The sequence below is a fragment of the Lolium perenne genome, chromosome 6 (assembly GCF_019359855.2).
Source record: "Lolium perenne isolate Kyuss_39 chromosome 6, Kyuss_2.0, whole genome shotgun sequence".
Lineage (NCBI taxonomy): Eukaryota > Viridiplantae > Streptophyta > Magnoliopsida > Poales > Poaceae > Lolium > Lolium perenne.
In genome coordinates this window covers 75,862,070-75,933,620 of record NC_067249.2, presented here as the reverse complement: position 1 = coordinate 75,933,620, position 71,551 = coordinate 75,862,070, and the positions used below count along the sequence as shown (strand labels likewise).

Genomic DNA, 71,551 nt, shown 5'->3' with positions numbered 1-71,551 from the left:
GAAAATTGCTCTCGCATAACAAGATTCAGTAAAGCGGGTTTAATTTCAAAGAATTCTGCTGTAGTAGCAGGTGGAGCAATAGGTGTGCATAAGAAATCATTATTATTTGTGTTTGTGAAGTCACACAACTTAGTATTTTCAGGGTTGGCCATTTTAGCAACAGTAAATAAAGCAAACTAGGTAAAGTAAATGCAAGTAAACTAATTTTTTTGTGTTTTTGATATAGCAAACAAGATAGCAAATAAAGTAAAACTAGCAACTAATTTTTTTGTATTTTGATTTAGTGCAGCAAACAAAGTAGTAAATAAAACTAAGCAAGACAAAAACAAAGTAAAGAGATTGAGAAGTGGAGACTCCCCTTGCAGTGTGTCTTGATCTCCCCGGCAACGGCGCCAGAAAAAGAGCTTGATGGCGTGTAACTCACACGTTCGTTGGGAACCCCAAGAGGAAGGTATGATGCGCACAGCAGCAAGTTTTCCCTCAGAAAGAAACCAAGGTTTATCGAACCAGGAGGAGCCAAGAAGCACGTTGAAGGTTGATGGCGGCGGGATGTAGTGCGGCGCAACACCAGGGATTCCGGCGCCAACGTGGAACCTGCACAACACAACCAAAGTACTTTGCCCCAACGAAACAGTGAGGTTGTCAATCTCACCGGCTTGCTGTAACAAAGGATTAACCGTATTGTGTGGAAGATGATTGTTTGCAGAAAACAGTAGAACAAGTATTGCAGTAGATTGTATTTCAGTAAAGAGAATTGGACCGGGGTCCACAGTTCACTAGAGGTGTCTCTCCCATAAGATAAACAGCATGTTGGGTGAACAAATTACAGTTGGGCAATTGACAAATAAAGAGGACATGACCATGCACATACATATCATGATGAGTATAGTGAGATTTAATTGGGCATTACAACAAAGTACATAGACCGCCATCCAACTGCATCTATGCCTAAAAAGTCCACCTTCAGGTTATCATCCGAACCCCCTCCAGTATTAAGTTGCAAAGCAACAGACAATTGCATTAAGTATGGTGCGTAATGTAATCAACAACTACATCCTTAGACATAGCATCAATGTTTTATCCCTAGTGGCAACAGCACAACACAACCTTAGAACTTTCTGTCACTGTCCCAGGTGTCAATGCAGGCATGAACCCACTATCGAGCATAAATACTCCCTCTTGGAGTTACAAGCATCTACTTGGCCAGAGCATCTACTAGTAACGGAGAGCATGCAAGATCATAAACAACACATAGATATAACTTTGATAATCAACATAACAAGTATTCTCTATTCATCGGATCCCAACAAACGCAACATATAGAATTACAGATAGATGATCTTGATCATGTTAGGCAGCTCACAAGATCCGACAATGATAGCACAATGGGGAGAAGACAACCATCTAGCTACTGCTATGGACCCATAGTCCAGGGGTAGACTACTCACACATCACTCCGGAGGCGACCATGGCGGCGTAGAGTCCTCCGGGAGATGATTCCCCTCTCCGGCAGGGTGCCGGAGGCGATCTCCTGGATCCCCCGAGATGGGATCGGCGTTGGCGGCGTCTCTGGAAGGTTTTCCGTATCGTGGCTCTCGGTACTGGGGGTTTCGTCACAGAGGCTTTAAGTAGGTGGAAGGGCAAGTCAGGAGGGGGCACGGGGGCCCCACACCACAGGCCGGCGCGGCCAAGGGGGGGCCGCGCCGCCCTAGGGTTTGGGCACCCCGTGGCCCCACTTCGTTTCGTCTTCGGACTTCTGGAAGCTTCGTGGCAAAATAGGCCCCTGGGCGTTGATTTCGTCCAATTCCGAGAATATTTCCTTACTAGGATTTCTGAAACCAAAAACAGCAACTGGCACTTCGGCATCTTGTTAATAGGTTAGTTCCAGAAAATGCATGAATATGACATAAAGTGTGCATAAAACATGTAGATAACATCAATAATGTGGCATGGAACATAAGAAATTATCGATACGTCGGAGACGTATCAATCACCCAAGGTTTATCGAACTCAGGGAGGAAGAGGTCAAAGATATCCCTCTCATGCAACCCTGCAACCACAAAGCAAGAAGTCTCTTGTGTCCCCAACACACCTAATACACTTGTCAGATGTATAGGTGCACTAGTTCGGCGAAGAGATAGTGAAATACAGGTGGTGTGAATATATATGAGCAGTAGTAATGGCACCAGAAAATAGCTTGCTGCTACAACTGGCGTGTGGTTGATGGTGGTAATATTGCAGGCAGTAGAGATGCAGTAAAATAGTAAACAAGCAATGATTGCAGTATTTGGGAACAAGGCCTAGGGATTATACTTTCACTAGTGGACACTCTCAACATTGATCACATAAAAGAATAAATAGATATATGCTATACTCTACACTCTCTTGTTGGATGATGAACACCACTAATTGTGTAGGGCTACAAGAACCCTCAATGCCGGAGTTAACAAGCTCCACAATATTCGATATTCATATTTAAATAACCTTAGAGTGCATGATAGATCAACACAACTATACCAAGTACTAACATAGCATGCACATTGTCACCTTCATACTATGAAAGGAGGAATAGATCACATTAATACCATCATAGTAATAGTTAACTTCATAATCTACAAGAGATCATAATCATAAACTACGTCAAGTACTATATGATGCACACACTGTCACCATTACATCATGGAGGAGGAATAGAGTACTTTAATAACATCACTAGAGTAGCACATAGAATAGTGATACAAAGCACATTGCAATCATAAAGGGATATAAATAAGCACTTCACTATGATATTCTGAATTACTCTCTGGCAAGATAACATCCAACTCAAATCATAACTCAGTGAATAAGTATTCTGTGAAATATAGCCTAAGAGACCCACACGGTGCACACACTGTCACCTTTACACACGTGGGACAAGGAGTCTCCGGAGATCACATAAGTAAAATCCACTTGAATAGCATAACGACATCTAGATTACAAAGCTCATCATATGGATCTCAATCATGTAAGGCAGCTCATGAGATCATTGTATTGAAGTACATGGAGAGAGATTAACCACATAGGTACCGGTACAGCCCTTAGCCTCGAGGGAGAACTACTCCCTCCTCATGGGAGACAGCAGCGGTGATGAATATGGTGGTGGTGTCGATGGAGATGCCTTCCGGGGGCACTTCCCCGTCCCGGCGGCGTGCCGGAACAGAGACTTCTGTCCCCCAGATCTTGGCTTCGCGATGGCGGCGGCTCTGGAAGGTTTCTCGTACCGTGGCTTTTCCGTATTGAAGATTTAGGTCAGGGACCTTTAAATAGGCGAAGAGGCGGAGTCGGAAGGCTGACGAGGCGGTGACACCATAGGGGGGCGCGCCCCCCTGGGCCGCGCCGCCCTGGTGTCTGGTGGCCCTGTGGCCCCCCTCTGGTTCCTCTCGGGTGTTCTGGAAGCTTCGTGGAATTTTAAGACTCTGGGCGTTGATTTCGTCCAATTCCGAGAATATTTCCTTACTAGGATTTCTGAAACCAAAAACAGCAGAAAACAGGAACTGACACTTCGGCATCTCGTCAATAGGTTAGTTTCGGAAAACGCATAAAATCATCATAAAGTGTGAACAAAACATGTAGGTATTGTCATAAAACAAGCATGGAACATAAGAAATTATCGATACGTCGGAGATGTATCAGCATCCCCAAGCTTAGTTCCTACTCGCCCCGAGTAGGTAAACGATAACAAAGATAATTTCTGAAGTGACATGCTACCAACATGATCTTGATCATACTGTTGTAAAGCATATGAGATGAATGCAGCGATTCAAAGCAATGGTAAAGACAATGATTAAACAACTGAATCATATAGCAAAGACTTTTCATGAATAGCACTTTCAAGACAAGCATCAATAAGTCTTGCATAAGAGTTAACTCATAAAGCAATAGATTCTAAATAAAGGCATTGAAGCAACACAAAGGAAGATTAAGTTTCAGCGGTTGCTTCCAACTTGTAACATGTATATCTCATGGATAGTTGTCAATGCAAAGTAATATAATAAGTGCAATATGCAAGTATGTAGGAATCAATGCACAGTTAACACAAGTGTTTGCTTCTAGGACAGAAGGAAATAGGTAAACTGACTCAACATGAAAGTAGAAGAATGGCCGTTCGAAGAGGAAAGCATTGATTACTATATTTATGCTAGAGCTTTTGTTTTGAAAACATAAAGAGAGCATAAAAGTAAAGTTTTGAGAGGTGTATGTTGTTGTCAACGAATGGTAGCGGGCACTCTAACCCCCTTGCCAGACAAACCTTCAAAGAGCGGCTCCCATGAAACATTTTTATTTTTGGGTGGCACTCCTTCCAACCTTTACTTTCACAAACCATGGCTAACCGAATCCTCGGGTGCCTACCAACAATCTCATACCATGAAGGAGTGCCTTTTAATTTTAGTTTTATTTAGATGACACTCCTCCCCACCTTTGCTTTCTCAAGCCATGGCTAACCGAATCCTCGGGTGCCGTCCAACAATCGCATACCATGGAGGAGTGTCTATTTTTTTGTAAAATTATGAAAGTTAATTAATTGGGGCTGGGAACCCCATTGCCAGCTCTTTTTGCAAAATTATTGGATAAGCGGATGAAGCCACTAGTCCATTGGTGAAAGTTGCCCAACAAGATTGAAAGATAAACATCACATACTTCCTCATGAGCTATAAAACATTGACACAAATAAGAGGTAATAAATTTTGAAGTGTTTAAAGATAGCACTCAAGCAATTTACTTTGGAATGGCAGAGAAATACCATGTAGTAGGTAGGTATGGTGGACACGAATGGCATAGTTTTTGGCTCAAGGATTTGGATGCATGAGAAGTAATCCCTCTCAATACAAGGCTTAGGCTAGCAAGGTTATTTGAAGCAAACACAAGTATGAACTAGTACAGCAAAACTTACATAAGAACATATTGCAATCATTATAAGACTCTACACTGTCTTCCTTGTTGTTCAAACACCTTACCAGAAAATATCTAGACTTTAGAGAGACCAATCATGCAAACCAAATTTTAACCAGCTCTATGTATTTCTTCACTAATAGGTGCAAAGTATATGATGCAAGAGCTTAATCATGAGCACAACAATTGCCAAGTATCAAGTTATTCAAGACATCATACCAATTACTACATGTAGCATTTCCCGTTTCCAACCTTATAACAATTAACGAAGCAGTTTCAACCTTCGCCATGAACATTAGAAGCTAAGAACACATGTGTTCATATGAACCAGCGGAGCGTGTCTCTCTCCCACACAAGCATTTATTCAAACAAAACAAAAACAAAAACATGCAGACGCTCCAAGTAAAGTACATAAGATGTGACCGAATAAAAATATAGTTTCAAGGGAAGTGACCTGATAATTTTGTCGATGAAGAAGGGGATGCCTTGGGCATCCCCAAGCTTATATGCTTGATTCTTCTTGAAATATGCAGGGATGAACCACGGGGGCATCCCCAAGCTTAGAGCTTTCACTCTTCTTGATCATTTTGTATCATCCTCCTCTCTTGACCCTTGAAAACTTCCTCCACACGAAACTCAAAACAAACTCATTAGAGGGTTAGTGCATAATCAAAATTCACATGTTCAGAGGTGACATAATCATTCTTAACACTTCTGGACATTGCACAAAGCTACTGAAAGTCAATGGAACAAAGAAATCCATCCCACATAGCAAAAGAGGCAATGCGAAATAAAAGGCAGAATCTGTCAAAACAGAACAATTCGTAAAGACGAATTTCTAAGAGGCACCAGACTTGCTCAAATGAAAATGCTCAAATTGAATGAAAGTTGCGTACATATCTGAGGATCACTCACATAAATTTGCAGAATTTTCTGAGTTATCTACAGAGAACCCTGCCCAAATTCGTGACAGACAGAAATCTGTTTCTGCGCAGTAATCCAAATCTAGTATCAACCTTTCTAACAAAGACTTTACTTGGCACAACAATGCAATAAAATAAAGATAAGGAGAGGTTGCTACAGTAGTAACAACTTCCAAGACTCAAATATAAAACAAAGTACTATAGTAAAATAAAAAACATGGGTTATCTCCCAAGAAGTGCTTTCTTTATAGCCATTAAGATGGGCTCAGCAAATTTAATGATGCACTCGCAAGAAATAGTAGTTGAAGCAAAAGAGAGCATCAAGAGGCAAATTCAAAACACATTTAAGCCTAACATGCTTCCTATGCATAGGAATCTTGTAAATAAACAAATTCATGAAGAACAAAGTGCATAGCATAGGAAGGCAAAACAAGTGTAACTTCAAGATTCTCAACATAAAGAGGGGAAACTTAATAATATTAAGATGCATATAACCATGTTTCCCTCTCTCATAATAACTTTCAGTAGTATCATGAGCAAACTCAACAATATAACTATCACATAAAGCATTCTTATCATGAGTCTCATGCATAAAATTATTACTCTCCACATAAGCATAATCAATTTTATTAGTTGTAGTGGGAGCAAATTCAACAAAGTAGCTATCATCAAATGTAGGAGGCATATTGTAATCATAATCAAAATTTTCCTCCATAACAGGCGGCACCAAAAGACCACTATCATTATAATCATCATAAATAGGAGGTAAAGTATCATCAAAGTAAATTTTATCCTCAATGCTTGGGGGACTAAAAATATCATGCTCATCAAAACCAGCTTCCCCAAGCTTAGAATTTTCTATATCATTAGCAACAATGGTGTTCAAAGTGTTCATACTAATATGTTCCATGAGTTTTTTAATTTTCGCATCAAACCATCCATGTCTTAACTCAGGAAAAAGATTAAAAAGATCCATGTTGCTTTCCATTATGCCAAACTAGTGATAAACAAGAAACAAAAAGATGCAATTGCAGGATCTAAAGGAAATAGCTTCGAGTACTTACAACGGCGCTGGAAAATAGCTTAGTAGCCGAGATCCGGAGTGTGAGTACCTTTTACCTTTCCTCCCCGGCAACGGCGCCAGAAAATAGCTTGATGTCTACGCACACTCCTTTTCCTGTAGACATTGTTGGGCCTCCAAGAGCAGAGGTTTGTAGAACAGCAGCAAGTTTTCCCTTAAGTGGATCACCCAAGGTTTATCGAACTCAGGGAGGAAGAGGTCAAAGATATCCCTCTCATGCAACCCTGCAACCACAAAGCAAGAAGTCTCTTGTGTCCCCAACACACCTAATACACTTGTCAGATGTATAGGTGCACTAGTTCGGCGAAGAGATAGTGAAATACAGGTGGTATGAATATATATGAGCAGTAGTAACGGCACCAGAAAATAGCTTGCTGCTACAACTGGCGTGTGGTTGATGGTGGTAATATTGCAGGCAGTAGAGATGCAGTAAAACAGTAAACAAGCGATGATTGCAGTATTTGGGAACAAGGCCTAGGGATTATACTTTCACTAGTGGACACTCTCAACATTGATCACATAACAGAATAAATATATATATGCTATACTCTATACTCTCTTGTTGGATGATGAACACCACTAATTGTGTAGGGCTACAAGAACCCTCAATGCCGGAGTTAACAAGCTCCACAATATTCGATATTCATATTTAAATAACCTTAGAGTGCATGATAGATCAACACAACTATACCAAGTACTAACATAGCATGCACACTGTCACCTTCATACTATGAAAGGAGGAATAGATCACATTAATACCATCATAGTAATAGTTAACTTCATAATCTACAAGAGATCATAATCATAAACTACGCCAAGTACTACATGATGCACACACTATCACCATTACATCATGGAGGAGGAATAGAGTACTTTAATAACATCACTAGAGTAGCACATAGAATAGTGATACAAAGCACATTGCAATCATAAAGGGATATAAATAAGCACTTCACTATGATATTCTGAATTACTCTCTGGCAAGATAACATCCAACTCAAATCATAACTCAGTGAATAAGTATTCTGTGAAATATAGCCTAAGAGACCCACACGGTGCACACACTGTCACCTTTACACACGTGGGACAAGGAGTCTCCGGAGATCACATAAGTAAAATCCACTTGAATAGCATAACGACATCTAGATTACAAAGCTCATCATATGGATCTCAATCATGTAAGGCAGCTCATGAGATCATTGTATTGAAGTACATGGAGAGAGATTAACCACATATGTACCGGTACAGCCCTTAGCCTCGAGGGAGAACTACTCCCTCCTCATGGGAGACAGCAGCGGTGATGAATATGGTGGTGGTGTCGATGGAGATGCCTTCCGGGGGCACTTCCCCGTCCCGGCGGCGTGCCGGAACAGAGACTTCTGTCCCCCAGATCTTGGCTTCGCGATGGCGGCGGCTCTGGAAGGTTTCTCGTACCGTGGCTTTTCCGTATTGAAGATTTAGGTCAGGGACCTTTAAATAGGCGAAGAGGCGGAGTCGGAAGGCTGACGAGGCGGTGACACCATAGGGGGGCGCGCCCCCCCTGGGCCGCGCTGCCCTGGTGTCTGGTGGCCCTGTGGCCCCCCTCTGGTTCCTCTCGGGTGTTCTGGAAGCTTTGTGGAGTTTTAAGACTCTGGGCGTTGATTTCATCCAATTCCGAAAATATTTCCTTACTAGGATTTCTGAAACCAAAAACAGCAGAAAACAGGAACTGGCACTTCGGCATCTCGTCAATAGGTTAGTTCCGGAAAACGCATAAAATCATCATAAAGTGTGAACAAAACATGTAGGTATTGTCATAAAACAAGCATGGAACATAAGAAATTATCGATACGTCGGAGACGTATCAAGGTTCATTGTAGAGCTCGGTGTGGTTCCTAGTGCATTGGACCCACTAGTCATCTACTGTGATAACATGGGTGCCATCGCCAATGCACAAGAACCAAGGTCACACAAGAGGCTGAAGCATATCAAGCTGCGTTATCACTCGATTCGCGAGTACATCGAAGATGGAGAAGTAAAGATTTGCAAAGTACATACTGATCTGAATGTAGCAGATCCGTTGACTAAAGCTCTCCCTAGGGCAAAGCATGACCAACACCAGAATGCCATGGGTGTTAGGTACCTTACAATGTAATCTAGATTATTGACTCTAATGCAAGTGGGAGACTGTTGGAGATATGCCCAAGAGGCAATAATAAAAGTGGTTATTATATATCTTTATGTTTATGATAAATGTTTATATACCATGTGATACGTCTCCAACGTATTCATAATTTCTGACGTTCCATGCTTGTTTTATGACAATACTTACATGTTTTGCTCGCACTTTATAATGTTTTTATGCGTTTTCCGGAACTAACCTATTAACAAGATGCCACAGTGCCAGTTCCTGTTTTCTGCTGTTTTTGATTCCAGAAAGGCTGTTCGGGCAATATTCTCGGAATTGGACGAAATCAACGCCAAACATCTTATTTTCCCCGGAAGACCCCAGAACACCGAAGGAGAGTCGGAGGGGAGCCAGGGGCCCCACCCCACAGGGCGGCGCGGCCAAGGGGGGGGGCGCCCCCTACTGTGTGGGCCCCCCAGAAACCCTTTTGCGCCGCCTCTTCGCCTATTTAACCCCTCGCGACCTAAATCCTCGATACGAATGGACGAAACTCCAGAAAGACTCCGGGGGCGCCACCGCCATCGCGAAACTCCAATTCGGGGGACAGAAGTCTCTGTTCCGGCACCCTGCTGGGACGGGGAAGTGCCCCCGGAAGCCATCTCCATCGACGCCACCGCCTCCATCATGCTCCGTGAGTAGTTCCCCCATGGACTACGGGTTCTAGCAGTAGCTAGTCGGTATTCTCTCCTCCATGTACTTCAATACAATGATCTCATGAGCTGCCTTACATGATTGAGATCCATCTGATGTAATCTTGTTATGCTTAATGCTTGTCACTAGGGCCCAATGGATGATACATTATGATTAGTCTATCTATAAAGTTTGTGAAGTTATTGTTGTTGCAATCTTGTTATGCTTAATGCTTGTCACTAGGGCCCGAGTGGCATGATCTTAGATTTAAGCTCTATAATTATTGCTTAGATTGTATCTACAAGTTGTATGCACATGTCTATGTCCGGAACCAAAGGCCCCAAAGTAACAGAAATTGGGACAACTGGAGGGGAAGGCTTAGATATGAGGATCACATGTTTTCACGGAGTGTTAATGCTTTGCTCCGGTACTCTATTAAAAGGAGTACCTTAATATCCAGTAGATTCCCTTGAGGCCCGGCTGCCACCGGCTGGTAGGACAAAAGATGTTGTACAAGTTTCTCATTGCGAGCACGTATGACTATATATGGAAAACATGCATACATGATTAATAATCTTGATGTTCTATCTTAAGGCTATTTCAATCCTATCAATGGCCCAACTGTATTTTGTTCACCCAACACTTGTCACTTGTTATTGGAGAGTTACCACTAGTGTAGATCGCTGGGAACCCCGGTCCATCTCTCATCATCATATACTCGTTCTATATGGCATTGGAAGTAGTATCAACTATTTTTTGGTGCCATTGCTCCTGTGTTACTATTACCGCTGCTGTGTTACTATTACTATTGCTCTCATATTACTGCTGCTTTCACATCACCCCTGTTACTAGTGCTTTTCCAGGTGCAGCTGAATTGACAACTCAGTTGTTAAGGCTTATAAGTATTCTTTACCTCCCCTTGTGTCAAATCAATAAATTTGGGTTTTACTTCCCGCGAAGACTATTGTGATCCCCTATACTTGTGGGTTATCAAGACAGTTTTCTGGCGCCGTTGCCGGGGAGGCATAGCTCTACTCATAAGTTCACCTGGGGAGTACACTCTACCTCTCTCTCTGTTTTTATTTTATTTTATTTTGTTTTGCTTAGTTTACTTTTGTCTAGTTTATTTGTGCTTAGTTTATTTCTGTCTAGTATTACTTTGCTTAGTTTCTTTTTGTCTTGTTTTACTTTTCTCATATACCCAAAATTCCATAAAAATTTGAAAAACCTAAAAATTAAAAACTGCTGTTATGGGAGAACCCACAACCTACTTGGAGCTTATAGAATATTATAATAATTATAGAGAATCAAGAACTGGTAAAGTAATGAGTGCTATGATAGAAAAATTGAATACAATTGCTAAAATCTTGCTTAAACACCATGATATAAATTGTTGCTCTAAAGAGGATACTAAACATCTAAAATTTCAATGTGGCTTTAGTGAAGAAGTTTTAATTAAGAACTATAATTGGAATAACTATATTCATCTTGGGTTCGAAGAGGTAGAACAATTTATCATATTTATGGGAGCTTCTGAGATCGAATCCTTCATGGTTAAGAATTATGAAACTTGTGTTGTTTGTAAGGACCTTAAAGATTATGTCTCTTCTATCCTTAATTTTTGCAATGAAAGTTACAGTGATAATCCTTATATCATTGATTATAAAGAGAGACTCATTAATGCACAAGAATGCACTCACAATTTGCAGGAACCCGTGGAAGAAGAAATTGATGAACCTGAAAGCTCATTGGATGAAAAAGAGAAGGAAATTGATGAACCTGGAAGCTCATTGGATGAAAAAGAAGAGGAGAGTGATGGACAAAAGGAGGAAGAATGGATTAGCTACCCATGCCAACCTTCTAATGAGAGTAACTCTTTATCTCTTACACTATTTGATTGTCCTCCATGCTTACCGAAGAAGGATGAATGTTATGTTTCTGTGGATTCTCTTGAAATATTTCCTATGAGTAAAACTTGTGAGAATAATTATGCTACTGTTATCTATGATAATCCATGCTACTTTGATAAATCTTATGATAATGCTTTGTTTGTGCCTGATGTCGAAATGCATGGTACTAAAGAGTTTTGTGTAGCAAATGTTTATGATAAAGCTCTAGATGATGGTCCTATGTTACTTGATAATATTAATTGTACTACTAATGAAAATGGGATTGGAGAGTTCTTGACTTTATCTATGAGTCCCATATCTCTTGAGATTGATCAATCATCTTGTTATATTATTGATAAAAGTGGGTTCGAAAGTTTTAATCCCACTATTTTTGAGGTTGATAAAAATTATGTGTTTATGGATCATGAAAAACATTCATTATGTGATAGTTATATTGTTGAGTTTGTTCATGAAGCTACTGAAAATTATTATGAGAGAGGAAAATATGGTTGTAGAAATTTGCATAGTACTAAAACGCCTCTCTATATGCTGAAAATTTTGAAGTTACTCTTGTTTTATCTTCTTATGCTTGTCACTTTGTTCTTCATGAATTTATTTGTGTATAAGATTCCTATGCATAGGAAGTGGGTTAGACTTAAATGTGTTTTGAATTTGCTTTTTGATGCTCTCTTTTGCTTCAACTCTTATTTCTTGCGAGTGCATCATTAAAACTGCTGAGCCCATCTTAATGGCTATAAAGAAAGCACTTCTTGGAAGATAACCCATGTTTTTATTTTGCTACTATTTTGTTGTGTTTTGGAAGTTGTTACTACTGTAGCAACCTCTCCTTATCTTTATTTTATTGCATTGTTGTTCCAAGTGAAGTCTCTAATAGAAGGTTGATACTAGATTTGGATTTCTGCGCAGAAACAGATTTCTATCTGTCACGAATTTGGGTAAGATTCTCTGTAGGTAACTCAGAAAAATCTGCCAATTTACGTGCGTGTTCCACAGATATGTATGCAACTTTCATTAGTTTTGAGTTTTCTGATTTGAGCAACGGAAGTACCTCTTTAAAATTCGTCTTTACTGGCTGTTCTGTTTTGGCAGATTCTGTCTCTGTTTTTTGCATTGTCTCTTGTGGACTTTAAGCAAGGCTTTCTAGACGTGGAGAGCAGTAGCTAATATTTTATTGAGTTCTTGCAATGTGTCACTACAGGACTAAAAGTGGATTCAAGTTTTTTTTGAGTACTAACCCCTCTAATGAAGTTTATGAGAAGTTTGGTGTGAAGGAAGTTTTCAAGGGTCAAGAGAGGAGGATAATATATGATCAAGAAGAGTGAAAAGTCTAAGCTTGGGGATGCCCCCGTGGTTCATCCCTGCATATTTCAAGAAGACTCAAACGTCTAAGCTTGGGGATGCCCAAGGCATCCCCTTCTTCATCAACTTATCAGGTTTCTTCTATTGAAACTATATTTTTATTCAGTCACATCTTATGTGCTTTACTTGGAGCGTCTGTGTGTTTATTTTCGTTTTGTTTGTGTTTGAATAAATTCGGATCCTAGCAATCCTTGTTTGGGAGAGAGATATGCTCCGCTTTTTCATATGAACACTTGTTCTTCGTTTTACTTTTAATGTTCAATGATAAAAGTTGGAAGCTACAACACTTATTGTTATTTGGTTGGAAACAGAAAATGTCTCATACTGTCTTGAATAATTTGACACTTGGCAATTGTTTTGAGCTCTCAAGTAGATCATGATTAAGGTCTTGCATCATGTAGTTTAAACCTATTAGTGGAGAACTACCGTAGAGGTTGTTGAAATTGGTTTGCATGATTGGTCTCTCTAAGGTCTAGATATTTTCTGGTAAGAGTGTTTGAGCAACAAGGAAGACATTGTAGAGTATTATAATGCTTGCAATATGTTCTTATGTAAGTTTTGTTGTACCGGTTCATACTTGTGTTTGCTTCAAATAACCTTGCTAGCCCAAAGCCTTGTACTGAGAGGGAATGCTTCTCGTGCATCCAAAACCTTGAGCCAAAACCTATGCCATGTGTGTCCACCATACCTACCTACTATGTGGTATTTCCTGCCATTCCAAGTAAATACTTCATGTGCTACCTTTAAACAATTCAAAATGCTTCTCAATTTGTGTCAATGTTTTATAGCTCATGAGGAAGTATGTGGTGTTTTATCTTTCAATCTTGTTGGGCAGCTTTCACCAATGGACTAGTGGCTTCATCCGCTTATTGAATAATTTTGCAAAAAGAGCCGGCAACGGGGTTCCCAGCCCCAATTAATCACAAATAGACACTCCTCCATGGTATGTGAATGATTGGTAGGCACCCGAGGATTCGGTTAGCAATGGCTTGAGAAAGCAAAGGTGGGGAGGAGTGTCATCACTAAATAAAACTAAAATAAAATAGACACTCCTTCATGGTATGTGATTGTTGGAAGGCACCCGAGGATTCGGTTAGCCATGGTTTGTGAAAGCAAAGGTTGGAAGGAGTGTCACCCAAAAATGAAAACAACATGAGAGCCGCTCTTTGAAAGTATGTTTGGCAAGGGGGTTAGAGTGCCCACTACCATTCGTTGACAACAACAAACACCTCTCAAAATTTTACTTTTATGCTCTCTATATGATTTCAAAACTTGAAAAGCTCTAGCACATGATTTAATCCCTGCTTCCCTCTGCGAAGGGCCATTCTTTTACTTTATGTTGAGTCAGTTTACCTACTTCCTTCCATCTTAGAAGCAAACACTTGTGTCAACTGTGCATTGATTCTTACATACTTGCTTATTTGCATTCATCATATTACTTTATGTTGACAATTATCCATGAGATATGCATGTTGAAAGTTGAAAGCAACTGCTGAAACTTTAATCTTCCTTTGTGTTGCTTCGATGCCTTTACTTTGAATTTATTGCTTTATGAGTTAACTCTTATGCAAGACTTTTGATGCTTGTCTTGAAAGTAATATTCATGAAAAGTTTTGCTATATGTTATCTATTTGTTAGCAACTATAGATTATTGCCTTGAGTCACTTCATTCATTTCATATGCTTTGTAATAGTATAATCAAGGTTATGTAAGTAGCATGTCACTACATAAATTATTCTTTTTATCGTTTACCTACTCGAGGACGAGTAGGAACTAAGCTTGGGGATGCTGATACGTCTCCAACGTATCCATAATTTCTGACGTTCCATGCTTGTTTTATGACAATACTTACATGTTTTGCTCGCACTTTATAATGTTTTTATGCATTTTCCTGAACTAACCTATTAACAAGATGCCACAGTGCCAGTTCCTGTTTTCTGCTGTTTTTGGTTCCAGAAAGTCTGTTCGGGCAATATTCTCGGAATTGGACGAAATCAACGCCAAACATCTTATTTTCCCCGGAAGACCCCAAAACACCGAAGGAGAGTCGGAGGGGAGCCAGGGGGGCCCCACCCCACAGGGCGGCGCGGCCAAGGGGGGGCGCGCCCCCCTACTGTGTGGGCCCCCCAGAAACCCTTTTGCGACGCCTCTTCGCCTATTTAACCCCTCGCGACCTAAATCCTCGATACGAATGGACGAAACTCCAGAAAGACTCCAGGGGCGCCGCCGCCATCGCGAAACTCCAATTCGGGGGATAGAAGTCTCTGTTCCGGCACCCTGCCGGGACGGGGAAGTGCCCCCGGAAGCCATCTCCATCGACGCCACTGCCTCCATCATGCTCCGTGAGTAGTTCCCCCATGGACTACGGGTTCTAGCAGTAGCTAGTTGGCATTGTCTCCTCCATGTACTTCAATACAATGATCTCATGAGCTGCCTTACATGATTGAGATCCATCTGATGTAATCGGTGTTGTGTTTGTTGGGATCCGATGGATGATACATTATGATTAGTCTATCTATAAAGTTTGTGAAGTTATTGTTGCTGCAATCTTGTTATGCTTAATGCTTGTCACTAGGGCCCGAGTGGCATGATCATAGATTTAAGCTCTATAATTATTGCTTAGATTGTATCTACAAGTTGTATGCACATGTCTATGTCTGGAACCAAAGGCCCCAAAGTGACAGAAATTGGGACAACTGGAGGGGAAGGCTTAGATACGAGGATCACATGTTTTCACGGAGTGTTAATGCTTTGCTCCGGTACTCTATTAAAAGGAGTACCTTAATATCCAGTAGATTCCCTTGAGGCCCGGCTGCCACCGGCTGGTAGGACAAAAGATGTTGTACAAGTTTCTCATTGCGAGCACGTATGACTATATATGGAAAACATGCCTACATGATTAATAATCTTGATGTTCTATCTTAATGCTATTTCAATCCTATCAATTGCCCAACTGTAATTTGTTCACCCAACACTTGTCACTTGTTATTGGAGAGTTACCACTAGTGTAGATCGCTGGGAACCCCGGTCCATCTCTCATCATCATATACTCGTTCTATATGTCACTGTCAGTAGTATCAACTATTTTCTGGTGCCATTGCTCCTGTGTTACTATTACTGCTGTTGTGTTACTATTACTATTGCTCTCATATTACTGCTGCTTTCACATCACCCCTGTTACTAGTGCTTTTCCAGGTGCAGCTGAATTGACAACTCAGTTGTTAAGGCTTATAAGTAATCTTTACCTCCCCTTGTCGAATCAATAAATTTGGGTTTTACTTCCCGCGAAGACTATTGCGATCCCCTATACTTGTGGGTTATCACCATGCTATAATTGTATTAACCGAAACATTGATACATGTGTGATATGTAAACAACAAAGAGTCCCTAGTATGCCTCTTAACTAGCTTGTTGATTAATGGATGATTAGTTTCATAATCATGAACATTATTTGTTATTAATAACAAGGTTATATCATTGTATGAATGATGTAATGGACACACCCAATTAAGCATAGAATAAGATCACGTCATTAAGTTATTTGCTATAAGCTTTCGATACATAGTTACCTAGTCCTTATGGCCATGAGATCTTATAAATCACTTATACCGGAAAGGTACTTTGATTACATCAAACGCCACTGCGTAAATGGGTGGTTATAAAGGTGGGATTAAGTATCCGGAAAGTATGAGTTGAGGCATATGGATCAACAGTGGGATTTGTCCATCCCGATGACGGATAGATATACTCTGGGCCCTCCCGGTGGAATATCGTCTAATGTCTTGCAAGCATATGAATAAGTTCATAAGAGACCACATACCACAGTACGAGTAAAGAGTACTTGTCAGGAGACGAGGTTGAACAAGGTATAGAGTGATACCGATGATCAAACCTCGGACAAGTAAAATATCGCGTGACAAAGGGAATTGGTATCGTATGTGAATGGTTCATTCGATCACTAAAGTCATCGTTGAATATGTGGGAGCCATTATGGATCTCCAGATCCCGCTATTGGTTATTGGACGGAGAGAGTTCTCACCCATGTCCACATAGTTCGCGAACCGTAGGGTGACACACTTAAGGTTTGATGTTGTAATAGTAGAACTTGAATATGGAATGGAGTTCGAAGTATTGTTTGAAGTCTCGGATGGGATCCCAGACATCACGAGGAGTTCCGGAATGGTCCGGAGAATAAGATTCATATATAGGAAGTCATTTTATGAGTTTGAAAATGATCCGGTGAAATTTTGGAAGGTTCTAGAAAAGTCCGGAAGAAGTCACTTTGGAAGGCGGAGTCCCGGTGGGACTCCACCACCCATGGCCGGCCAACCCTAGTGGGGGGAGTCCAAGGTGGACTCCACCAAGGGGGCCGGCCACCCCCCCACATGGAAGGGTGGGAATCCCACTTGAGGTGGGAGTCCCACCTTGGGTAGGTTTCGCTACACATGGAAGGTTTTGGGTTGGGGTCTTATTCGAAGACTTGTAGTCCAACACTTGGGGGTTCCACCTATATAATGAGGGGCATAGGGGAGGGGGCCGGCCACCACAAGCCCTCAAGGAGGCCGCACCCCATAGTGGCCGGCCACCCCCTCTCCCAAACCCTAGCCGCCCCCTCTCCTCCACTTCTCCCGCAACGCTTAGCGAAGCTCCGCCGGAGTTCTCCATCGCCACCGCCACCACGCCGTCGTGCTGCCGGATTCAAGGAGGAGCTACTACTTCCGCTGCCCGCTGGAACGGGGAGAAGGACGTCGTATTTATCAACACCGAACGTGTGACCGAGTACGGAGGTGCTGCCCGATCGTGGCACCGTGATCAAGATCTTCTACGCGCTTTTGCAAGCGGCAAGTGATCGTCTACCGCAGCAACAAGAGCCTACTCTTATAGGCTTTGGAAATCTTCAAGGGTGAGTCTCGATCATCCCCTCGTTGCTCCCGTATTCTAGATTGCATCTTGACTTGGATTGCGTTCTCGCGGTAGGAATTTTTTTGTTTTCTATGCAACGAATCCCTACATCTATTGCATGCACAACTCTGGGCGGCTACTCACTTTTCTCCATATACGGTAACACGAAACCATTACGAAGAATTTTTTTGAAGTCATCCCAAGTACAAGCAAATTCTCCTCTTTCAACTGCATCACACCACCAACGGTCTAACTCCTCGTCCACTCGCCGGTGAGCAAGTACATACGCATCATACCCACATAACTTTCCATTGTATCTGTGAAATCGATTGAAACCCAGTATCATGTTCCTTTCCCAATCTTGGTACTCCTCAACTGTCGCAAGACGGTGTAAGTACCAACTAAGCTTGGATGCATGACGTTCTACTCCATTCATGATGTCAATATAACCATTGAAAACAGAACTGGACTTTTTTCCACGAGAACATCGCATGCCCAAAACATCTGCTGCAAACAAAGCCATCTCTGGTACCGGTGATGTTGGACTGGGTGTCGGAACGGCCGGTCTGGATGCCGGTGCTGCCGGCCTGGGCACCGGGTAATCCGTCTTGGGGACCGGTGCCGCCGGTGTAGGTGCCGGGTCAGTCCGGTCTAGGGCCCAGTATGCCAGCCTGGAGATCGGACGAGCCTTCTCGGCTCCCTAGATATCGGTCCGGTGTGCACCGGTGATGGTCCCGATTTTCGCCGGCCTGCCCGGTCTGGCGGCCGGCCATGCCGGCCGTGGCGCCGGAGCATCCAGTTTGGGGGTCGGTGTGCCGGCCGTGGTGCCGACCCGGCCGATGGTAGAGCCGGTCTGCCGGGTCGTGGCGTCGGCCGCCTGACGGAATTGTTGCATCATCTTCACGACACCAAACACAGAAATTCTCGATTTTGCCAGCAGTAACAGCCCTAGACGGTAGAAAAACTGCGCCTCAACAACACAAAACCTTCCTCCAAGTCAACCTCCTTCAACCTTGAGCAGAAACTCCTCCGATGCAAACTGATCTAGCGAGATCGATCAACAAAACCTCACTATGAGCAACCCAGAAAATCCGATACCACATGATATGAGGATCCCAACCTAATGCTCTCGGGTGTTTGCCCGATCTTTCACAGCGAGACAACCTGGTAGTAGCTACTCCCATTCACGCGTGAAACGCAACCTGAAGTAGAGGATAAATCCAGCAAGCAACGTGATGGAGATCACCACGCCTCAAACCAATCTACGATAATCCTTGATGAACACAAGAACCTCCGCAACAACTTTATTAGATAAACGGCGGCGTCGTTCCCGGAGGGATGCTTCACCAAGCACACACACGCGATAGCGTTTAGACTAAACTTAAACTCGTTCTCCTTCCTAACCCTAGCCGCACCAGCCCTTATATGAGGGGGGTGGTGGCCGGCCAACCCTAGCGGGCCTTCCTAATTTGGTTTGGACAAGCCCAACCCAAAACTAACTCAATCTTATTAAAAATCCTAATTGACCCACGTATGACCAGAAAGATAAAATACATAAAATAAGATAACTAGCTAGGTGGAGTCCTGAAATTGGGCTTTAACTCGGCCTTCATATCCGTATCAATATGTCTTTGCATCCCTTCCTGTCTACTACATGTCTAATATCTTGTTCTCAAAAATAATCATTTCTAAACTTAATGCCATTATTAGAACTTTCCGGTGGAAAGGTGTGAGAAATTATAAACAAGCAAAGCTTTGTGCTTAAGGGCATGGAAGGATATTTGTACTCCAAAAAAATAAGGCGGTTTAGGCATCCGGAACTTCCAAGTTGTCAACCAAGGACTAATTCTCATGGTTGTTTGGCGCATAGCTCAAAATTCAGACGATTTTCTCCACAAAATTCTCAAAGCTAAATACTTTAATGACTCCTCCAGATGGCGACCAAATTCAAATATCCCCAAGTCTAATTTTTGGGCCTCTGTTATCAATGTTCTATATTCTGACTATTGTTTAAACCCACTCATACTATCAAATTACTCAAGGTAACATCTCTCTTTGGAGTACGCCATGGTGCCAAGAGTGGATGAAAATTTATGATTATCTCATTATCCAACAACCCGATTTCACTTCCGCCAAAGATAAATGATCTATGGCTGCCTAATCAGCAAGCCTGGAATTGATTCCCTCTTGCAGCAGCCTATGGCTCAATGCATCAAGTAAACTCAACAAAGTTGTCAGGATAGGATAATGTCGCTGTAGTAGCACCTCGCTAACCCGGTTGGAAGAAATATAAAAAAATGTATGTTATCCGATCATCTTGGTTGGCATCTTGAGTTCTTGATCGATAAGTCCACTACCTGTCTACCTCCATTTTTGGGTACCTGATTTGTTAGCAAAGTCCAAAGTATCATGCTACTCCTAGTAAGTCTGAATGCGACGAGAAGGAAATAGGAACCAGTATAGATTAGTACTCGTTTAATCTGGACGTTATCCTACATTATGTTATGGAAAAAAGTCCATTCTAAACCATGAACTCGGTCACGGTTTTGTAGTAGGCTAGTAGTAGCTTTAAACTGTGGAGCTCGGTCGGTCACGGTCAGAACTCGGAACAGAGAGCCGGAACAATGGAGCTCTACCCATCCTCTCCCCTGCTCATCGCCCTCTTGCTCGCTCTGGCTGCCTCAGTCCTGTTCTTGCTGCTGCACGGCCGTCACGGTGGCCAGAAGAACGCGCTCCCGCCCGGCCCGCCGGCGCTGCTCTTCGTGGCCCGGTTCCTGGCGCTCCGGCGATCCGTCTTCCACCTCGGCCCGCTCCTCCGCGACCTGCACGCGCGCTACGGGCCCGTCGTCTCCGTCCGCCTCGCCCGCACGCTCGTCTTCGTCTCCGACCGCCGCATAGCGCACCGCGTGCTCGTCCAGGGCGGCTCCACGTTCGCCGACCGCCCGCCGCTGGGCGAGCCCGGGCTGCTCTTCACCACCGGCGGCCGCGACATCAGCACCTCGCCCTACGGCGCCTACTGGCGCATGGTCCGCCGCAACCTCGCCTCCGAGGCCCTGCACCCGGCCCGCGTCGCGCTCTACGCACCGGCGAGGCGGCGCGTTCAAGACTCCCTCGTCCGTGACCTCCTCCGCGGGCGCGACGGCGGCGTCGCCGTGAGGCCGGCCTTCCAGCGCGCCATGTTCGAGCTGCTCGTGCACATGAGCCTCGGCGCGAGGCTCGCCCCGGAGACGCAGGACGAGGTCCAGGAGCTGCAGCTGCGGATCCTCCGCTCCATCACCAGCTTCCCCATCTTCTCCTTCTTCCCGGCGCTCACCAAGAGGCTCTTCCGGCGGCGGTGGGAGGGGTACGTGGCCGTGCGCCGGAGGCAGGACGAGATCTTCCTCCCGCTGATCCGCGCCAGGCGAGAGCGAGACAGTCGAGACGGCGCTGACCCTCCGTGCTACGCCGACTCCCTCTTGGCGCTGCGCGTGGCCGAGGAAGGCGGCCGCCCGCTCACGGACGGCGAGGCGGTCAGCCTCTGCTCCGAGTTCCTGAACGGCGGCACCGACACGGCGGTCACCTCGCTAGAGTGGATCTTGGCGGAGCTGGTGAACCGCCCCGACATACAGGCCAAGGTGTACGAGGAGGTGAAAGCAAGGCCGGAGCTGGAGGACCCGCAGGCGACGCCGTACCTGAAGGCCGTGGTGCTGGAGGGGCTCCGTCTGCACCCGCCGGCGCACTTCCTCCTCCCGCACAGCGTGCAGAGCGACGGCGCCGAGGTGGGCGGCCACGCGGTGCCCAAGGGCGCGGAGGTGAACTTCCTGGTGGCCGACTTCGGGCGCAACGAGGCGGCGTGGACGGCGGCGAGGGAGTTCCGGCCGGAGCGGTTCTTGGAAGGGGGCGAGGGGCACGGCGTGGACCTGACGGGGAGCAGGGAGATCAAGATGATGCCCTTCGGCGCCGGACGCAGGATGTGCCCCGGCTACACGCTCGGCCTGCTGCACGTGGAGTACTTCGTGGGCAGCCTCGTGAGGGAGCTGGAGTGGCTGCCGCCGGCGGACGAGGAGGAGGTGGACATGACCGAGGAGCTGGATTTCACCACCGTCATGAAACATCCGCTCCGTGCTCGCCTTGTCCCGAGGACTAGATGAAGTCCGAAGTGACTGTGATTCTTGCTCTTTTCAGATGCTCTACCACTTCCTCCGGCGCCTAAAATAGTTGTATATAAAGTTTTGGTTAAAGTTAAACTTTGTAAAATTCAATCATGTATACATCAATAAAATTATAGATATATCTAATAAAAACTAATATTTTTAAAATTACCATGAAATATATTTTCGTAAGATATGCGTATGGTATTAGTAGATCTTCGTAGTAGTATAATTGATATATGCGGTCAAAGTTTGCTATATTTGATTTGCAAATTATGAGGAAGTAGTAAGGACGAGCCATGCTGTCACCACTATGGGTCTGCTTGGTTTTTTTTTGCCTTGGATAGCCCCGCTAATGCAAGGGCAGCCAAAATATTGGCGCCGCCCATGACTTGCCATTTGCCAATGCGTTGGCGTAAATTAGTACTGCAAAGCTGAAGCTAGCATTGGCTCGCCAAATAATGGGTTCTAATCCAAACCAGCCAAATAATGGGTTCTAATCCAAACCATGACCAAGCACATGGTTAACGCCAATTATTTGGCATGGCAGCCTCGGGCTCCCATCCAAACACACCCTATGTGTTCTAAACAGTGAAATAAAATGTCACAATACACAACATAAATGTAGACGGCAGTAGTGGCAGAGCCACTGTGTAGTCATTTGACTACACAGTTCTTTGGCAATACAAGCTTGAAGTGTGATAAAATTAACTAAAAACTTATACAAATATATGTATTTGACTACACAATTTTGACATGACTACAGAGGATTAATGTTCTGACTCCGCCACATGGCACATTTATGGGCGCGATTAATTGTTTTTTAACCATGAACTGTGAGGCAAATCTCACAGCAAAATTTTATTTCATAAACCAACAGCTATACAGGAAACCAAAATATGTAGAAAAACTAGAAGAAAACATAACTAAACTAAAGCCTAAGGTAGACCATCAATCCAAATCAGCAAAGCCTCCTTGTACTTGTGGTTATCCGATACCGTAAGAAGATATGTGATACGTCTCAAACGTATCTATAATTTTTGATGCTTCATGCTTGTTTTACACCAATTCATATGTGTTTTGTTTACACTTCATTGCACTTTACATGATTTCCGGTACTAACCAATTAACAAGATGCCATAGTGCTAGTTCCATCTTTTCTGCTGTTTTTGTATTTCAGAAAAGTTGTACAGGAAATATTCTCGAAATTGGATGAAAGAAAAGCCGAAGTCAATATTTTACCGAAATGAAGACGAAATCCGAAGGAGGGTCGAAGAGGTGCAGCAGGTCGGCCAGACCTACCCTAGGTGCGGCCTGGACCTAGCCCGCGCCTAGGGGTGGTCTGGGCCCACCAGGCGCCCCACCAAGCTAAATCCTCCGCCTATTTATACATCTTCTCGGAAAAACCCTGGATACCCGAGCCTCCATCCACGAAAAGTTCCGTCGCGGCCGCCATCGCAAAACCCATCTCGGGGGGTTCAGAAGCTCTTCTCGGCACCCTGCCGGAGGGGGGAAATCATCGCCGGAGGCATCTACATTGCCATGTCCGCCTCCGAAGTGATGCGTGAGTAGTTCATCCCTGAACTATGGATCCATAGCAGTAGCTAGATGGTTGTCTTCTCCACTTTGTGCTTCATGTATCGATCTTGTGAGCTACCCTACATGATCAAGATCATCTTTATGTAATCATATATGTTTGGTTTGCTGGGATCCGATGAATATTGAATACTATGTTGAGATTGATTATATATTCATGTCATATGTTATTTGTGATCATGCATGCTCTCCGTTGCTAATAGAAACTCTGGCCAAGTGGATACTTGTGACTCCAAGAGGAAGTATTTATGCTCGATAGTAGGTTCACACCTCTAATTTTCTGGGAGAGTGACTTTATAACTTCTAAGATTGTAGTTGTTACTACTAGGGAGAAAACAACAATGTTTTATCCGAGGGTAATTCTATTGTTTACTTTACACACATTGCATAATGCGATAGTCTGTTGCTTGCAACTTTATACTGGAAGGGGTGCGGACGCTAACCTGAAGGTGGATTATTAGTCATAGACGCAGTTGGATTACGGTCTATGTATTATGTTCTAATGCCCAATACCAAATCTCAAAGTAATCATCTTGTTATGTATGGTCGATGCTCTGTCAATTGCCCATATGTAATTTATTAACCCAACATGCTATTTTCTTTATGGAGAGACACAGTGAACTGTGGACCCCGGTCCTATTTCCTTTACTGATAAATTCAACTGCAATCCTGTTCTGTTTACTTTCTGCAAACATCTATTTCCATTCGATATGTCTAATCCTTTTTTTTTCCAGCAAACCGGCGAGATTGACAATCTCACTGTAAGTTGGGGCAAAGTACTTTGGTTGTGTTGTATGCTCGTTCCACGTTGTTGCTGACGCCGGTAGTGCGCCCTGCCACTAGTCAGCCAACAACACCCTCAGAAGTCACGTCTTTCTCCTACTGCTCGATTAAACCTTGGTTTCGTACTAAGGCAAAACTTGATGTTGTGCTCATCACACCTTCCTCTCGGGGTTCCCCAACAGAGTGTCTGCGTACGACGAGCACACGCCATCAACATGTCAGGCACAAACTTAGCCTTCCACTTCCCAAAAGTGGTTCTCTCTTGGCAAAAAAATCCCATTTCTTAGTAGCCAAATATTTTAATAAGCTGTGATCAAAACCTCCATGAAAAAAGGTTTGCCAAAACTTCTTTTTGTTGCAGATAATTCCAAATGCGTGCATTGAAATTACATTAAAAAAATAGGTGAACCTTGTCTTCCGGGCGGGTAGGGAGGCATGACTGGTTGCCCTATTTTTTTCTTCTCCCGGGCAGGCAAGGACACATGACTGGGAAGAAACAGTCCAAAAGTGATGTTTATTTTGCTTGGTTGCCTACATAGGAGTTGGCTGCATGGTTGCCTGCAAATTTGATTTAGTGAGAGGCTAATGGAAAAGAAGGGTGTTTGGTTAACCAGTTAAGTGTGCTAATGGTGACCTCATTTAAACTTTGGCGATGTATCAAAAGAACACCAACTTTGCGATCACCACCAGGAGGATCACGAGGATAAAACCTCTAAACATAGTCTGCCTAGCCTAATGATGAGACATTGCTTGAACGTGCATAGCTTGAAGAGACATACCTTGAGTAGGGAGTGCTTGAACAACCATACCTTAAATAGTTAGTTGCCTTATCAGCCAAGAATTGGTTGAACTCCTCCTTCGATTCCTCTCGTGTTTCATACCCTCAGTAGATTTGTGGGAGACTCCATTGACCAGAGCATGGCAACACATGTGCAAAAAATCAATTTCAAATATTTTATACTCTAAGCTACACAAAAATAATAAATTGTAGATCTAAATAGTTATTTTCAAATCGTAAGAACATATCAGATTTTATCATTTTTATCAAGCACATAATAAAAATTAGTTGTGTTGGAATTTTGGATGATTGTGAGATGACAATCGCCAGAATTATTTTCAGATTTTTAAATAGCATGTAAATATATTTTTTAATTTTTTAAATAGCAGAGCACTGGAGCTCAGGAACCAAAGCACTTTTCGCTAGATATTCCAACAAACGTCCGTAAATCACAGCCAAACCATGGAGCAGAGACACAGAGTATCTATGCGTCCCATGCATACTTACAAAACACACATGAGTATTCTTTTAGTGGAGGGCAGATTTTTTTTTTTTTGAGAGAAAGAGGCCTGTTATATAATTGAGGTGGAGGGGTTTACAGGGGTTTCCTTGATTACAATATATTCTATAGGATCAGGTAAAAGACCCGTCCAGATGCAACTCCCAGCAGACCTTGCAAGGCTTGCTAGAGCATCTGCAACCCCATTGCATTCTCTTTTGACATTCTGGATATTGTATTCTTGCAGGTTCGTCAGTAGCCTCTTTGCTTCGTCGTAGATCGCCCATTGGCGAGATCTGTCAGTCCCAGCGCTGCGTAGGGCTTTGGACACGGCCAGACAGTCCAGTTCCAGGATAACCCTCTCATAGCCCATTCCTTGGATGAGTTTGACTCCCAAAAGAGCCGCTTTTGCTTCAGCGTCTTCCGCATCGGCACATCTAGGTAACGGAGTACATGCAGCCAACAAAACCCTTCCATTACTGTCTCTCACCACCGCACCAGCGCCTCCAGGTTTTGTGCGACCAATGAATGAGGCGTCCGTGTTTAGCTTAACCCAACCGGACGGGGGAGGGGACCAGCCATGGTTATCAGGCCTTACGGCGTGGAGAGCATCCGCGGCCGTGGATGTAGGATGAACGGTGGTAGCGTTTGTATCACTGTTCTCCGCCTCCCGCTGGCTTTGGGCACCAGAACGGTCGTAGGCCATCAGAAAGGCGACTGATCTTTCAATCGTTTCTTTGCCCTTATGGTGGATGATATCGTTCCTAAGATGCCAGGAGCGCCAGAGGATTAGAAGCACCCTAGCAGCAGTGATGTCGTCAAGCTGGCCGAGCAAAAGTTGTAGCCAGTCCTCGCCTGTGAACCTGAACAACTTTTCGCTTGGGATCTTCCACTTCTTTCTCATTTCATGCCTGAGAGCTACAGCTTTAGTGCAGAGGACAGTTGCATGGTGAGCATTCTCAGTACTGCTGCCGCAGATTGAACAGCGATCATTGATTTCCAAAGTCCTTCTGCATTTGTTATTTTTTGTTGGAAGAGTGTCTGTAGCCACTCGCCATCCGAAAACCCTGATTTTTGGTTGAACTTTGGCTGACCAGATGGCCTTCCAAATGGGTCTGTTGCCGACAGTGCTAGAGCTGCTGGTGGCATTGTCTCTATGCTGGTGCTTCAGGTTAAACGCCAGCCTATAGGCACTACGTACCGTGAACAGGCCGTTCTTTTCGAGGTGCCACGCGAATCTGTCAGGTTGCGGAGAGTTGGGGAGCTCGATGCTCGTGATCGTTTGTACATCATGATCATAGAACAGCTCTCGAAGAATATCAGTGTTCCATGTGTTAGTCTCTTCATGAATGAGCTGGTTCACCCATCTTTTCCTTGTGTTCTTTCTCAGTGCCGAGATTTTCATCCCACTTTCTCTGGGGAGCCATTGATCACGCACGAATTGGGTGGATCTGCCGTCTCCGATTCGTTTGATGATGCCTTGTTTGAGCAGTTCTATGCCAAACTCAATGCCTCTCCAGACTGGTGAAGGATCAGTGGCAAACACCGTATCAAGCAGGTTCCCATGGGGGAAGTATTTGGCCTTCAGCACCCTGGCACAGAGGCAGTCTGGTTTCTGTAACAGTCTCCAGGCAAATCTAGCCAGAATGGCTTGATTGAACAGGTGCATATCTCTAAAACCCATACCACCATTATGTTTGGGTTTTGTCAGGTTATCCCAGGTTGTCCAATGCACCCTTCTCTGGTTCTTGTCGTCGCCCCACCAAAACTCCCTAATCAATCTCTCATATTGCTCACAGAAACCAATGGAAAGCTTGAAGATGCTCATAATGTGGGAGGGAAGGGCTTGAGCTACGGATTTGATCAAAGTATCTTTCGCAGCATGGGACATAAGTCTCTCATCCCAGCTTGTGAGCCTCTTACCAAATCTCGCCATGATGGGTTGGAAACTTCCATCCTTCATTCTCCCTTCCGGGGTTGGGAAACCTAAGTACTTTTCCTCAAAAGTGGCGGTCGACACACAGAGAATTCCTTTTATCACAGCCTGAGTCGCTTCTAGACAAACATCAGTGAACAAGATGGAACACTTGTTAGGGCTCAGTCGTTGACCCGTGCCACGCTGAAATAATTTCAGGCAGCTGTCAACGGCCCTAGCCTCCTCAGCAGTAGCTTTGAAGAAGAGAAGGCTGTCGTCGGCGAATAACAGGTTGGATACCCCGGGTGCACCACGAGCAACCTTGATGGGGGTGATGCATCCGTCTCTGCAGTTCTTCTTGAGGATACTAGTTAGGGCCTCTCCCACGAAGAGGAAGAGGTAAGGGCTTAAGGGGTCTCCTTGGCGTAGGCCACAAGTGGGGGTGAACGGCTCGAGAGTGTGGCCATTAATTCTGACTGAAAAGCGTACCGAGCGAACACAGGCCATGATCCAATTTGTCCATTTTGTACAGAAACCGAGCTTCTGAAGCATTTTCTCAAGGAAATTCCAGTCTACTCGGTCATATGCCTTAGACAGGTCGAGCTTGTACGCGCAGTGCGTATTTCTGGGATTTTTGCTTTTCTGAATCTTGTGGAAACACTCAAAAGCAACAGCCGCATTATCCGAGATCATCCTCCCCGGGATGAAGGCACTTTGAGATTCAGAAATGAGCTCATCTAGCATAGGCCTCAGTCTGTTTACCATGCATTTGGAGATCACTTTGTAGATAACGTTACACAAGCTAATGGGTCTGAAGTCAGAGAGTGATTCTGGGTTTGGGCCCTTGGGAATCAACACGATGATAGTATCATTTATACCAATTGGCAAGGTGGCCGTATTGAAGAACTCTTTGACAGCCGCAATTACCTCTTCCTTCATAAGGGACCAATTTCTTTGAAAGAAACGCCCAGGCATGCCATCAGGTCCAGGGGCTTTAAGGGGCCCAATCTGGAAAAGAGCGTCACTTATCTCTCTATCAGTGAAATCGGAGCAGAGATAGCTATTCATGTCTTCAGTAATGGTTTCATGGACCTGCTGGAGCAGCTCGTCTGGCTCGACCTCCATATCCTTTGAGTACAGGTTTTTAAAGAAAGCAGTGGCCATGTTCTTGATTTCGTCTGGGTCATCAGCCCAGTTCCCATTGAGTCCTTTGATTCTCTTGATAGTGTTCTTTGATTGCCTCCAATTTGCTTTGCGGTGGAAGAAGTTGGTATTTCTATCTCCCTCTCTAAGCCAGGTTATCCGAGATCGTTGTTTCCACATGACTTCTTCCCTTTGTAAAAGCTCGTCAAGTTCAGTGGAAATCTTGTGCACTTCTCTGTCTCGCTCTTCTGATTTCATTTTATTCCAAAGTTTTTCCAGCTTCTTTCTTTTGTTTCTAATCTCTTTACTGACACTGCCAAAAATATTAAAACTCCACTCTTTGAGATGGTTTCCTGTGATAGAGATCTTGTTAGCAAGTGTCTGGAGAGGGGAGTGAGAAGAGCTAGGAGGGCAGCTCATCCAGGCATCAGAGATAGCCTTCGTCAAGGACGGGTCTCTCTCCCACATCTTCTCATACCGCATTGGTTTATTTATCCTGGTCGATTGCGCCGGCTTCTCACAGTCCAACACCAGAGGCAAATGGTCAGATCTGGTGGAGCAGATGTGGGATAGGATGGCATCTGGGTACAGAGACATCCATGAGTTGGAAGCAACGGCTCTATCAATCCGAGCTTTGACATTCTTTTCCTTCTTCCTTTTGTTATCAAACGTCCAGGGAGGGCAGATTGATACATACGGAGTACTATACACGCATACACATACATCGGTTCACAAAAACGAAACACATATCGCTGACGCCGATCATTTCAGGATCACGAACACACACCCCTCGCGGGGATCTTATTTTGCAACACACGCATGCTGCTGAGCTCTGACGTAGTCCAACACGAAGGCTTGGAGCAGATACAGCTCAGTGCGTCCCGCCGCCGGGGAGCTTCTCCTTGATCTTCTCCATGACGCCCTTCTTCTCTCCGGTGGCCTCCGCACCGTGCGTACCGGCGTACTCCCCGGCCACCGCCGTCTGCTGCTGCTGCTCGGCAGTGTCTTTGTGGCCGCCTCCGGGGAGCTTCTCCTTGATCTTCTCCTTCATCCCCTTCTTCCTCCTCCCGCCCACTCCATCGTCCTCGGACTACATATATATATCACAAGAGTCAAGATGATGATTCAACAGCACAAGCACAAGTTAAGATCGACGGTACGTATATGGAGAGACTCTGAGAGAGTGAAGCAGAATTAACGTACCGAGCTGGAGCTGGAGCTGCCGGAGCGGCGCAGGACGCCGTCGGTCTTGTGGTCGTCCTTCATCGGCTGGAGCTGCCCGCCAGCGGCACCGGCCGCAGCGCCGTGTGTTCCCGTGGGGCCTCCGGTGACGCCGCCGTGCCCGGCCACCGGCTTGCCGTACTCCTCCACCTTGTTGGTTTCGTGCCCGTGCTGCCCCTGGTACTCCATGCTACCAATACGCTCTTCAAATTTCAGTCTTGACTGCGCAGATGAAAAGTGGCTCTGTATATATCGAGTTGTTGCGACTTGCGATGCAGAGAAGATAAAGTTGGGTTGGTTATTTATAGTGGTTCCAGTTGGAGATGCAGGTGTACGTGTGCATGCACGTATTGGTCTCATTATGATGGAGTGGTTACCCCGCCAAAAAACAAAGCTGGAATGAAAGGTGTGCATGCCACGGCTTCGTCGATGCGCCACGTATGGCTTCGGGCTCTCTGGATGGAAGGACACGACTCCATGGACCATGGTTCTGCACTGTACATGTTTGGTTTGGTACAGCGTGCGTGCTACGTGGAAAATCTGCTTACCATAATTTATTTCCCTGCTAAATTTAAGAGGAACCACAGTTCAACTTTTCTTAGTTGCTCTTCGTGGTGGATCTACAAACTTTTCAAAATAGAGAATCACATATAATTGAATGGTTAAAAAACAGTGATACTTTCAGCCTACCAAAATTAAATACTATTAGATTTGACACTAGTATCTTGTAAAGGTGAAATATTTTTCAGTAAGAGGTGATATTTTCATCGAATTAAGTTTTCTTGAACTCAATCTCTAAAAAATGCTCACAAAGATAGGTTGTGTGTACGCCATGCGTTCATATGAGTAAGTGTATATACGTATTTATCAGCGTCTACGTCTATACTATATTTGTGATAGGGTTAGATGATTTGACAAGAAAATAAGCTTTGAAGGAATGAAGGGGGAAAAAGTTCTAGGTGGGACAATTAAATATGCTGCTCATGTCATGCCTCTTTTCATGGAAGGGACCACAACGATTGTTTTCATTCTATATCAGCTAAGAGCATCTCTAGTAGAGCTCCTAAACACGTGAACTGGAAAATGCGAGTTCAGTTCACCGAACTCGTGTTTACGGGCCGGAAAACCGTTGCCACAGATTAGAAACCGTAAAAATGGAACTCAAAAATGGAATTTGAAATGCCACGGGTAAATTAGGCGATAATTATAGTTCGAGATGAATTTGATGCTCCAATTGAGCATCAAAACTTACATAGTTCGAGAAATTAAAGCTATAATACTTGTACACCGGCAAGCGCTACTTAGATAAGCAAAATGCAGCCTAAATTAGTGGCTTATGCGCGCGGTGGTGCCGGTGGTGGCGCAGCGTGTCGGCGGCAGACGGCGTCGGCGCTGTCGTGGAGTAGCTTCACGCGTCGTCGGCGTCAAGCTCGACTATTTCGAGCTTCACGCGGCGGACGTGGGCCTCGCGGCGGGCCGCCTCGTATTCTCGCACCTGGCGGACGGCGTCCGCCTCCTCCCGGCGAAAGCGAGCGTGGGCCTCCGCCTCGCTGACGGCCTTGGTCTGCGCGAGGATGGCCTCCTCCTCGTCGTTGTCATGGACGTAGCCCTGGCGGAGATGGTGGGCGACCGCGCGGGGACGAGGTCCTCCTCGTCGCTGTTGTCCGCGACGGGGAGCCGCGGTGCGCGGCGACTGGCCGAACGAGGAGCCCTCGTCGGTGTTGTCGTATCTGGCGAGCTTCCCTGGGGGCGTGAGCCCCCAGTTCGTCCACCGGCGGGCGCTGCGCTTGCACGCGCCCTCCGACCGGTTCCATTTGTGCCGCTCCGCCTCGGTGTGGAACACGGGCGGACGCGGCGGCGAGTTGCCACCACCCAATCCGGCACCACGGCCTTGGGAGCCGCCACGGGACGCCATCGCGCCAACGCGGAGGGTGGATCGGTGCCTAGGCTCTGCTGGATTGCTCGCTGGAAAAGGGGCTTGGCGGCGGCGGAGGGAGTGGAACGGCGGAGGGGAGTAGGGTTTGGAAACCGAACTCCCCTCCGCGAACCCTTTTAATACGGGGCGACCGCTCGATTTCTCGGGGCCCAAACTCGTTATACGGGCCAGACCGCGAGTTCGGGCTCCGTTCTAGCCCAGTTTCGGCCCGAACCCCTATTCTCACCGGAATTTTACGGTTTCGGCCGCGAGTTCGGACTCTGCTAGAGATGCTCTTGTTGAAATATTGGGCCTACACTTAATGGCCCATACTAGATTTCAGATTTTCCTATAAATCTCAAAGCCCACATTGTGGAAGCCTTGTGAGTTTGAGCCCAAGTTGGTGGCAGCTCACTAGGGAGTGGCAAGAGGTAGGAAGTTTAGTCCCACATGGAAAGTTGGGAGGAAGTTAGACCACTTTATAAGGTGGGTTGTTCCACCACTAGTAAGTGAGTGAGAAAATGAGTGCTACACGCGCGCGCTCCTCCTCCTCGCTCGCTCGACTCGACTCGACTCGACTCGACACGTCACGACGCGCGCGCCGCGCTCGTGGTGAGTGGATTGAGCCGAGACTTTCCTTACTTTTTGCAGCTCAGGAAAACGAACAGAGTCCTAGACGGACGCGTCGCAGTTAGTCGGTTCGGGTCGCTCCCGGATCGTGGGCTATCTGTAACCGACTCAAAACGTTCGTGCGACGTGGGCGTGACCCACGTTGCCTAGGGTTTTCTGAGCCTATATAATCTCCTGCCCGGCTACCGCAGAATCACATCTAACACACGAGTTAGGGTTTCCACCTCTCTCTGCTTGCGCCGCCATCGTAGCCTACTCCATCCCGCGCGCCGACGTGCATCGGCGAACGGGAGAGCAGGTCTCCGGAACCGCTCGTCCTTGCGATCCTGTACGGGAGAGGGCGAATTAGGTTTTTGGGAAGCGCTCTGCGCGACTGCTCAAGCTCTTCATCACGGGTCGCCTTCCGTCCAAGTCGGGCGGTGCTTCCTACCGTCGTCTTCAACGTCGTCTACTTCGACCCGTCGTCCCCGCCGTCAACAACGTTGTCATCAACAACGTTACTGCCGCGACATCATCTGCTACACCTCCACCGCCACCTCCACCAGATCGGTACGTGCGACATATCTCGATCTGTTTAGCGATGGATGTTGTACTGTTTGCTCTGCTACTGTTCATGTTGATCACTGCATCTAGTATGTTTGAGTTTCACATGTTACTAGTTGCTGCCATCATGTTTTATATTCTGGAATTAATCATGGAAATTGTGCCTAATTATCCAACAATCCAAAAACCTAATTGTTGGCAATTTCCTGAGTTAACAATGGCTGGTTTTGCTGATGCACTAAGGCCGGATAAGTTTACCGGTGTGCACTTTAAGAGGTGGCAGGTTAAGGCCACGCTCTGGCTTACTCATCTGAAAGTGTTCGAAGTTAGTGATGGTTTACCTGAAGGAACTATATCTGACCAAGATCAGAACAAGTTCAAGAAAAACAATACTCTCTTCGTCGGATGCGTTCTGAGTATTCTTGCTGATCGTCTGTGTGATGTGTACATGCACATAACTGACGGTAAAGAGCTCTGGGATGCACTGAATGCTAAATTCGGTGCAACCGATGCAGGCAGTGAACTGTACATCATGGAGAGCTTCCATGACATCAGGATGATAAACAACCGTTCTGTAGTCGAACAAGCTCATGAGATACAGTGCATTGCGAAAGAGCTTGAACTTCTTAAGTGTGCCTTACCTGACAAGTTTGTGGCTGGATGCATCATCGCTAAGTTGCCCCCTTCATGGAGGAACTTTGCCACAACTCTCAAACACAAGAGACAGGAGATATCAGTTGAAAATCTGATAGCGTCTCTTGATGTTGAGGAGAAAGCTCGGGCTAAGGATAATACTGAGAAAGGAGAGGGTCAATCTAGCGCCAACATGGTGCAGAAGAAACCCTACATCAAGAACAAAGGGAATAACAAGCCCTCCTTCAATAAGCCTATGAAGACTACAACCTTCAAGAAGAAGAAGATGATAAACAAAGCAGATCTGAGCTGCTTTACATGTGGAGAGACTGACCACTTTTCTAAGGATTGTCCAGAGAGGACAGACCGCAAGAAAAAGGCGAGGCAAGTCAACACGGTGACCGCTAGCAATGCTGATGGGTACGGTAATCTCTTTACTGTTCTTTCGGTATTTCAATCTCCATGTTGGTGGATTGATACAGGTGCTAATGTTCATGTGTGTGCTGACATATCCATGTTCACTTCTTACCAGGTCGCCCGGGATTCTTCCGTCTTGATGGGGAATGGGTCACATGCTTCTGTTCGTGGTGTTGGCACGGTAGATCTGAAGTTCACTTCGGGGAAGATCGTGCAGCTGAGGAACGTGCAGCATGTCCCTACTATGAACAAGAATCTCGTTAGCGGCTCCGTTCTATGCAGAGATGGGTTTAAGGTTGTTTTAGAGTCGAATAAAGTAGTTGTTTCCAAGTTTGGACAATTTATTGGTAAAGGCTATGAGTGCGGAGGCTTGTTCCGCTTTTCGCTTTCTGATTTCAGTAATAAGTCAGTGAACCATATCTGTGGCAATGTTAGTGATGATACCAGTGTTTGGCATTCTCGTTTATGTCACATTAATTTTGGTTTAATGTCTCGGCTATCCAGTTTAAGTTTAATTCCGAATTTCACCATTGCCAAAGGTTCTAAGTGCCATAGTTGTGTGCAATCTAAGCAACCTCGGAAGCCTCACAAGGCGGCCAAGAAGAGAAACTTGGCACCTCTAGAACTCATACATTCTGATCTATGCGAGATGAATGGTGTGTTGACAAAAGGTGGAAAGAGATATTTCATGACATTGATTGATGATGCGACTAGATTTTGCTATGTTTATTTGTTGTGAACTAAAGATGAAGCTTTAGACTACTTTAAAATTTATAAGGCCGAAGTTGAAAATCGACTAGAGAGAAAGATCAAGCGTCTTAGGTCGGATCGTGGTGGTGAATATTTTCCTAAAATCTTTGATGAATTCTGTGAGGAACATGGCATTATTCATGAGAGGACGCCTCCCTATTCGCCCCAATCAAACGGGGTTGCCGAGAGGAAAAACCGCACGCTGACTGACTTGGTGAATTCCATGTTAGCCACTGCTAGTTTATCAAAGGCATGGTGGGGGGTGGCTTTGTTGACTTCATGTCATGTCCTGAATAGAGTTCCTAACAAGAATAAAGATAAAACCCCTTACGAGGAGTGGGCTGGGAGAAACCATCACTTTCGTATTTGCGCACATGGGGATGTTTGGCGAAAGTCAATATTCCAATCACTAAGAAGCGCAAACTTGGACCAAAGACAGTGGATTGTATCTTTCTAGGTTATGCTCCTCGGAGTGTAGGATATAGATTTTTAGTAGTTCAATCCGAGGTACCTGATATGCACGTTGATACTATTATGGAATCTCGTGATGCAACATTTTTTGAGAATATGTTTCCTATGAAAGATATGCATAGCATTGCTAGAATTTCTACTGAGATAATTCACGAGTCCAAGACATCTAATGAGTATTTTGAACAATCACATGAGAATGTTACTGAGAAGGATGACAATGAAGCTCCTAAACGGAGCAAGAGACGAAGGATTGAAAAATCCTTTGGTGATGATTTCATTGTGTACCTTGTGGATGATACTCCCACGTCCATTGCAGAGGCATATGCATCTCCAGATGCAGATGACTGGAAAGAAGCTGTCCATAACGAGATGGACTCGATTCTTTCTAATGGAACTTGGGAGCTATCAGAACGACCCCATGAATGCAAGCCTGTGGGCTGCAAATGGGTGTTCAAGAAGAAGCTAAGACCTGATGGTACTATTGAAAAGTACAAGGCGCGGCTTGTAGCGAAAGGCTACACACAGAGAGAAGGCGAAGATTACTTCGACACCTATTCACCTGTCGCTAGACTTACCACCATTCGAGTACTACTATCCATGGCTGCCTCCTATGGTCTTATCGTTCATCAAATGGACGTAAAGACAACTTTCCTTAATGGAGAGTTGGAAGAGGAAATCTATATGGATCAGCCTGATGGGTTTGTAGTAAAAGGTGAAGAAAGAAAGGTGTGCAAGTTGCTGAAATCTTTATATGGCCTGAAACAAGCACCTAAGCAATGGCATGAGAAGTTTGACAGAACTTTAACTTCTGTAGGCTTTGTTGTCAATGAGGCTGACAAGTGTGTTTACTATCGCCATGGTGGGAGCGAAGGTGTTATACTATGTTTGTATGTGGATGATATTCTGATATTTGGTACAAACATGAAAGTAATACACGAGGTCAAGTCCTTCTTGTCAAAGTGCTTTGATATGAAAGATCTGGGAGAAGCTGATGTGATTCTGAACATCAAGCTTATTAAGAACGAGAGTGGGATTGCTCTAACACAATCCCATTATGTTGAGAAGATCTTGAGCCGGTTCGGCTATATTGATAGCAAGTCTTCTCCAACACCTTATGATCCCAGTGTGACATTACGCAAGAACCGGAGGATTGCCGTAGATCAACTGAGATACTCTCAGATTGTTGGCTCACTCATGTACTTAGCGAGCGCGACTAGACCGGACATCTCTTTTGCTGTTAGCAAGTTGAGTAGGTTCATGTCAAACCCGGGTACTGATCATTGGCATGCACTTGATAGGGTCATGCGCTACCTATGTGGTACAATGAGTTATGGGATTCACTATTCAGGGCACCCAGCTGTGCTTGAAGGATATAGTGACTCGAATTGGATCTCAGATGTAGCTGATCTGTATGCCACAAGTGGGTATGTATTTACCTTTGGAGGTGGCGCAGTATCATGGAGATCTTGCAAGCAAACCATATTGACGAGGTCAACTATGGAAGCAGAACTTACTGCTTTAGATACAACCACTGTTGAATCAGAATGGTTGCGTGAGCTCTTGATGGACTTGCCTGTGGTTGAAAAACCTGTTTCGACAATCCTTTTGAATTGTGACAATCAAACTGTAATTGTCAAAGTGAACAATTCTAAGGATAACGCGAAGTCATCAAGACACGTCAAGAGACGTTTGAAGTCTGTCAGGAAATTGCGAAACTCCGGAGTAATAACTGTTACATATATTCAAACAGACAAAAACCTGGCAGATCCCTTTACAAAGGGACTATCACGTAATGTGATAGAAAGTGCATCGAGGGAGATGGGTTTGGGACCCGTTGATGTTACACCATAGTGGTAACCCAACCTTTGTGATCGGAGATCCCGTGAATTAGGACCTGGGAAGAACAAACTAGTGGTTTAATTGAGGAGAGTATTATGTAACCCTCTCTATGTGAAGATGCACGACTCTCAATTGCTGTAAGGCAGGTTGGCAACAAGCCTTAATGTGTTTATGTTGGCTATTATAGCAAAGATGCTGTCCTACAGAGCATTCTTGAAATAACACACCTATATGAGTCCGATTGTTAAACGTCGCAATCTATGAGATTTGGGTGATCTCTAGTAAACTCATGAAGAGACCACGAAGTATGACGCATATTCTTCACCCGCGGGGTAGGCTACTGGCAGCCATGTACTGGTCATGACTTTGAGTGAAACCCTGTTCACGCAAAACTTGCAATTCAAGGCTTAGTCCATTGTTCAAGTGTGAATGGATGTAGCTTAAGGTTCTAGGCGGAAGTTCAACTTAACAGTCTCCGCTGAAATACTGGTATATAAACAAGCAGTGAGTATTGGTAAATCTCTAAATGGGGATTTGAGATCTGGTGGGGGATTGTTGAAATATTGGGCCTACACTTAATGGCCCATACTAGATTTCAGATTTTCCTATAAATCTCAAAGCCCACATTGTGGAAGCCTTGTGAGTTTGAGCCCAAGTTGGTGGCAGCTCACTAGGGAGTGGCAAGAGGTGGGAAGTTTAGTCCCACATGAAAAGTTGGGAGGAAGTTAGACCACTTTATAAGGTGGGTTGTTCCACCACTAGTAAGTGAGTGAGAAAAGGAGTGCTACACGCGCGCTCCTCCTCCTCGCTCGCTCGTCTCGACTCGACTCGACTCGACACGTCACGACGCGCGCGCCGCGCTCGTGGTGAGTGGATTGAGCCTCGAGCCGAGACTTTCCTTACTTTTTGCAGCTCAGGAAAACGAACAGAGTCCTAGACGGACGCGTCGCAGTTAGTCGGTTCGGGTCGCTCCCGGATCGTGGGCTATCTGTAACCGACTCAAAACGTTCGTGCGACGTGGGCGTGGCCCACGTTGCCTAGGGTTTTCTGAGCCTATATAATCTCCTGCCCGGCTACCGCAGAATCACATCTAACACACGAGTTAGGGTTTCCACCTCTCTCTCTGCTTGCGCCGCCATCGTAGCCTACTCCATCCCGCGCGCCGACGTGCATCGGCGAACGGGAGAGCAGGTCTCCGGAACCGCTCGTCCTTGCGATCCTGTACGGGAGAGGGCGAATTAGGTTTTTGGGAAGCGCTCTGCGCGACTGCTCAAGTTCTTCATCACGGGTCGCCTTCCGTCCAAGTCGGTCGGTGCTACCTACCGTCGTCTTCAACGCCGTCTACTTCGACCCGTCGTCCCCGTCGTCAACAACGTTGTCATCAACAACGTTACTGCCGCGACATCATCTGCTACACCTCCACCGCCACCTCCACCAGATCGGTACGTGCGACATATCTCGATCTGTTTAGCGATGGATGTTGTACTGTTTGCTCTGCTACTGTTCATGTTGATCACTGCATCTAGTATGTTTGAGTTTCACATGTTACTAGTTGCTGCCATCATGTTTTATATTCTGGAATTAATCATGGAAATTGTGCCTAATTATCCAACAGCTCTAAGAGCATCTTCAACAGATGAGCTACCCTTATGCTTCCTTGATCACGACTTCACCAGGCAGCTCCATAGGAAGGACATTATCTTTCACAAATTCCATACTTCTGCCCGGTGCCCGGATCAAAAGCCTTCTCTCCATGAGTGACATTATTCCTGGAGTTCCAAATGGGGTGATTATCATCACTCTGTCTTGTCTTTGTCCACAAAACCGGAATCACAGATTTTATTTACAGCCGTACAGGGATCAACGGTCTTCAGCAAAGCTGAATAAGACCGGGCTGCAGCAATCCTCAAAGCCAAAGACGAGATGTGTTGACCAGGCATGCCTAGGACTCGATCTGGTGGGCAGCGGCAGTGTGCGTGCAGCTAGTCAACCGACCAACGCTCAGTTTTAGATGCCCTATACATGAATTTGTTCATGATCGAGCTCCAATGTAACACCTGCGACATTGTAGAAACTAATTTTGCTATTAAATAATTCTACTCGAAGTATTTACCAGACCAGTGAGTATTCCAAAAAAACAGAGCTGCACAAGTAACATTAAAATTCTATATTTACTGTTTGCAAAGGAGGATGCAAATCCAGATTAAGTCTCACTCTGCAATAACCAGACTGTCATGCACAACTTCCAGTCATTCTGGAACAATTGATTTGCCTACAGAGAAAAACTCAGAATAGGTTACAACAAATATACATGAAAACTCTATTCGTCAATGACCAAACTGGCTGGAGGAAAGTTAAGATATGGGCACTGAAAATTTGACACGTCATTATGCCAGTAACATAGTTTATACTCACATTTCATCAAGTTAATTACAGTATAGAAAAATATTTATAGAAGCCCTCCCTCCAACTTTTGCTCTGTGACTTGCATATGATTTTCCAAATTCACGGGGATGCTTCCATGCTGTATATATGCACGCCATTATCTACTTATTATTTTATGAAGTGCACTAAAATATCTACTTTACTTTTGTACTGACTATGAGTTTACACACACTAACGATTCGTGCAAGTATTATAGAACCCGAGATAGTACATCTGTCCCTACTTGACAAGATAATGTCAGAAATAAGGGAAAAACTAGATTAAAAAATGCATCATCTCTTTTCTCACGAGGGGAAAAGGACAAGCGGTATGAGAATTGCTTGAATCTGCATACTAGACTTTCCTGTTCAGAGGCAATGGCAACAATCGCATGCAGATCGGAGATGTTGGAAGGAAAAGTAGGCAATGAGAGACCAGTAACACATTATCTTTCAGAAAAATAATCAGAATTCAAGTGGTTGGGCATGAATGCGAGGCACAATCGGCTATGTCTCTCTCGGTAAACTCCTAGTTGCCGCAACTCTTTATTGTCTTCTAATATACCGCAACAAAGCTGGCTCGCAATTAAATTGAAGTAGGATTTTTGTTAGTAGATACCAGTTTCAATCAATCAGAAGTGTCTGAAGCATCTGCCTAGAGCAGGAGCGTCAAGCCACTGAAATTTTCCAATTTTTCTAGTGCACGAAATTTTGATGCCATAAGGCTCTGATTCTGCAATAATCTAGGTTCTTGCTGATTAGGCCAGGTCAATGTAGTCAATGATAAGATTTATTAATCTGGTTTGCAATCAACCAGAGGTTTCTGAAGCATCTCTTCTGGGAAGTAGAATATTTGCTTCTTGACTGGGCTTCCTAAAAAAGGTGCTATGACCCCTTGTAGTAAAACAAGTAGTCTTGGATAACCTTTATTATTGGTGGATAAGCATAGCCAGTTGGCTGATGGCTACGTAGACAGACAGTTGACTTGACTTTGTGACGATGTATGTTTGGACTAGTTGAAAGGAACCACTTCTCTCTTGTGTTCTGCTCATCTTCTTCTGTGACATGCGCTTGCACACCATCCTCACAAGCTCACAAGGCTCAACACCAATGGAACTGGCGAAGTCTGTCTTGCTCGCCTTGCTTGCCCTTCTTGCATGGCTCGCTGCTGGTTCCACAGCCGATGACCGCCTCACTCTCATGTCATTCATGTCAGGCATGGCAGCAAACTCCTCGTTAGCTCTTGCACAGTCATCATGGGGAAACAGCTCTGTTCCCACATGCCAGTGGCGTGGTGTGACATGTGGCCTGACTGGCCGCCGCCGCGGCCGTGTGGTGGCACTGGACCTCCCCGGGCTCGGCCTCGACGGCACCATCCCGCCGGAGCTGGGTAATCTCACCTACTTGAGGTGGCTCCATCTCCCTGCCAACCACCTCCATGGCATACTTCCCCCAGAGCTCGGCAACCTCCCTGAGCTCAGCCATCTCAACCTCAGTTACAACTCATTCCAAGGGAGGATTCCGGGGTCACTTTCAAACTGCACCCGTCTCCAGAACCTATTGCTGTATAGCAATAGTCTTCATGGCGAAATACCACCGGAGCTCTGCTTGCTGAGTGATCTCAAGGTACTCAATCTTGGCCAGAACACTCTAATAGGAAACATCCCACCGGGGATTGGAAACCTTGTAAACCTAACAACACTGAATCTACAATTTAACAACCTATCGGGGGGGATCCCACAGGAAATAGGTGGTCTCGTTAACCTTGTTGGACTAGGTCTAGGTTATAACCTTCTGAGAGGTTCCATCCCTGCTTCACTTGGAAACCTTTCAGCACTCCAATATATCAGTATCCCTTCAGCTAAATTAACAGGGAGCATACCACAGCTGCCAAAGCTTTCATTTCTTCTTGTCCTTGAACTAGGAGTAAACAACCTCGAAGGAAGAATCCCTGCATCATTGGGAAATCTCTCATCACTAGTGTTTCTTAGTCTTCAGCAAAATCGCCTCACAGGGCACATCCCAGAGTCATTAGGTAGTCTTCAGGTGCTTAATAACCTTGATCTTTCACAAAACAATCTTTCAGGCCCCATACCACATTCTCTTGGAAATCTAGGTACCCTCGTGACCCTCCGTCTAGACTATAATGAACTGGAAGGTTCTTTTCCTCCTTCGCTGCTCAACCTTTCCACTCTTGAAGATCTAGGTCTACAAAGCAATCGTCTTAGTGGGTCATTTCCACATGAGATAGGTAATAAGCTCCCAAATATACAAAGTTTTGTTGCGGATATCAATCAATTTCATGGAACAATTCCATCATCCATGTGCAATGCCTCTATGCTTCAAATTCTGCAAGTAGTATATAACTCTTTGTCTGGACGAATTCCTCCTTGTCTTGGAACTCGACAAAACAGATTGTCAGTCGTGGCACTTTCAAAAAATCAACTCGAAGCAACAAGCGATGCTGATTGGGGATTTCTGTCGAGCTTGACAAATTGCAGCAATTTGCGGAGCTTAGATTTGGGTTACAACAGTCTTCAAGGCGAGTTGCCTAGTTCAATTGGCAACCTTTCCTCAGGTTTGAGTTTTCTTATCATAGCAAACAACAACATAGTTGGAAAGATACCTGAAGGAATAGGGAGCTTGGTCAACTTGAAGTTACTTTACATGGACTACAACCATTTGGAGGGAACTATTCCAGCTTCTCTTGGTAAAATCAAGGTGTTGAATCGATTATCTCTACCACATAACAACCTGTCAGGATCCATCCCACCAACCCTAGGCAATCTTACAGCACTAAATGTATTATTGCTCCAAGGAAATGCACTTGATGGAAGAATTCCCTCCAGTCTTAGCAGTTGCCCCATAGAACAACTGGATCTTTCATATAACAGTCTTACTGGCACAATACCTAAAGAACTCTTTCTCATGTCTACCTTATCCAGCTTCATGCTTCTGGGGCATAATTTAATATCTGGTACTTTGCCATCTGAAATGGGTAACCTAATAAATGTTGGAGTGTTTGATTTCGCTTCAAACAACATTTCTGGAGAGATTCCTGCCTCCATTGGTGAGTGCCAGAGCTTGCAGTATCTTCACATATCTGGAAACTCACTCCAAGGGGAAATTCCATTATCAATGGAGCAACTAAAAGGTCTCTTGGTGCTTGACCTTTCCAGCAATAATTTGTCGGGTGGCATCCCTCAGTTTCTTGGGAACTTGAAAGGCCTTTCTGCTCTGAATCTTTCATTCAACAATTTTGAAGGTGAAGTCCCAAAACATGGAGTGTTCCTCAATCTAACAGCAATTTCGATTAATGGAAATGATGGTCTGTGTGGTGGTATCCCTCAATTGAATTTGCCACCCTGTACCAACCACACCACCAAGAAGCCATCCAGGAAACTTCTCATGATAATCTCCATATGCAGTGCAGCTTTATTTATCACATTAGCGTCTGCACTGTTCATATTCTACCATAAGAGCAGAAAAATGAAATCAAGCGCACAATTATCACTCATCAGTGAGAACTATATGCGGGTTTCTTACGCTGAATTATTCAAAGCAACAAATGGTTTTTCTTCTGAAAACCTCATTGGAGCAGGAAGCTTTGGCTCGGTCTACAAGGGAAGCATGCAAAGCAATGACCAACAAGTAGTCGTTGCTGTGAAGGTGTTCAACCTCAAGCAACGTGGTGCTTCTCAGAGCTTCGATGCGGAATGTGAGACACTAAGATGTGTTCGCCATCGGAACCTTGTAAAGATACTGACAGTATGCTCGAGTATTGATTTTGAGGGCCATGACTTCAAGGCCCTTGTATATGAATTCCTAACAAATGGAAACTTGGAAGAATGGCTACACCAGAAGCTCATGGGAGATGGTGAATGCAAGGCAAAAGATCATATTGCAAGGCTAAGCATTGCCATTGATGTGGCATTCTCACTTGAATATCTTCACCAACATAAGCCATTGCCAATTATTCACTGTGATCTTAAGCCAAGTAATGTTCTCCTCGACAATGACATGGTTGCTCATGTTGCTGATTTTGGGCTTGCAAGATTTGTACACCAAGACTTGGAGAAATCAAGTGGTTGGGCTTCAATGAGAGGAACAATTGGTTATGCTGCACCAGGTGCATTTTTAAATTTATACTTTTATATATACTCCATATATAACTGCTTTTGTTGATTTCAGAGTATGTAACTTGCAATATAGGTTTTTTTTATAATTTTTTTTTATTTCAGAGTATGGACTTGGAAACCAAGTCTCAATCCAAGGTGATGTCTACAGCTATGGCATATTGCTGCTAGAAATGTTCACTGGAAAAAGACCAACAGATAGTGATTTTGGAGAAGTTATTGGCCTTCGTGAGTATGTTCAGATGGCACTGCCAGACAAGATTGGTAATGTCATCGACGAATGGTTAATACCAGAGATGGGAAATGATGAACAAGACAAGTCCAACTCTAACGAGAGTAGAGATCTTCGAATTGCTTGCATCAGCTCGATTCTGCGTATTGGCATTTCTTGTTCAGAGAAGACGCCAACAGATCGCCCACAGATTGGAGATGCTCTAAAAGAGTTGCTAGCAATAAGAGACAAGTTCCACAAGAATCACTCCGGTGAAGGACCAACGTCAAGCCACTGAAACATGTGGAGATCAGCAAGGTGTTGCAAGCTGCCGTCTCCAATCTCCTATCCAGTGCAGCATTTACAGAAGGCTCGATACAAGATTGTAATAGTTGGTCTGAAGTCAAATTTTTGTAGCAAGCCTTTTCATAAAGCATTAAGACCCCTCCCCACCACCCAAGCTATCATGCTCCCATTTCCCAATGTACTATATGTACCAATTAACTGCAACAGTTTTCAGGCTTCCTTCCACAGTTGAGTGCTTTCTACGTCACTACTTAACGCAGAAGCGACTGGTGTTATCGAAGACACATGTTACTGAGAGATCTCAAAAGGCTTATATGTACCAACAGTATCCAGCCACCATTGTCACTGTGTTCCTTTCTTTTGTGCGTTGGGTGTTGGGGTTGGGGGTAGGGCACAAAAACAGTATAGCTGAAACTACTACTCTTATGAATTAGACCTACAAAAAATATTTGCGAGAAAAATGAGTATGGAAAAATTTAAGGACATAGGTACCACTGCTATTTCTATTGTTCGCAAAGGATGGTGCAGATCCAGGTAAGTCTTACTCTGCAATAACCAGGCTGTGAAGCACAACATCCACAGAGTGTTGGCAACTTGGTACTCATTAGGAATCAGTTGCCTGTAGAGAGTATAAATAAAGCATAAACTCACAATATTTTAAAAACATATTTAAACACATCCATCAATGACCAAAGTGGCTAGGGGAAGTCAAAAGATGGTAAGAACATGGGCATTCATTGTTTGACAAGTCAACAACTAAGTTATATAATTGCATTTACAGCAAAACTCTTATATCAATAAAGACCATGAAAAATCTTGCCAGCTTTTGTTCAGCATTGATTTCTTCTAGTTTTCGTGATTTACATGGGGACAATTTCATGTTGTATATATGCATGAAACTGTGCACTGAATTTTTCTACTTAATACCACTAGTATAAAAATAAGGGCACAACCAGCTTTTTTCATCTAAAGACACCACTTGGTATAGATTAACTAGGGAAAGTGGCTCGCGATTTTTTTCGAGAAACTAAGTGGCTTACAATTTATGCAGCTGCTGTACCACATAGAAAATACCTTTCTGACTACTCAACAACATATCTTTAAATGTTACTAGAAAACAACTGCATCCTAAATGTGCTGATTGGAGGGACATTTTTTCTCCATGCTGTGGCTCAAATGGTTGCCACTGACATGATTATGGTTACTATATCTGGTTCAGCCTACCTTCTTGACCTCTGTATAGAGCTCTACCATACCGGACAAGTCCTTTTCATGTGGTGTTTTGACATGTTTCCGTACTGAGGATGGACCTACAGACGGCTTCAATCTTCTGTTAATGTTCTTCGCACATAAAAAGGTGGCTATCCATTGAAGTTCAAAATACAAGCATACACAACTTATGTATAGACCATTCAATCAACAATGGTCAATATAGATCATGCCTGCAAAAGAAATTACATGTTTCAGGCAAGAAACTGGCATACTCCTAAATTTATCATCCATAGAATGTAGGCAGCATTAAGCTTTTTGTTATGGCTAGATGGCCGGCTTGGGAAGAAATGCCCATACCTTCTGAACACAAATCAGAATTTTCATTTTCTTCCCAACTAGGAAGGCAAGAAACAGATTTTCATACAAGTTCACTACATGCAGGAGCTTTGACGAGGTGCTTGTCTGACATCGATTTCCTCAACGTCTCTACATCATTCCATCGATATTGTTCAGCGTATATGTTGGATAGAATTACCCATGGAGTTGTGCATGAAGGGTCCAAATCATAGAGTTTTGTTGCTGCTATTTCACCGAGTTCTGCATTAGAGTATTTTCTACAAGCACCAAGAAAGGAATACCACATTGAAGCTGGTGGATCATTATGTTTCAGTAATAAACTATAAGCTTCAGATAGTTTCCCAGCACGGCAAAAAAGATCAACCATGACGCTCAAGTGTTCAACAGTAGGGTTGATACTGTAGGTATTCTCCATCACTTGGTAGATATGCAATGCTTTTTGGAATAATCCTGAATGGCTACAGGCTGAAAGAGCACAGAGAAAGGTGGCCGAGTTGGGCTGCACTTGCTGCTGAAGCATCTCACTGAAGGTCTTCAATGCTAAACTATTTTTTCCACACCTTCCATAACCAGAAATCATTGCATTCCACAAAGCTGGATCATTCAATTTTCTCCCTCTTTTCTCAAATACTCTACCAGCATACCTATCACATCCACAGCTCATAAACATGTCAATCACTGTTGTCTGGAAAACATCATCCTCAAAATCTTGCATTGTCCGAATAACTTGGCAATATATCTGCTTCCCATGCTGGATATCTGACATGGCCGAACAAGCACTCAACATGCTTGTCATGGTTTCCAGGTTCACGCCTGAGACTCCCTCCAGTCGCATCTTACTGAAAAATGAGAAGACCTCAGCAAACATCTGGTGATGCGCAAGCCCATTAATCACCAGATTCCATGTAATTCTGTCAGGTCGGAACCCTTTCAACCGCAGCTGTTCAAACAACCTTACGGCGTCTGCAAGCTTGTCGTGTATCAGAAAACCTGAGATCATTGCGTTCCAGGTCACCAAGCTGCGCTCATCCATGGTAGAGAAAACCTGGTAAGCACACTCAAGGGAACCACATTTTGAGTACATGTCAATGAGCGCAGTCCTGATCTTGACATTGCAATCCATTGCGCGCTTCAGGACGTAGCAATGAGCCTCTTTACCAAGCGACGGTGCCATCACGCTTGTGGAAACCGAGAGGACTACCAGCAAAGTAGTCTCATTAGGTTTTCCACTGGACCCACGTATCATTCCCCTAACAATGTCCAAAGCTGTAAAATGTTCACCATTCCTCAATAGCCCAGAAGCCATTGCATTGTAACTCTCGACGCCCTTACCAACCGTGAGCTCAAGAATCCTCCTCGCGGCACCCGAGTCCCCACAATCCAAGTACATTGTGATGAGCGCCGTGGCGACATAGTGATCCAAGCAATGCCCAGCCTTCACCGCGAGCCCATGCAGCTGCTTCCCTTGCTCCACCGCCCGACAAGCAGGTAGCACGCTCGCCACCGTGACAGAGTTCGGCAACATCCCCTCTTTCCCGAGGAGCCCAAACACATCCCTCGCTTCACCAGCCTTGCCGCACTGCGAGAGGCCCGCGATGAGGGCATTGAAGCACGGCACGGTCCGCTCCCGCATTCCATCGAACACCACGCGCGCGTCCCGGAGACGGAGGAGCCTGGCGTAGGCGCTCGTCAGGGCTGTGGCCGTGTAGGGGCAGGCGGAGAAGCCGGACTTAGCGAGGTGGCCGTGGACTTGGAGCGCGGCGGAGGTGTCCTGGAGCGCGGCGCAGGACTTGAGGAGGCAGGGGAAGGTGAAGGCGTTGGGACGCAGGTTGGAGGCGTGGGCTCCGGAGTAGAATAGGAGAGCTTCCTGGTGGCGTCCACTGGAGACGAGTTCGCCGAGTCGCTTCCATGGCGCCACGGTGGCCGCGGAGAGCATGACCGCATTGGTTCCGGCGGGGAGGGGGCACTCAGGTAGTCAGGTGGTGGATTGCATAAGTAGAAATGGGGGGTTGGAAATTGTAAAACTGACAACGAGGTCTACTTCTTTACGGGTCACCGCAGCGACGCAAACATGACCCAAATATGAACCTTGGATGCGTTTCTACGGACGCTGCACGAACACGCAAAGTGTCCGCTCGTGTCTGGCAATGGGTCTAAAAAGGCTGATATCAGCCCCTTGCACTTTAGGTGTTAGAGTTAAGATTCTAAAACTGAGCCTCGCCACATCTACTCTCCCAAGAGCATAGCCATTTAGAATGGCTAGGATGTACGGTCTCACAATAGACCAGAAATGTTTGGAACTCATCCGTCCCAGAGCCGTATGAACCTTCATATTAGCCAAGCCCGCAGAACCAAAGAAGCCCTGAGAATGCACCGTCTGCATCAGGATTAAATGTTGTAGTATTGTCAAGTAAAATTACAGGATACTGTTTACAACTAAACGATTAAGGAACCCACGACCCCCAAGTGACCTTCACGGAGATAGAGGCAAAATCAAGCATTATTTGACGTCTAGAACCGGCAAGCCCGGGTGGCCCACAGATGGTGATGGTGGCATATGGCCCATCGAGCGGTCCAGTTGCTGTTGATAGAAGATGGATAAAGTCCAGCCCAGGAACAGGAGCCGGATGTCAACCGACCTATGCGGAAGTCGGATCCGTGAAGGCCCATGAAGTATCCAGATCCACTACGGCAAGTAAGGAAAGGTGGATCCTTACGTGCATGGTAATGTAATATTCCGTAGTTAGGCATCTTGTATTCCGGCTAGGACTCTCCGTGTAAACCTTAGATCCGAGCGCCTTTATTAGCCGGATCCTGGGAGCCCTAGAGGCACAACCACAACTCATTGTAACAACGCGTAAGCGCCCAGATAATTTCAGACAAGCAGCAGTAGACCCTGTCATCGTGCAGGTGTTCCAAAGCTGGGTAATTCGCGTACCACCGTCCCAAGGACACTCCGCCCAATGGCCCCTACTTCTTCTCCCCCTCGTGAGGATCCCTCCTCTGAGGCACCGTCGAATAGGCAATGACAGTTGGCGCCCACCGTGGGGCCAGCGGCAGAACCGGGAGGGTTCCGCCATGGGAAGCTACGATGAAACCATCACTGTGGGGCGTGTCCTTTACGTCAGAAACTTCCTGATTGTCCCTCACAACGAGTGCTGGATTCCGGCTAAAACTGACCCCATCAAGCTCTCCATCACCCCGATCATCTTCATCGGCGAAACCGTTGATTCCGACGGAAACGCCCTGGTAAGTCACGCTGACGCGACCGCCACTGAGCAGGACGCAGTCGCGAAGATCCGATCTGAGGCGCGGGAACTTCCTAAGGAAGATTCCGTCTTAGATCTGGAAATTTTCAAAACCCACCAAATCCGCCCCTAAGCAGGAAATTACGGTGGAAGACCAATGCAGATCCGCCTGGGTCTCCCAAGTGTTAGAGAAGCAAAGGTGTCACTTCGTGCACTTCCTCGCACATACCGCAGGAACCGCCCTCCCTCAGGATGCAGCTGGACCCATGCAGGTTGAGGTTCCCGGAGACAACGCAGCCCCGGATCAGCAGGAGACTGTCAGAGATAGCGATGCTCTGGATCAGCAAGAGGAGGCTGGAGGCAAAGAAGAATCAATCTTGGGCAACCTGAGCCCAACATCCGACGACGCTTCCTCCATGGACACTGAAGAGTACAATCGTGCACTGAAGGAACTGGAAGGGGAAGGACAGTCCGAAGCAGAATCCGCCCAGCCAAAGGAGGTCCTTGCGACCATAACCGGGCTGGAGCAGACTCCCAGACGCGGACGACGAAACTACTCCATCCGATCCCAGACTCCCAGGTCCGTCCAACTCGGAGACTCCGCCTTCGCGGCCACGGCGTCGCGCGTTGCCGGATCCTGCAGAAGGACTTTTCCCCGAGCACGAGGAACACCTAACCCCGGAGAAGTTCGTCGAGCAAGCAGGCATAGACGCTATTGCGCATTCGGAAATCCTCAACAAGCCGATAACTCCGGAAGAGTCCGCAGATCCGGAAGCTCTAGAGGCAAAAAGAAAGGAGATGCTGGCCACCGCCAAGAAATTTGCGAACACAACAATGGCAATGTTGGAGGAAAGGCAAGAGGCTGAAGAAGTGATGGCAGGATTCCTCAAAAGACGGCGCGAAGCTGTAGACTCCTTGCAGAAAGCTAAGCAACTCCAGGAACATTTGGAGTCCATGATGGGCGATGCCACAAGGATCAGATAGGATCCGGCGGGAAGCTATCACCCCTCGCAAGATCAACTTTGCAACTCCCACTGATCAGCAGACGCTCACAACTCCAAACGATAACATGAAGAAGGTTGCGGAGCTCTTAGCCAAGAAAGATGAGGAAATCGACATCAACCACCTCCGCACGCTCGTTGCCTCAGCAATGAAGCAACAGAGCAAGGCAGACACTTCGCGCAGGTTGGAATCCAACCCGGAACATTGTGTGTCTACCGCGCAGAAGGACGCCTCCGGAAGACAACATCGTGATGATGAATCGCACATCGGATCCACGGAGCGCAGAAGAAGGACCAGAGAACATCCGAACCCAATCCTGGTGCCCTCGGAAACACCTCCGATGGACCCAAAGAAGGGAAAAGGCCCGATGTACACTGGCAGGGACAAATACCGGAACCCATCACCTCCACCCCGGATCCCGCGTCCTCCTCCGCCACCTCGCCGCCGTAGTCCAGTCGGAAACATCAGACCCCATGGGCCAGGTGGAATCAATATCCGCGACAACGCGCCGCCTCCGAAGAATCGGAACACGGAGCGCACGCTGGAGACTCGTCGGAGCCACAACGAAGAACGCGAGCCCGAGCCTCGCAGAAGCCGGAATGATGGAGGCGACCCTCACCAAGGAGAAGGTAGCGACCGAAGCCGGAGTCAGCCGCAGGAAGGGTGTAGGGAATCTAAAGGCGAAAGCAAGAGGTCCCACATGCCCCCTCGCAGATCTCCCTCCCCACCACCTAGTGGAGGAGGTGGAGGCGGAGGCGGAGGCCAGAGATCTTGCTCCTGTTCAAAATCCCCTCGCAATGGCCCACGTGATGCACGGGAATGTCTCAATGAATACAGATCCGAATACATTGGCCCAAAATGCTTCGGCAGGATGATCCGAGAGGAGCCAAAGCCAAAGAGCTTGAACCTCAAGCTAACCGGAAATCTAAAGCCTTACGATGGTAGTGAGAGACCTGATACCTGGATCGAGGATTACTACAATGCAGTGACCTTTGCCGGAGGGACCTCCAATATAGCCTGCCGCATGCTCCAGTTGTACCTTGTTGGTCCAGCCCGTACCTGGCTCAGTGACCTCGAGGAAAACTCCATCTTTTGCTGGTTTGACCTGAAGAACGCCTTCGAGAAACACTTCAGGGGAACTTACAAGAGACCTGCCACAACAATGATCTACATGCATCTATCCAGAAGAAGGGTGAAACTTCAAGGATCTTCCTCACCCGGTGGTTAGCAACCAAAAACAAGTGCGAGAACGTGGATAACCGCATAGCTATGCACACCATCATAGGTGGCTTGCAGAGAGGAGGGCTGCTCCAGCATAAGCTTACTTGCTTGATCAATGATAACAATCTAACACTAGATGACATGATCACCACAGCCAGCAATCACACCGCCGCTGATGACCACGCAGGTGGAGAGCTCGCAGCCACAGCCTTACCCCTACATCAGCAAAAGAAGAACCGTGATAACGGTGGAAGCAACAACAACAAGCGGAAGAACCCCTCCGACGACCAAAAAAGCGGCGGATCCGACATGGTCGCAATGACGTTCCAACGCGGAGGTCAAGGAGGCGAAAGAGGCCGTGGGCGTGGTGGCGGAGCCGGCCGGGGCCTGCAGCGTGCTGACGAAGTCACCGTTGCCGGAACCCGCGCTCCCCAGACGTACGAAGAGTACAAGGATATGCCATGTTTAGCTCATATAGATCCGGCTACTGGCAAATCCTCCCACACCAATCGCAACTGCAAGTGGGTCAACGATCTCAAAACTGACCCGCATGCATGATAGAAACGCGCCCAGAAGCACCGCCCACGCGGCAAAGGAGGCAAGGGCAAGAACAAGGACAAGGATGAGGAAAGTTTCGAGGCGATGGATGAGGATGACCCTTCGCCGGATCCCAAAGAGGGTTCCGCAGCAAACAAATCCAACCCCTTCATCAAAAAGAGTGTTGGGGCTTACCACACTTTCCTCGGACCCCCGACGGTCCGGGCGAAGAAATCGGCCCTCCGGATCCTGAACGCCACAGTTCCAGCTGTGTCGCAGTATGTCAAATGGTCAGAAAAGCCCCGCACCTTCGATAGGGCGGATCACCCAACCATTATCCCCAAAGAGTGCTACGCCCTGGTTGTAAGTCCCCGCATCGACGGTTATGACTTCTCCAAGTGCCTTATGGATGGCGGAGCCAGCTTGAACATCATGTACCTAGAGATTTGGAGAGGATGAACCTTACCAAGGAGCAGCTCAAGCACAGCACCACTGAATTTCATGGTGTAGTTCCGGGTAAAATGGCAAACTCCCTGGGCAGCATCAAACTTCCTGTGGCCTTCGGCGATGTTAATAATTTCCGTGAAGAGATGATCACGTTCGAAGTAGTGCCCTTCAAGAGCTCCTACCACGTCATCTTCGGCAGACCCACCTACCACAAGTTTCACGCAAGGGCATGCTACATCTACAACAAGCTCAAGATTCCGGGTCCCAACGGCATGATCACCGTATCCGGAGACTACAAGAAAGCTCGAGACTGCGAGGAGGGCGAAGCCGCCTTTGCAGAATCTGTCATATCTGGAGAAGAGCTGCAAGGCTACAGGGCCGCGGTGAATCCGAATGAGATGCATACCACCAAAAAGCAGATCTCCGAACATAAGACCTCGTTCAAGGTCGCGACAGACACCAAGAAGGTCGACCTCAAGGTAGGCGACAGCTCCAAGCAGGTGTCAGTCGGAGCCGACATGGAACCCAAACAGGAAAGCGCGCTCGTCGAGTTCCTCCGAGCTAACATGGATATCTTCGCATGGCAACCTTCTGACATCTTCGGAGTACCAAGAGAACTTGCCGAGCACTACATCAACATAAATCCGGGTGCAAAACCGGTGAAGCAAGCTATACGACACTTTAGAGATAAGAAGCGCCGCGCCATAGGGATGGAATTGACAAAGATACTAGAGGCAGGTTTTGTAGTAGAAGTTATCTGATACGTCTCAAACGTATCTATAATTTCTTATGTTCCATGCTACTTTTATGATGATACTCACATGTTTTATACACACTTTATATCATTATTATGCATTTTCCGGCACTAACCTATTGACAAGATGCCGAAGAGCCAGTTGCTGTTTTCTGCTGTTTTTGGTTTCAGAAATCCTACAAAGGAAATATTCTCGGAATTGGACGAAATCAACGCCCAGGGTCTTATTTTTCCACGGAGCTTCCAGAAGACCAAAGGGGATACGAAGTGGGGCGACGAGGCGCCTCCACCATAGGGTCGCACGGCTAGTGAGGGGCCCGCACCACCCTATGGTGTGGGCCCCTCGTCAGCCCCCCGACGCTGCCCTTCCGCCTACTTATAGCCTTCGTCGCGAAAACCCTTTTACCGAGAGCCACGATACGGAAAACCTTCCAGCGACGCCGCCGCCTATCCCATCTCGGGGGATTCAGGAGATCGCCTCCGGCACCCTGCCGGAGAGGGGAATCATCTCCCGGAGGACTCTTAATCACCATGATCGCCTCTGGGTTGATGTGTGAGTAGTTCACCCCTGCACTATGGGTCCATAGCAGTAGCTAGATGGTTGTCTTCTCCTCATTGTGCTATCATGTTAGATCTTGTGAGCTGCCTATCATGATCAAGATCATCTATTTGTAATGCTACATGTTGTGTTTGTTGGGATCCGATGAATATGGAATACTATGTCAAGTTGATTATCAATCTATCATATATGTGTTGTTTATGATCTTGCATTCTCTCCGTTGCTAGTAGAGGCTCTGGCCAAGTTGATACTTGTAACTCCAAGAGGGAGTATTTATGCTCGATAGTGGGTTCATGCCTCCATTAAATCTGAGACAGTGACAGAAAGTTCTAAGGTTGTGGATGTGCTGTTGCCACTAGGGATAAAACATTGATGCTTTGTCTAAGGATATTTGTGTTGATTACATTACACACCATACTTAATGCAATTGTCTATTGTTTGCAACTTAATACTGGAAGGGGTGCGGATGCTAACCCGAAGGTGGACTTTTTAGGCATAGATGCATGCTGGATAGCGGTCTATGTACTTTGTCGTAATGCCTGATTAAATCTCATAGTAGTCATCATGACATGTATGTGCATTGTTATGCCCTCTTTATTTGTCAATTGCCCAACTGTAATTTGTTCACCCAACATGCTATTTCTTATTGGAGAGACACCACTAGTGAACTGTGGACCCCGATCCATTCTTTTACATCTGAATGCAATCTACTGCAAACATTGTTCTTTACTGTTCTTTGCAAACAAACATCATTTTCCACACCATACATTTAATCCTTTGTTTACAGCAAGCCGGTGAGATTGACAACCTCACTGTTAAGTTGGGGCAAAGTATTTTGATTGTGTTGTGCAGGTTCCACGTTGGTGCCGGAATCCCTGGTGTTGCGCCGCACTACATTCCGTCACCAACAACCTTCACGTGCTCCTTGACTCCTACTGGTTCGATAAACCTTGGTTTCTTACTGAGGGAAACTTGCTGTTGTACGCATCACACCTTCCACTTGGGGTTCCCAACGGGCGTGTGCTTTACGCGTCAACATTATCCATACTGATTGGGTCGCAAACCCCGTCCTTGTACCCAAAAAGAATTCTGAAATACTAAGAATGTGCATCGATTACTCCGGCTTGCATTGTCCGAAGGATCCATTCCCCTTGCCGCGCATTGACCAAGTCATTGATTCGACGGCAGGGGTGGAACTTCTGTGTTTTCTTGACGCATATTCCGGGTATCACCAGATCCGGATGAAGAAGTCCGACCAAAAGGCGACCTCGTTCATCACTCCCTTTGGCACTTACTGCTATGTCACCATGCCCTTTGATTTGAAAAATGCAGGTGCCACATACCAACGTACGATGCAGCGGTGCCTGAAGGACCAAATTGGCCGGAATGTGCACACCTACGTTGATGACATCGCGGTCATGACCCGGAAAGGATCCGACTTGATCAGCGACCTCACGGAAACCTTCGAGAATCTCCACGGTACAAGATGACGTTGAATCCGTTGAAGTGCATCTTTGGCATACCAGCCGGAAAACTCCTTGACTTCATTATATCTCACAGAGGCATTGAAGTGAACCCGGAAAAAATCAAGGCTATCCTAAATATCAAAAGGCCAACCTGTCTCAAAGATGTGCAACGATTAACTGGCTGCATCGCTGCAATCAGTAGATTTGTTAGCCGTCTTGGCGAGAAGGCACTACCTTTATACAAGCTGCTGAAGAAAACGGACAAATTTGTCTGGGACGACGCAACAGATGCAGCACTCCAGGGGTTAAAAGATATACTCTCTTCCCCACCTATTTTGGCGGCCCCGGCTGAGTCAGGACCTATGTTCCTCTACCTGGCAGCCTCCAACAAAGTCATCAGTCTCGTTGTCGTGGTGGAGCGAAAGGAAGAAGGCTACGAATACGGAGTCCAGAGGCCAGTTTACTACATAAGCGAGGTCTTGACGGAATCCAAGCAAAGATACCCTCACTTTCAGAAGCTAGTCTACGGAGTATTCCTAGGCAGCTGGAAGTTGAGACACTACTTCCAGGAGCATGCTATGACAGTGGTGAGCAAAGCTCCGTTGTCAACCATCATCAACAATTTCGACGCAATAGGGCGTGTAGCAAAATGGGGCATTGAACTTTTTTCCTTCGATATCAACTACCAAGCCAGAACCGCGATCAAATCCCAAGCTTTGGCGGACTTTCTCGCCGATTGGACTGAAGCGCCGGAGGGCACACCTGTGCCGGAACATGAACCTTGGATCATGCAATTTGATGGATCCAAGCAACATCAAGGCTCAGGGGCTGGAGTCCCCTGAAGTCACCTACCGGAGAAGAACTGCAGTACGTCCTACAGATTCACTTCGAAGCTACAAACAATATGGCGGAATACGAGGCTTTACTACACGGTTTGTGCATCGCTAAGAAGATTGGGATCAAGCACATCATATGCTGCGGAGATTCCGACCTGGTGGCACAACAAGTAGCCGGAACCTGGAACGCCAGAAACTCCGTCATGGCGGCTTACAGAGACGAAGTTGACGAGATCGCCAAGTGCTTCCTCGGATATGAAGTCAAATACGTCAGGAGAGACGATAACACAACGGCAGATATGCTGTCCATGCTCGTATCCGACCGGACACCCATTCCGCTTGGAATTTTCCCGGAGCATCTACGGACACCCTCGGTGAAGGGCGCTAACCCGGAAAACCCAGATGTGGCAGTGTCTCCGGCTAAGGAGGTAATGGCTATCATTCCTGCCTAGACACAGCCTTTCCTGGATTACCTCATTGATCGGAAGTTGCCATAGGATGAAGTCCTCGCACGTCAGATCGTCAGGCGAGCAAGATCCTACACAATTGTTGATGGACAACTCTACAAACGAAGTGCAAATGGGGTATTTCTGAAGTGCATCTCACATCAAGATGGCATTGAAATCCTCGGAGAGATCCATGCAGGGGATTGCGGGCATCACGCCGCTCCTAGGTCCCTCGTTGCAAAAGCTTTCCGACAAGGTTTTTACTGGCTAACAGCTAAAGAAGATGCTGAGAAACTTGTGAAAACATGCCGGGGATATCAGTACTACGCTACTCAATCAAACGCTCATGCTCAGGAGCTGAAGACCACCCCTATCACTTGACCGTTCATGGTCTGGGGGCTCGATATGGTCGGAAAATTAAAGAAATCATCTCCTGGCGGTTTTGAGTACCTCTTGGCCGCTATTGACAAGTTCAGTAAATGGATCGAGGCAAAGCCAGTGAGAAAAGCCGACGGTGCTACGACACTGAAATTTGTTTGCAGCCTCGTGATGAGATTTAGCATCCCACACAGCATAATCAGAGACAATGGCACGAACTTTGCATAGGGAGAACTAAAGGACTATTGCAATGACGTAGGGATCCGGCTTGACCTTGCATCTGTGGCTCATCCACAATCTAATGGTCAGGTCAAACGAGCCAATGGACTTATACTAGCCGGAATCAAACCCCGCCTCGAAGAACCACTGCGACGTGCAGCCGGAGCTTGGGCGGAGGAGTTAGATTCTGTTCTGTGGAGTTTACGAACTACCCCTAACAGATCAACTGGATTTACTCCGTTTTTCCTGGTATACGGATCCGAAGTTGTGCTCCCCTCCGACATCATCCACGATTAACCGCGAGTTTCGGCCTACAATGAAGAAACTGCTGACGAGGCTCGATAGCTATCTATGGACCTAATCGAAGAAGCTCGAAACCTAGCCGATCAACGTTCACCATTTATCAGCAGAAGCTCCGACGCTACCATAGTCGTCGAGTTCGGAACCGCTCATTTATGGCAGGTGACTTGGTCCTCCGCCTTCGACAGGTGAAAGATCATAAGTTGCAATCGCCATGGGAAGGACCTTTTGTCATCAGCAAAGTGATTCACAACGGATCTTACTACCTCGTTGATTTCCGGGAGTTAAAGGATAGACCTGTCAATTGGTACCGGAAACGTAAACGGGAGGATCCGGATGACATATACGATGAAACAGATCGTCTCTGAAATATAGCACAGCTACGTCCTTTCCACACTGAGCAATTTCCGCATTACATATCTTGTAACATCTATGATACATGATCAATGAATTAAAACATATGGTTCACTCTTTGAGTTTTTTACCTCCTTTAGTTTTTCATTTTTGGATCGTGTATGTTTTCCGACTAAAACCGCAGAGATGGATGTTTCCGCCTAGGCGTGTATTAAAGTTGTGATTTTCAAAATCGTCCTTTAGGACGTAAGCTTAAGTTTTCTGGTGGATGAGTTTTTTGTTGCGAACTTATGGATTCCTGGTAGCGACTTCCGGCACCTTGGCTGGGGGCTTGTTTCTGCGGTTATTGACGGATCGTCATTGGGCTTCATCGCCGCAAACGAGCATTCCCAGCTAAAGGTCTTCCGGCTCGCGGAAGGTCAAATAAGCAAGGCGGAAAACTTAGAAACTAGCACTTGCTTTTCCAACAAATGAAACATGCATATATAATATTGAACGGATAGCAGGATATGTTTTTTTCACCCATGCAATTGTTTCATCCTAGCTACTTAAGAATATTTAAGTTATATATTACAAACCCTCGATGGGGCCAAAATGATGCACTGTTTTTCCGCAGGAATAAAATCTTATATTTCTCCTTAGCCGAAGAAGAGCGAGCTTCATCTTCAGTTTGTGCTTGTTCATCCTCCGTTTCTTTGGCCGGAGAAGAGACAGCACCTTCATCATCATCATACTCAACTTCTTCTGTCGGAGAAGTGGCGCCACCCTTGGATTTGTCCTTCGAACTGGTCCAGGTAAACTGGCCTTCGTCGTCGGATCCGACAGGACGTGCCTTCGCTTCTCGCTCCTTGTCATATTTTGCTTCAAGGGCTTCGTCAGCAGGAAGCACCACCTTATCGTAAAATTCGTCGTGGCGAATGCGGCGCGCAATCCGAGTATCATAACCACTGCATGCATTTAATAATGCGTCTACATTTGCATCCGGAGGAACTCTGGTAGTGGTAATATCGATGTCCAGATCCGGAGCGCGCGCTAGGCACATAGCCAAGGACATCTGGGCAGCGCCCCTGGCAGACGAGGCCTGAAGATCCATGATGACCCACAAGTATAGGGGATCGCGATAGTCTTCGAGGGAAGTAAAACCCAAATTTATTGGTTCGACACAAGGGGAGGTAAAAAATACTTATAAGCCTTAACAACTGAGTTGTCAATTCAGCTGCACCTGGAAAAGCACTAGCAACAGGGGTGATGTGAAAGCAGTAGTAATATGAGAGCAATAGTAACAGTAACACAGCAGCAGTAACAGTAACACAGAGGCGATGACACCAGAAAATAGTTGATACTACTTCCAATGACATATAGAACGAGTATATAATGATGAAAGATGGACCGGGGTTCCCAGCGATCTACACTAGTGGTAACTCTCCAATAAGTGACAAGTGTTGGGTGAACAAATTACAGTTGGGCAATTCATAGGATTGATAAAGCATTAAGAAAGAACATCAATTCATTAATCATGTAGGCATGTTTTCCAATTATAGTCGTACGTGCTCGCAATGAGAAACTTGCACAACATCTTTTGTCCTACCAGCCGGTGGCAGCCGGGCCTCAAGGGAATCTACTGGATATTAAGGTACTCCTTTTAATAGAGCACCGGAGCAAAGCATTAACACTCCGTGAAAACATGTGTCCCTCACATCACCGCCATCCCCTCCGGTTGTCCCGATTCTTGTCACTTCGGGGCCATTGGTTCTGGACAGCGACATGTGCATACAACTTGTAGATACAATCTAAGCAATAAGTATAGAGCTTAAATCTAAGATCATGCCACTCGGGCCCTAGTGACAAGCATTAAGAATAAAAAGATTGCAGCAACAATAACTTCACAAACTTTATAGATAGACTAATCATAATGTATCATCCATCGGATCCCAACAAACACAACACCGATTACATCAGATGGATCTCAATCATGTAAGGCAGCTCATGAGATCATTGTATTGAAGTACATGGAGGAGAGAATACCAACTAGCTACTGCTAGAACCCGTAGTCCATGGGGGAACTACTCACGGAGCATGATGGAGGCGGTGGCGTTGATGGAGATGGCTTCCGGGGGCACTTCCCCGTCCCGGCAGGGTGCCGGAACAGAGACTTCTGTCCCCCGAATCAGAGTTTCGCGATGGCGGCGGCGCCCCTGGAGTCTTTCTGGAGTTTCGTCAATTGGTACTGCGTTTTTAGGTCGAAAGGGGTTATATAGGCGAAGAGGCGGCGCAGGAGGGTCGACAGGGTGGCCTCCCCATAGGGGGGCGTGGCCAGGGTCTGGCCCGCGCGGCCCACCCTCCTGGTGGCCCCCTGGCTCTCCTCCGACTCTTCTTCGGTGTTCTGGATGCTTCCGGGAAAAATAAGATCTTTGGCGTTGATTTCGTCCAATTCCGAGAATATTGCCCGAACAGCCTTTCTGGAACCAAAAACAGCAGAAAACAGGAACTGGCACTGTGGCATCTTGTTAATAGGTTAGTTCCGGAAAACGCATAAAAACATTATAAAGTGCAAGCAAAACATGTAAGTATTGTCATAAAACAAGCATGGAACATCAGAAATTATGGATACGTTGGAGACGTATCAGCATCCCCAAGCTTAGTTCCTGCTCGTCCCGAGCAGGTAAACGATAAAAAGAATAATTTCTGTAGTGACATGCTACTTACATAACCTTGATCATACTATTACAAAGCATATGAAATGAATGAAGTGACTCAAGGCAATGATCTATAGTTGCTAACAAATAGATAACATATAGCAAAACTTTTCATGAAGAGTACTTTCAAGACAAGCATCAAAAGTCTTGCACAAGAGTTAACTCATAAAGCAATAAATTCAAAGTAAAGGCATCGAAGCAACACAAAGGAAGATTTAAGTTTCAGCGGTTGCTTTCAACTTTCAACATGTATATCTCATGGATATTGTCAACATAGAGTAATATGATGAATGCAAATATGCAAGTATGTAAGAATCAATGCACAGTTGACACAAGTGTTTGCTTCTAAGATGGAAGGAAGTAGGTAAACTGACTCAACATAAAGTAAAAGAAAGGCCCTTCACAGAGGGAAGCATTGATTGCTATATTTGTGCTATAGCTTTGGTTTTGAAAACATAAAGAGAGCATAAAAAGTAAAATTTTGAGAGGTGCTTGTTGTTGTCAACGAATGGTAGTGGGCACTCTAACCCCCTTGCCAGACAAATCTTCAAAGAGCGGCTCCCATTTTATTTTATTTTTGTGTGGCACTCCTTCCAACCTTTCTTTCACAAACCATGGCTAACCGAATCCTCGGGTGCCTGCCAACAATCTCATACCATGAAGGAGTGCCTTTTTATTTTAGTTTTATTATGATGACACTCCTCCCCACCTTTGCTTTCTCAAGCCATGGCTAACCGAATCCTTCGGGTGCCGTCCAACAATCACATACCATGGAGGAGTGTCTATTTAGGTTAATTAATTTGGGACTGGGAATCCCATTGCCAGCTCTTTTTGCAAAATTATTGGATAAGCGGATGAAGCCACTAGTCCATTGGTGAAAGTTGCCCAACAAGATTGAAAGATAAACACCACATACTTCCTCATGAGCTATAAAACATTGACACAAATTGAGAAGCATTTTGAATTGTTTAAAGGTAGCACTCAAGCAATTTACTTTAGAATGGCAGGAAATACCACATAGTAGGTAGGTATGGTGGACACAAATGGCATAGTGGTTGGCTCAAGTATTTGGATGCATGAGAAGTATTCCCTCTCAGTACAAGGTTTAGGCTAGCAAGGTTGTTTGAAGCAAACACAAGTATGAACCAGTTCAGCAAAACTTACATAAACGCATATTGCAAGCATTATAATACTCTACACTGTCTTCCTTGTTGCTCAAACACTTTTACCAGAAAATATCTAGACCTTAAGAGAGACCAATCATGCAAACCAATTTCAACAAGCTCTACAGTAGTTCTCCACTAATAGGTTTAAACTACATGAAAAAAACTTAATCATGATCTACTTGAGAGCTCAAAACAATTGCCAAGTATCAAATTATCCAAGACATTATGAGGCATTTTCTGTTTCCAACCAAATAACCATAAGTATTGTAGCTTCCAACTTTTATCATTGAACATTAAAAGTAAAACGAAGAACAAGTGTTCATATGAAAAAGCGGAGCGTGTCTCTCTCCCAAACAAGGATTGCTAGGATCCGAATTTATTCAAACACAAACAAAACGAAAATAAACACACAGACGTTCCAAGTAAAGCACATATGATGTGACCGAATAAAAATATAGTTTCAATAGAAGAAACCTGATAAGTTGATGAAGAAGGGGATGCCTTGGGCATCCCCAAGCTTAGACGCTTGAGTCTTCTTGAAATATGCAGGGATGAACCACGGGGGCATCCCCAAGCTTAGACTTTTCACTCTTCTTGATCATATATCATCCTCCTCTCTTGACCCTTGAAAACTTCCTTCACACCAAACTTCTCATAAACTTCATTAGAGGGGTTAGTACTCAAAAAAATTTGAATCCACCTTGGTCCTATAGTGACACATTGCAAGAACTCAATAAAACATTAGCTACAGCTCTCCACGTCTAGAAAACCTCGCTTAAAGTCCACAAGAGACAATGCAAAAAACAGAGACAAAATCTGCCAAAACAGAACAGCCAGTAAAGACGAATTTTAAAGAAATACTTCCGTTGCTCAAATCAGAAAACTCAAAACTAATGAAAGTTGCGTAAATATCTGAGGAACACGCACGTAAATTGGCATATTTTTCTGAGTTTCCTACAGAGAAAACAGCCCAGATTCGTGACAGATAGAAATCGGTTTCTGCGCAGAAATCCAAATCTAGTATCAACCTTCGATTAGAGGCTTCACTTGGCACAACAAGGCACAAAACTAAGATAAGGAGAGGTTTCTACAGTAGTAACAACTTCCAAGACTCAAATACAAAATAGAGGTACGGTAGCAAAACAAACACATGGGTTATCTCCCAAAAAGTTCTTTCTTTATAGCCATAAAGATGGGCTCAGCAGTTTTAATGATGCACTCGCAAGAAATAAGAGTTGAAGCAAAATAGAGCATCAAAAAGCAAATCCATAACACATTTAAGTCTAACCCACTTCCTATGCATAGGAATCTTGTACACAAATAAATTCATGAAGAACAAAGCGACAAGCATAAGAAGATAAAACAAGAGTAACTTCAAAATTTTAAGCATATAGAGAGGTGTTTTAGTACTATGCAAATCTCTACAACCATATTTTCCTCTCTCATAATAATTTCCAGTAGCTTCATGAATAAACTCAACAATATAACTATCACATGCAGCATACTTTTCATGATCCACCAACATATAATTTTTATCAAGCTCAAAAATAGTGGAATTAAAACTTTCAAACTCACTTTTATCAATAATATGACAAGATGATTGATCAATCTCAAGAGATATGGGACTCATAGATAAAGTCAAGAACTCTCCAATCCCATTTTCATTAGTAGTACAATTAATATTATCAAGTAACATAGGACCATCATCTAGAGATTTATCATAAACATTTTCTAAGCAAAATTCTTTAGTACCATGCATTTCGACATCAAGCACAAACAAAGCATTATCATAAGATTTATCAAAGTAGCACGGATTATCATAAATAACAGTAGCATAATTATTCTCACAAGTTTTACTCATAGGGAATATTTCAAGAGAATCCACAGGAACATAACATTCAACCTCTCTCGGTAAGCATGGAGGATAATCAAATAGTGTAAGAGATAAAGAGTTACTCTCATTAGAAGGTTGGCATGGGTAGCTAATCCATTCTTCCTCCTTTTGTTCATCACTCTCCTCTTCTTTTTCATCCAATGAGCTTTCAGGTTCATAAATTTCCTCCTCTTTTTCATCCAATGAGCTTTCAGGTTCATAAATTTCCTCCTCTTTTTCATCCAATGAGCTTTCAGGTTCATCAGCTTCTTCTTCCACAGGTTCCTACAAATCGTGAGTGCATTCTTGTGCATTAATGAGTCTCTCTTTATAATCAATGATATAAGGATTATCACTGTAGCATTCTATGCAAGAATTAAGGATAGAAGAGACATAATCTTTAAGGTCCTTACAAACAGCACAAGTTTCATAATTCTCAACCATGAAGGATTCTATTTCAGAGGCTCCCATAAATAAGACAAATTGTTCTACCTCTTCGAACCCATAATGAATATAGCAATTCCGATTATAGTTCTTAATTAAAAATTCCTCACTAAAGCCACATTGAAATTTAAGATGTTTAGTATCCTGTTGAGAGCAACAGTTTATATCATGGCGTTTAAGCAAGATTTTAGCAATTGTATTCAATTTTTCTATCATAGCACTCATTAGTTTACCAATTCTTGATTCTCTATAATTATTATAACATTCTATGAGCTCCAAATAGGTTGTAGGTTCTCACATAACAGCAGTTTTTAATTTTTTGGTTTTTCAATTTTTTATGGATTTTTGTGTATATAAGAAAAGTAAAACAAGACAAAAAGAAAATAAGCAAAAGTAAACTAAGCAAAATAATACTAGACAGAAATAAACTAAGCACAAATAAACTAGACAAAAGTAAACTAAGCAAAACAAAATAAAATAAAATAAAAACAGAGAGAGAGGTAGAGTGTACTCCCCAGGTGAACTTATGAGTAGAGCTATGCCTCCCCGGCAACGGCGCCAGAAAACAGTCTTGATAACCCACAAGTATAGGGGATCACGATAGTCTTCGAGGGAAGTAAAATCCAAATTTATTGATTCGACACAAGGGGAGGTAAAGAATACTTATAAGCCTTAACAACTGAGTTGTCAATTCAGCTGCACCTGGAAAAGCACTAGCAACAGGGGTGATGTGAAAGCAGTAGTAATATGAGAGCAATAGTAACAGAATACAAAGAGCAAGAATAAGAACACGTAGGCGATGGCACCAGAAAATAGTTGATACTACTTCCAATGACATATAGAACGAGTATATAATGATGAAAGATGGACCGGGGTTCCCAGCGATCTACACTAGTGGTAACTCTCCAATAAGTGACAAGTGTTGGGTGAACAAATTACAGTTGGGCAATTGATAGGATTGATAAAGCATTAAGAAAGAACATCAATTCATTAATCATGTAGGCATGTTTTCCAATTATAGTCGTACATGCTCGCAATGAGAAACTTGCACAACATCTTTTGTCCTACCAGCCGGTGGCATCCGGGCCTCAAGGGAATCTACTGGATATTAAGGTACTCCTTTTAATAGAGCACCGGAGCAAAGCATTAACACTCCGTGAAAACATGTGTCCCTCACATCACCGCCATCCCCTCCGGTTGTCCCGATTCTTGTCACTTCGGGGCCATTGGTTCCGGACAGCGACATGTGCATACAACTTGTAGATACAATCTAAGCAATAAGTATAGAGCTTAAATCTAAGATCATGCCACTCGGGCCCTAGTGACAAGCATTAAAAATAACAAGATTGCAGCAACAATAACTTCACAAACTTTATAGATAGACTAATCATAATGTATCATCCATCGGATCCCAACAAACACAACACCGATTACATCAGATGGATCTCAATCATGTAAGGCAGCTCATGAGATTATTGTATTGAAGTACATGGAGGAGAGAATACCAACTAGCTACTGCTAGAACCCGTAGTCCATGGGGGAACTACTCACGGAGCATGATGGAGGCGGTGGCGTTGATGGAGATGGCTTCCGGGGGCACTTCCCCGTCCCGGCAGGGTGCCGGAACAGAGACTTCTGTCCCCCGAATCAGAGTTTCGCGATGGCGGTGGCGCCCCTGGAGTCTTTCTGGAGTTTCGTCAATTGGTACTGCGTTTTTAGGTCGAAAGGGGTTATATAGGCGAAGAGGCAGCGCAGGAGGGTCGACAGGGTGGCCTCCCCATAGGGGGGCGCGGCCAGGGTCTGGCCCGCGCGGCCCACCCTCTTGGTGGCCCCCTGGCTCTCCTCCGACTCTTCTTCGGTGTTCTGGATGCTTCCGGAAAAAATAAGATCTTTGGCGTTGATTTCGTCCAATTCCGAGAATATTGCCCGAACAGCCTTTCTGGAACCAAAAATAGCAGAAAACAGGAACTGGCACTGTGGCATCTTGTTAATAGGTTAGTTCCGGAAAACGCATAAAAACATTATAAAGTGCAAGCAAAACATGTAAGTATTGTCATAAAACAAGCATGGAACATCAGAAATTATGGATACGTTGGAGACGTATCAATCCACAACCAATTTCGGGAGAGCGTCCATTCTTTTGATCAGATCCCGAACATCGCAGGTCCTGCTCTCCTTAATTGCTAAGGTGTGGCAGATTTTCCGACATGCGGAGATCAGATCGTTGCTATCTTCTCCGGCGAGCCGGATCAGATCATCGCGCGGGAAGTGGTTGTGGTGGTCTTCGTCGTACCCAAGCAGCTCTGCACAAAATGGTCGGAGTTGAGCATCAGTTTGAGTTCAGGGGATTAGTTTGACTTTGGAGTTCCGGATACTTACCCATGACATCTGTGTTGAGAAGGTCCCAGCCTTTCTCCGCTGTATTCATGTAGTTTCGGAGCCCATGGACTTAATTTTGAAGTTTCTGCAGTGTGTCGTTGTCAACCTTCCGCTTGGTCACAAAATCAGCCTCTTTTTGAAGAACTCGGAATTCTTTTCCGCCAGCTGCTTCTCTGCAGATTCCCGCTTCTGATCCGCCTCCATGAGCTTTGTCTCTAAATCTTTATGAGAGGAGCGCAAGCTCTCAAGTTCGGAGGAAGCAGTGGCAAGTGAGGAAGATGCACCTGTTAAAGTTAAGTTAGAATCAATTCAACAGTCGGAAATTTGGATTAATGGTAATCTTGGTCGGAGACATACCTTGGGCTTCCGCCAGCTGCTTTTCTAGGTCCGCAATTTTTTCTTTGCATGCTTGGATATCATCCGCCTAGCTCAAGGTGACGCGGCGCTGCAGGGAGATGTTCTTGTACAGTTCATAATGTAGCGCATGTTGTTCCTGTAGAAGACGGAGCATGGACAAGTTTCCGGATGCATATAATTTTTACGTGTAGACTCTTTTGAAGCATCATTGTCGGAAAAAATCCCGCCATGACGCTTGGGGGCTACCACGACGCTTTAAAAATTTCAGTTTGGTTTACTCAAAGTATCAAGGTGCTAACTATTGCTAGTTTCCGCCTAGATACTTAGGGGATACTGGGAATATTGGTTTACCTTGCGCTTGACGAGCAGCTGGTCGAAAAAGTCACTAATTTCCTTCTTGTGGAGTTGAATCTCGGAAGAATCAACATCAGCTTTGCCCCATGCGTTGCTCAGCATGGAGTTCAGCAGGTCTTGCTCAAGCTCCCACTTTTCCAACTCCGTCAGCTTGTGGAAGAACTTATGTGAATAAGCCTTCGGAGTGGAGTACAGGTTCGATGGATCACCGAAATTGGCCGGAAAATCGATGGCATCCTTAGCCGAAGCTTCAGCCTTGTCGTTGGAGGTCACTTCCGCCTCTTCCAGGATCTTGTCTTGAGGCTCCTCCGGAACAGCTCGCTTCGTAGCGGAGCAGCTTCCGCCTCCCTTCTCGCTGCTCACGGGAATAATCGGTTGAGCTTGGGCAGCTGGGTCGGGGGAGGGCTGGGCCTCAGGCGGAGTTGAGTGGGGAGCTGGGTTGGAGGTACTTGATGGTGTCGGGGTAATTGGGTCCACGGCCGGAGACGTCCTCAGATATTTCATAATTGACTTTTGGGTGTTAACCCGTGAAGTCGGGACTGTTTGGCTCCTGTAACAAGCAAAGCAAAGATATAAGTAACAAAGTTACGCAGTTAAAGTGAGATGTGTTCCCGGATACTTAAGTGGCGCCGGGGATCAGCGGGCGCGACCCTTTCCCTGATGTGGATAGAAGTTTGAGGCGCTCACGCTCCGCCTTCTTGGAGTCCAGGGGTGGGGGTAGCTTGGTCTTGGCCATTTGGGCAGAGGCCTCGCCGTTGGCTCCGGCTTTGGAGCGGGAAACCTTGGCGCGGGGATGCTTGGCGGTTCAGGAAGCAGCTTTCTTGGGAGCTTGCTCCTCCTCATCGTCGTCCTCCGGATCCTCCTCCGCCCCTTCGGTGCTAGCAGGTACTCGGATCACATTCCTAAAGTTCTCCTCCGCCAAAGTATTGAGCTGAAGAGGAAAATATGGAAAAGTTAAAACACTTCAAGAATAAGAAGTTAAAATGACTGAAGTACGAATACGTACCGGAGGACACTTGTTGTCGGTGATGATGTCTTTTCCAATCTCCGGGACCGGTTGGCCCCGGATAATCTTCACAAGTGTTCGGATCCTCTTGTTCAGAGAATCCGTCGGCAGGTTATCGCGAGTCACTCGCAATTGGTCTTCGACCCCGGAATATTCGCAGATCAGCAGCTTATTATACTTGAGCGGCTGGATCCGGCGAGTGAACCAGCTGAGGGTTAGGTCTATTCCGGTCAACCCGTCGTGGACTAACCAGGAAATACTTCGCGTTGCCCTATCCAATTCCGGGTGCTGGGCGAGGGCAGGGATGAAGCTCCAGCTGGCTAATTCTTCCGGGGGCTTGTTGATGAACTTTGGAAGACCCTCGTGGACGTCCGGAACCTTGATGTTCTTCACATAGAACCATCCGGCATTCCAGTACCGGACGGACTCGTGCGACGAGTGAGGCGGATACATCCTCTGAGGGTGGAGCATAGATGTCATGCTTCCGCAGTTCACCATCATCTTGTCTTTGGTATCCTTCTTGATGCGGAAGAAAAACTGCCAAAGACGAATGTTAGGGCGGATTCCGAGATGCCCTTCGCAGAGCGTCACGAAGTTGGAGAGAAGAAGATAGGAGTTGGGGCATATGTTGTGAGGCTGGAGGCCGTATGTGTCGAGGATGGAGAGGAAGAACTCGGAACAGGGAAGCGATAGGCCGCGCTCCACCCAAGCCTTGGTGAAGACGCGTTCGTCGGAATCCGGCTTGGGGGTGCTGGAATCCTTCATAAAGCTCCAATCCGGAGCAATCAGGCCCTCCTTCTGGAAAGCTCTGAGCTCCGAGTCTGTTACTTCACATGTCCACCACTGACCCTTTTCGCCTTCGCGGTTCCGGGCCTTCGATCCTTTCTTTTGTTCTGCTTCTAGTACCTTGGCAGCCATCCGCGCTTGTCCTTCTAGCTCTTGTCGGATCTCTTCAACTGTTGGGATCTGACCTAAGATGTTGCTGGAAAAGGCGGAGAACGGTTGAGCTAGCCTGGTATCGGAAATGTGGGGCAGAAGGAAAGCTAATGGCTTAGGGAAACGTGGATCCGATGGGTTTAGGTCTGGACTACTCGGAGAACTACCGGTGCACTTAGGTGAATTAGTGGACATGTTTCCGGCTGCATGCATATGGTGAAATGGTTTGAGTAGTCGGAACTAAACTAGCTAGCTAGGTCATCTTCTACAGGTCCGGTGGACTTACCGGCAATGGCGTGGCGGTTCCCCGTGGCGCCAGCGAGGTCGAGGTCGTCGGACTTGGTGCGCAGAGCTCCGGCTGATCACGAATCGGCGGCGGACGATGTTTCCTGATCAACCGTGCGTAGCTCGGGTCGAGGACGGCCTTGGAGCGGCGGCGGATGAAGTTTCCCAGGGTGAAGTTCGCCGGAGACGAGATCTGTCGGGCGGCGCTGGCGCGAGGAAGGGGATGAAGTGGTGAATGCGGTGAAAAAATGAAACTTACCGAACGCGAGGGGTATTTATAGGCTCCACGCGGAGATTCGTGAGCCGGATCCAACGGTGGGAACGGAACGGTCGCACCGTTGGATGACCGCCACGTGTCTTAGGTCAAAGCGGTGAAATCGACGCAGTGGTGACCTAACTGCGCACCACCGAAATTTCCGGGTGAAGATTCGCATCTCAAAAAATTTAGTGCGGGAAAAAGGAAGTTGTGCGCGATGTGGGCGAAAAATATGCTAAGTTACCGTTACAGAAGAACGAATAATTTCCGGTTGATTGAAGTCGGAAACAAGAACGTTTTGGAAGCTCTTCTAGATTCTCTTCGGATCCGCACAAAGCTAGACGGAGGAATGATGAATCTCGGAGAACTTCGGGGGCTACTATTGTGGGTATACTTTATGGGTATATCAACGACGTGGTTTAGATCCAGCAAGCCCGGGTGACCCACAGATGGTGATGGTGGCATATGACCCATCGGACGGCCCAGTTGATGTTGATAGAAGATGGATGAAGTAGAAGATGGATGAAGTCCAGCCCAGGAACAGGAGCCGGATCTCAACCAACATGTGCGGAAGTCGGATCCGTGAAGGCCCATAAAGTATTCGGATAGTAAGGAAAGGTAGATCGTTGACGTGCACGGCAATGTAATATTTCGTAGTTAGGCATCTTGTATTCCGGCACCTTAGATCCGAGCGCCTTCATAAGCTGAATCCTGGGAGCCCTAGAGGCACAACCACAACTCATTATAACAACGCGCAAGCGCCCAGATAATTCCAGACAAGCAGCAGTATGTATGTCATCGTGCAGGTGTTCCGAAGCTGTGTAACTTACGTACCACCGTCCCGAGGACACTCCGTCCAATAACTCCTACTTCTTCTCCCCCTCGTGAGGATCCCTCCTCTAACTGTCGAATAGGCAACGACACCCGGAGCTGTATCTACCTTCATACTAGCCAAGCCCGCAGAACCGGAGAAGCCCTGAGAATGCACCGTCTGCACCACGATTAAATGTTATAGTATTGTCAAGTAGGGTTCGCTCCCGCAGCCTCAACATCAGCAGACGGCGCACCGAGGTTCCTCCCTATGACGAGATCGAGAGCGGATCATGGAGGCCATCGTGCTAGTGGCGGCACAAAGGTGCTGTCGCCGAATGTGAGAGGTGAGAAGCGGCCAATTGCACACACGGAATTCCAGTCCATACTTACCAGGCCTGTGTAATGGATTGAATAGTAGGTTGGCCCAATTAATCGGAGCACGTCCAACTCTATCTGCGGAGTAGCAATGCAATGGTGGGTCGGTCCACTTAACGTGAATCAATGACGGAAACTCGTCCAAGCGACGTTTCGGTTACGTCGGGAGATCTGCACATTTCAAATATTGGATCGGACGGTTAAGAACCTCAAAACGCTGTGGAGGCTCCTAAGTGGTTCCATTATACTGTTAACTAATTACAGGACACTGTTTACAACTAAACGATTAAACCCACGACGCCCAAGTGACCTTCACGGAGATAGAGGCAAAATCAAGCATTATTTGACGTCCAGCGTATCCATTTAGCTTAGCTTCGAAGGAACAACTGCGTCTCACATTACCTTTAGTACCTTTGTGACCAGCAATGAACTTCAAATGCATCACGGAATCTATTGTGACAGCAATTACGAACTTTCTCAACTCACAGGATTCACGGACAGTGCCAACAAAAAGCTGAAATTCTTCAGGTACCTTCACAACAGAAACAATGGAACTGAGTGATAAATCAAAACCATTCTTCACTTCTGATATGATAACTTCAACTATGGCCGTCACTGCATTATTAACAAATGCAAAACACATATCAACTGCACCACGACTGCCACCAATGCGAAGTTCCCCTGGTTCCCACTGCATCAGAAGTCCTTTAAATTCCAATATTCCATCAATCAGCTGTACATCATCTTCTCCTTTCTCTCCGTTCTTGATCCTCATGTCAAACTCTAGTAGAACATCACTGAAAAATGCGATGCATCTCTTAGGTCCGGTCATTTCAATCAGAGAGCCCTGTAATATTATTGATATTAGTACTTCATAGCAAGACAAGAAACTTCCGAAGCTAAATACTTCCCTTCCTAAGGTGCCAACAGCTCTTAAATAAAGCAAAAATCCTGAACACTCAAAATAATATGAGATTTATTTGCATAGAACTTTTTATTAGATCTAAAATACCCATTAAGTGAGTATTTACACAA

The 71,551-nt window shown here is 45.6% G+C and overlaps 6 protein-coding genes across 6 annotated transcripts in view; 2 read left to right on the top strand and 4 right to left on the bottom strand.

Annotated features, from left to right (window-relative positions):
- The first annotated feature begins 20,381 nt into the window (after window positions 1-20,381).
- On the top strand, window positions 20,382-22,199 carry LOC127307722 (cytochrome P450 89A2). Its single transcript, XM_051338483.2, has one exon. It carries the CDS (start codon window positions 20,526-20,528, stop codon window positions 22,029-22,031), a length of 1,506 nt encoding a protein of 501 aa, XP_051194443.1. The 5' UTR covers window positions 20,382-20,525; the 3' UTR covers window positions 22,032-22,199.
- A 3,561-nt stretch (window positions 22,200-25,760) lies between these two features.
- LOC139832432 (uncharacterized) lies at window positions 25,761-29,342 on the bottom strand. The gene has a single exon (XM_071822194.1). It carries the CDS (start codon window positions 29,340-29,342, stop codon window positions 25,761-25,763), a length of 3,582 nt encoding a protein of 1,193 aa, XP_071678295.1.
- A 79-nt stretch (window positions 29,343-29,421) lies between these two features.
- On the bottom strand, window positions 29,422-30,257 carry LOC127307721 (dehydrin DHN1). The gene is made up of 2 exons (XM_051338482.2): window positions 29,949-30,257; window positions 29,422-29,835 (listed from the first exon to the last, which is right to left on the bottom strand). Exons 1-2 carry the CDS (start codon window positions 30,153-30,155, stop codon window positions 29,617-29,619), a joined length of 426 nt encoding a protein of 141 aa, XP_051194442.1. The 5' UTR covers window positions 30,156-30,257; the 3' UTR covers window positions 29,422-29,616.
- A 10,104-nt stretch (window positions 30,258-40,361) lies between these two features.
- LOC127307720 (pentatricopeptide repeat-containing protein At2g02750) lies at window positions 40,362-47,802 on the bottom strand. Its single transcript, XM_051338481.2, has 4 exons — window positions 45,810-47,802; window positions 45,465-45,682; window positions 44,786-44,859; window positions 40,362-44,676 (listed from the first exon to the last, which is right to left on the bottom strand). The coding sequence occupies exon 1, from the start codon at window positions 47,743-47,745 to the stop codon at window positions 45,871-45,873; it is 1,875 nt and encodes a 624-aa protein (XP_051194441.1). The 5' UTR covers window positions 47,746-47,802; the 3' UTR covers window positions 40,362-44,676; window positions 44,786-44,859; window positions 45,465-45,682; window positions 45,810-45,870.
- Window positions 40,653-44,467, top strand: LOC127307719 (receptor kinase-like protein Xa21). The gene is made up of 2 exons (XM_051338480.2): window positions 40,653-43,716; window positions 43,829-44,467. Exons 1-2 carry the CDS (start codon window positions 40,653-40,655, stop codon window positions 44,230-44,232), a joined length of 3,468 nt encoding a protein of 1,155 aa, XP_051194440.1. The 3' UTR covers window positions 44,233-44,467.
- Window positions 47,803-70,662: 22,860 nt separating the features above from the next.
- LOC127307718 (uncharacterized) overlaps window positions 70,663-71,551 on the bottom strand; it is a 5,794-nt gene continuing 4,905 nt past the window's right edge. Inside the window, exon 4 of the mRNA XM_051338479.2 lies at window positions 70,663-71,363. Within this exon, the coding sequence (XP_051194439.1) occupies window positions 70,803-71,363 (561 nt within the window). The 3' untranslated portion in view covers window positions 70,663-70,802. The remainder of the gene's footprint in view (window positions 71,364-71,551) is intronic.

Excerpts from the sequence above, each read along its gene's own strand:
- LOC139832432 (XM_071822194.1), bottom strand. The coding sequence starts at position 29,342 with ATGTCTCTGTACCCAGATGCCATCCTATCCCACATCTGCTCCACCAGA.
- LOC127307721 (XM_051338482.2), bottom strand. The coding sequence starts at position 30,155 with ATGGAGTACCAGGGGCAGCACGGGCACGAAACCAACAAGGTGGAGGAG. Across the intron at positions 29,836-29,948 it reads GCAGCTCCAGCTCCAGCTCG|TCCGAGGACGATGGAGTGGG; the intron begins GTACGTTAATTC and ends ATATATATGTAG.
- LOC127307719 (XM_051338480.2), top strand. The coding sequence starts at position 40,653 with ATGCGCTTGCACACCATCCTCACAAGCTCACAAGGCTCAACACCAATG. Across the intron at positions 43,717-43,828 it reads AATTGGTTATGCTGCACCAG|AGTATGGACTTGGAAACCAA; the intron begins GTGCATTTTTAA and ends TTTTTATTTCAG.
- LOC127307720 (XM_051338481.2), bottom strand. The coding sequence starts at position 47,745 with ATGCTCTCCGCGGCCACCGTGGCGCCATGGAAGCGACTCGGCGAACTC.
- LOC127307722 (XM_051338483.2), top strand. The coding sequence starts at position 20,526 with ATGGAGCTCTACCCATCCTCTCCCCTGCTCATCGCCCTCTTGCTCGCT.